At 42.6% G+C, this 72,089-nt stretch overlaps 2 pseudogenes; one reads left to right on the top strand and one right to left on the bottom strand.

Annotated features, from left to right (window-relative positions):
* The first annotated feature begins 51,165 nt into the window (after window positions 1–51,165).
* LOC136123187 (mitochondrial-processing peptidase subunit beta pseudogene) lies at window positions 51,166–52,569 on the top strand (annotated as a pseudogene).
* Window positions 52,570–59,371: 6,802 nt separating this feature from the next.
* On the bottom strand, window positions 59,372–59,463 carry LOC136124021 (U6 spliceosomal RNA; annotated as a pseudogene).
* Window positions 59,464–72,089: the final 12,626 nt, after the last annotated feature.

The raw sequence follows: 72,089 nt of genomic DNA, 5'->3' as shown, positions 1-72,089 counted from the left end.
GAGCTGCCTCTTCAGGGCTGCCAAACCCCCTCCCTCACTGCAAGGCGCAGATGATAACTCGTGTTTGGAATGACTTTCACGTCAAGGGTGCATGATGTTATTTTAATGTCAGCTGGAAATGGACAAATTAAAGCATGGTTGGGAGATGTCCCAAAAGTCAGTCATCAAACTGACACCCTTGGAGACCTGCTTTCTCCCAAGCCCATCCTTCAACGACTCCTCAAAGATGGAAGAAATTGTAACATGCTACCAAGGAGATGTAGCAAGACACCTTCTTGTGGATCATCAAACTTGGTATGTGAATCTGTACCGTGTATAAGCAGTTAAGCATGGTGTCAGCTGTAAGTAACAATAGCTTAAACAAATAAAGGATTATCTGCTTGCTGTTATGGGTTGAATTGTGTCCCCCTCCCCAAAATAATATGTTGAAGCCTTAACTCCTAATACCTCAGAATGTGGCTATATTTGGAGAGAGGGCCTTCATACATGTGATTAAATTAAAAGGAATCCCTCAGGATGGGCTCTTGTGTCAAGTCAGCTCTCTCCAGGGAAACAGAACATATATATATATATATATATATATATATATATATATATATATATATACATATATATATATATATACACACACATATATATATGAGAGAGAGAGAAATTTATTATAAGAAATTGCCTTGCATGATTATGGAAGCTGGCAGGTCCCAAGATGTGCAAGGTTGAGTCAGCAAGTTGGAGGCCCTGGAGAGAAGATGCTTTAGTTCCAGTATGATCTGAGGGCCTGGGAACCAGCAGAGCTGACGGTGTAGCTCCATCCAAAGGCTGACAGGCTTGAGGCTCAGGAAGAGCTCATGTTTCGGCTGGAGTCTAAAGGCAGGAAAAAAACGGAGCCCGGGTTCAAGGAAGGTAGCCAGGCAAGAAGACTTTTCTGTTACTCGGGAGAAGGTCAGGCTTTCTTGTTCTACGTTCCTTCTTTACTGATCACCAGTTCCCAAACAGACTCAACTTCATGCGGTACTTACTACCTCGAAGCCCTCCCACCATTCATTCATTCATTCGTGCACAAAAGACTATTCTAAACGCTTGGCATGCATTATCTTATTTAATCACTGGAGTAGAATGGGGAAAAGAAACAGGAAGTCTCTGCTTTTATATAATCTATTATAGATTAGAGGAGAGAAAATATTCACATTATTACGGTGAAATGTAGTCAGGTTCCTGAGAGGGAAGCTGCCGGGAGGTAGAGGCACCAACAGCAGGGAAGTCTAGCCTACTATCTGCTCACCCAAACCCTTCGCATTCTGCAAGGCCTGAGTCAGCCAGCACTCAGCCACACCCAGCAGAATAACTGTGCCTTTGTGTTTTGCTGTACTTAATAATATTAAAGAGCACTTACCTGGTGCTAGGCTTTGAGCTAAATGCTAAGCGCATTGTATCACTGAACCTTTACAACAATCCCATTAAGTGAATTATCCCCCAATTATAGACAAAGAAGCTGAAACTCAGAGACTCATGTGAGCAGATCTTTGCAACAATACCTCCCTCTTCCTGGAGTCCTCGTCCTCCAGATTGTCACCAGACTGCCTCCTTCCTTGGGTCTCAGTTCAAATGTCACCTCCTCCAGGAAGCCTCCCTTGACCAGTCATTCTTAAAGAGCTAGCGCTCTGAGTCACTCTCGCACATCACTCTATTTTCTCACAGCCCCCATCACTCTCCGAAATTATGTTTTTTATTTATGTGTCTCATGCTTAGTGTCTGTCTTCGTCCATTAGAATAAGTTCTATGAGGGTGAGAAAAGTCACCTCCTCTAAGTTGGGCCACTCTAAATCCTTGGCACTTAGAGGGATGCCTGGTACATAGTAGGCCTTCGATTAGTGTTCTCTGGATGAAATCATGAATATACCCAGAGTCATATAACTAGCAAGTGACAGAGTTGAGATTTAGACTTAGATGTGTCTTTCTCCAAAGTCCAGGATTTAATGCCTTTTCTAGACTCCACACTATCCATCTTGCTTTTTTTTTTTTTAATCTTGCTTTAAATTTACTTTTCTGTCCCTGCTACATGGTTCTGAGGGCAATGCGACCACATCCTCTCATAGCCCCTATAAGGACACTGCTTTGCTGTCCAGACACTCAGCCCGTGTTTGCTGAGATGACTAAGTTTCCATGACAACGCCAGAGAAGGAAGAAGGGCTCTGAAGCCCTGTGTGATTTTCCTCCCATCTCCACCGAGGTTAGCATCACAGACTGAGAAGAGGTCCTCCTCACCCCGACTCAGGCTGGAAGTGTCATCTGCAACCTTGGGAGGCATCACGGCCCCGGGGCTAAGCTGATGGCTCCCCGTGAGCGTGACCGCAGCTTCCCCCGCGAGTGACCCGCAAGCAGGGGCGGAGGCTTCAGCCCAGCCCCCACTTGAGGAGTAAGCACAGGTCAAGTCCTCGAGTTTCTTAGAAGATGCTGGTCTTTCTGGCAGGGAAACTTGCTTGGCCCCTGTTCCCGCGGGCAGGATTCTTCTTGACCAATGAGAGAGGCCGGGCATTTCAGAGGGCAGGCGGTCATCCTCTCACTCGGGGAGCGGACACAGCGCAGCAAAAAGCCTTCCCACCTGAGCCTGCTTCGGCTTTTCCCATTTTCCCCTGAGCTGAAAAAACCGATGGAACCTTAGGAAACTCCTCGTTCCATCTCCTATATCTGCGCCTGTGTAGAGACAGCTAGGAATGAAGCCTTCCTTTGGCGCTTGCAAATCGTTCATTCTGTCGTCATCAGAAAACCCAGCGGAGCAAAGAAGGTAAACTCGGCTGTCTCTGCGGCCACGCTGAAGCCAAGGGCCCTCTTGGAGGCACACAGAGAGGGTGCTTTCACCTCCTCCTGCGTGGGACCAGCCGCAGCTGCAAAAGCTGCCTCTCCTTCCCTGTGCTCGCCGCTCTGCAAGGGGATTTGGAAATAGCACTCCACTTTCCTGGACCGATGGAAAGGGCAGCTGCCTAAAGGGTAGGGCTTGACAGCAGCTAGACAGGACTTCCTCCCTCAAAATAGCTCCCTACTGCCTGAATTTCCTCCAGTAACGTAATCGCCTTGAATCTCACAGAATCGGCCTTTAGGAGAATGCAACTAGAGTGCAAACTCCCTTAGGAAGGCCAATAGTCCACTAGAGAGGAGTTGGCAAACTTCATCTGAAAAGGACCAGATGATAGACATCTTAGGCTTTGTGGACCACACCATCTCCATTGCAACTATCAGCCTCTACAGAGGTCGCCCCAAAGCAGCCCCGGACAGTGTGTAAGCGAATGGGTATGGCTGTGTTCCAGGAAACTCTATTTACCACGCCTGCGGCAGGCTGGACTGGGCCCATGGGCCGTGATCTCCCAGCACAGCATGAAGCTGTAAGTCAGTGACCTTTCCTTGCCATCTCTCTACCGCCAGTGCCTCTCGCATGACGTGCACAGTGACGAGATGCTGAAATATTGTTTGCTGACGTACTTATGAGATAATGAGAGTTCAAGAGAGGCTGTTTGAGAGCCAACATTTCCAGAAGGAGCCTCAATAGGGTAGGGAATATTTAGAGGCTGAGAATTCAGGAGGGCAGGGCTCTAAATTCAAGTTTGTCAACTAAACAGGTCCATTGGTTATAGTCATAAATCTCCAAATGCCGTACCTGGTTGAGAACATCGTGTGCCCCATCTGGGGACCAGTAAAAAGTAAAGACTGGGAGCAATGGAGACAAATAAGAAACCCTGGGCACGGTCACCCTTTCCAGCTTTGGCACTTCTGTTATATCCCTGCCCTCAGGGGTCATCTCGTCATTCCAGAGAGTGAGCCAGAGTCCCACTGTTCTGGCTCAGGTGAACCACTAACGCCCTTTGGTAACAGGTTAGCTGTTATACAAAGCTAGGGCCTCAAGGCAGCGTGCCACTGCCCTCCTTTTCTCCCTCACTGCAGTCACGTCGCTGTGGCGATCGCAGCATCAAAGATCTGCCTGTTGATCTTTTTCAAGGTGGTAGAAGTGACGCTGGTACAGCTGAGCAACGATTTTAGGAGGAGATAATTACCATCACCTTCACTTGGCTGTTTTCTGGACCACCATCTTGGTTTGGTAGAAGACAGAGCACAAAGGCTTGAGTTGTGTGCCGTCATTGAGATTCCAGACCTTTGGGGACTTGGTGTCAGTCAGGATAGGTAAGGTTCTGTTACAATAACAAACAACCTCAAAATTTTAGTTTCTTCACACAACCCAAGTTTATCTCTTCCTCAGGTTACAGGTCCAACACGGTTGTCAGGCAGGCTCTCATTTGTCGTTCAAGGACTCAGATACTCCTGGTTTCACCATGACGCATATCTTTTTGGTCATCTCATCAGGGGAAAGGGGCATGACATATCATGCCCCAGCTTCTAAAGCCTCTGCTCAGAAGTGTCATATCTGCTCACATTTGATTGACCAAACAAGTCACACGCACACAGAACTCCTAAGAGGGTGGGTAAGTGCAATCCTACCGTGTGCCTGGAGGGATGGCACAATTTGTGAGCTGGCCTAATGACTACTGTAGGACCTGAATAAGGGGTTGGGGGCATCAGCTTGCATGAAGAGTCAAATATCCTTATGGGAGAGCTATATAGCTAGAAGTTGAGTGCTGATACTGAGGAAAACATTCTGAAGGCCCTAGAGAGTGGAGTTAATCTGAATATTCCACATGTGTAGCAGGTGAGAACAAGACTCATTAAGGAAAGGCAGTTGCTGAGAGCCAAGTTGAAGTGGGCTATGGGCTGAAGCAGGTATTAAGGAGAACTCAGGGCTCCACAGTGGGAGAATCGTCACTGCCTTCTTCCAGGAAGAAGCAGCTTTTTTAAAAGTCTGAGATAAATGCAACGTGGTTATCAATAGATTCGGTATAAAACCAAGGGTTAAGCACGGAGGTAGCTCTGAGAGCGGGTAAGACTATGGACATGGGAAAGAGTTCACACGTTCTGATTCAGAAGACAACAAACAGAGTGATGAGGAAGATGCTGGTATGTCTGTCCCATCCTGGTCTACAAGTAACGCCCTCCAGGCAGCAGAGTAGCACCAGTGCCCAAGACAAAACAAACTAGGCGTTATAGCACGGCTAGTACAGTTGCACAGGCTGGGCACTGTACATCTTGAGTTGTTGCCAATCACACTGTGATTTATGTGAATGGAACACCCAGGAGTTGTCAATGAGCAACATGAAGAATCCTGGGTCGGGCTTCCCTGGTGGTGCAGTGGTTAAGAATCCGCCTGCCAGTGCAGAGGACATGGGTTTGATCCCTGGTCTGGGAAGGTCCCACATGCCACGGAGCAGCTAAGCCCGTGCGCCACATCTGCTGAGCCTGCGCTCTAGAGCCCAAGAGCCACAACTACTGAAGCCCGCGCCCCTAGAGCCCGTGCTCCACAACAAGAGAAGCCACCGCAATGAGAAGCCCGTGCACCACAACTGAGTAGTCCCCGCTCGCCGCTACTAGAGAAAGCTTGTGCGCAGCAACGAAGACCCAACGCAGCCAAAAATAAATTAATTAAACAAACAAACAAAGAATCCTGGGTAGTAACCCTTTCTCCACTCCCTATTCAAGGCAAGATTTGGACTCTTGCTTTTCCCTTCCCACAACTCCTGACCCCATCAGTGTGGTTTCCTGTTTCTGGTCTTGCCCCCAACCCTCTGAATCTGACGCAGAGCCAGGTTTTCTGGTTTCACCAGTCAGGGCTTACCAGTACCTCCCTTACATGTTCCCCAGGAGTGAGGTCACGAAGGGTGAGTTGAAGGCCACGCAAGGTATGCCAGCCTAGAGGAGAGAGGTAGAGATAGACTACTGTTTGCAGGCACATGGACACACCCACAGAACACCCCAAACCAGGGGGGACTAGGATGAGACTGGGGTTCCCATGAGCAGAGGAAGCAGGGAATTAGGTTTTTGTTCCACTTACTGTCATCCTCCTGGTCCAGTGAGGCTGGCCTGACATGGAAGAACACTCATAACAGACGTATGCTCAGTGCAAAGTAGGTCCTCATTCAATGTTTGTTGAAAAAATAGCACAAATATGTATATTTAAAGAACAGTTCATCTTCCCTCTTTCCATAGTCATAAGAATGATGAGAATTTGGCCACCAGATAAGCTATTGAAATGTGAAAAAGTTAACCAACAAGTGGAGGGAGAGGAGGTGGGTCTTTGTTCTATGGGAAACCAAGGGACCAGTTAGACTTGGACTGATGCCTGGGGACTGTGTCTTCTAGACAAACCATCCCTTGTGAATTGGTCCTTATAATTTCAGTCCTAATATGTTCAGTGGTGGAGTGAGTTTCAGCTCTTTAAATGCTTGTAAAAATACTAGGCAGGGTTAGTGCTAGATCTGGTATTGGCACAAATTTTTTGTTTGTTTCTTTGTTTGTTTGTAACAGAATGCTGAGGATTATTTTATTAACGAACTTGCACGTAGCTCTCTCTTTTTTTTTAACATCTTTATTACAGTATAATTGCTTTACAGTGGTGGGTCAGTTTCTGCTTTATAACAAAGTGAATCAATTATACATATACATATGTTCCCATATCTCTTCCCTCTTGCATCTCCCTCCCTCCCGCCCTCCCTATCCCAGCCCTCTAGGTGGTCACAAAGCACCGAGCTGATCTGTCTGTGCTATGCGGCTGCTTCCCACTAGCAATCTATTTTATGTTTGGTAGTGTATATATGTCCATGCCTCTCTCTCACTTTGTCCCAGCTTACCCTTCCCCCTCCCCTTATCCTAAAGTCCATTCTCTAGTAGGTCTGCATCTTTATTGCCATCTTGCCCCTAGGTTCTTCTGACCATTTTCTTTTATTTTTTAGATTCCATATATATGTGTTAGCATACGGTATTTTTTTTTCTCTTCTGACTTACTTCACTCTGTATGACAGACTCTAGGTCCATCCACCTCACTACAAATAACTCAGTTTCATTCCTTTTTATGGCTGAGTAATATTCCATTGTATATATGTGCCACATCTTCTTTATCCATTCATCTGGCGATGCACACTTAGGTTGCTTCCATGTCCTGGCTATTGTAAATAGAGCTGCAATGAACATTTTGGTACATGTCTCTTTTTGAATTATGGTTTTTTCAGGGTATATGCCCAGTAGTGGGATTGCTGGGTTGTATGGTAGTTCTATTTTTAGTTTTTAAGGAACGTCCATACTGTTCTCCATAGTGGCTGTATCAATTTATATTCCCACCAACAGTGCAAGAGGGTTCCCTTTTCTCCACACCCTCTCCAGCATGTATTGTTTGTAGATTTTTTGATGATGGCCATTCTGACTGGTGTGAGATGATATCTCATTGTAGTTTTGATTTGCATTTCTCTAATGATTAATGATGTTGAACATCCTTTCATATGTTTGTTGGCAATCTGTATATCTTCTTTGGAGAAATGTTTATTTAGGTCTTCTGCCCATTTTTGGATTGGGTTGTTTGTTTTTTTGATATTGAGCTGCATGAGTTGCTTGTATGTTTTGGAGATTAATCCTTTGTCAATTGCTTCATTTTCAAATATTTTCTCCCATTCTGAGGGTTGTCTTTTCGTCTTGTTTATGGTTTCCTTTGCTGTGCAAAAGCTTTGAAGTTTCATTAGGTCCCATTTGTTTATTTTTGGTTTTATTTCCATTTCTCTAGGAGGTGGGTCAAAAAGCATCTTGCTGTGATTTATGTCATAGAGTGTTCTGCCTATGTTTGCTTCTAAGAGTTCGATGGTGTCTGGCCTTACATTTAGGTCTTTAAGCGATTTTGAGTTTATTTTTGTGTATGGTGTTAGGGAGAGTTCTAATTTCATTCTTTTACATGTAGCTGTCCAGTTTTCCCATCACCACTTATTGAAGAGGCTGTCTTTTCTCCACTGTATATTCTTGCCTCCTTTATCAAAGATAAGGTGACCATATGTGCGTGGGTTTATCTCTGAGCTTTCTATCCTATTCCATTGATCCATATTTCTGTTTTTGTGCCAGTACCATACTGTCTCGATTACTGTAGCTTTGTAGTATAGTCTGAAGTCAGGGAGCCTGATTCCTCCAGCTCCGTTTTTCTTTCTCAAGATTGCTTTAGCTATTCGGGGTCTTTTGTGTTTCCATATAAATTGTGAAATTCTTTGTTCTAGTTCTGTGAAAAATGCCTGGCACAAAATTTTGAAGGTATTATCACCTTGAAAACTAACATCAACTATAAACAGTGTTGCCATAACGATATTAAGCAAATAGAAAATTGCTTAAGTCCTTTTGAGGGAAAGCATACCTCTCCTTAGAGATACCTCTCCTTAGAGAAAGCATACCTCTCCTTAGAGAAAGCATAAATATAAGTGATAATTGAATGTGCATGGGTGTGGAATAACCATTTTTCATGAAATCATGATGCTCAGGAAAATAAATACTGAGGCTGAAACCAAGTCAACTTCAGGCAAACATTTGCCTCCAAATGCATGTGTGACCTCGTCTCTGTTGTCCTTCCCCATTTTCTTCCTGACAGAGACACATGTTGAAATGTAGATGGGGTGAAAACTCGACTCATCATCAATAAGGCTCTTGGCCCATGAATATCTTTCCTCAAATAAACAGAAAACCCTACCTAGAAACAAAAAAGAAAATATGGAAGAGGGGAAAGGGCAGGATAGAGCACAGATCTGACTTGATTTTTAGGACATTATCATCCAATGGCTTATTCTCCGCCAAGACGTGTACTGGCCATCACAAAACCTATGCTTCACGAAGACTTCCATCAACAAATTTGCATAATGCCTTACTTATATGCATAGCATTCCACATAGCATTGCTTCTGACCAAGGAACTCAGTTCTCAGGGAAAAAAATTGTGACATGGGGTTCATACCATGGGATTCACTGGTCTCACCATGTATCCCATCACTCAGGAGTAGCTGGCCTTATAGAAAGTGAAGTGGCCTGTGGAAGACTCAGTTACAGCTCAGTTTTGAGAGAATAACCTGAAGGTCAGAGTTCTAGTTAATAAGATGCCACATATGCTTTGAATCAGTTACCAATGTGTTTCTCCCAAAGCCAGAACATATAGGTCCAGGATCAAGGGTGGAAGTGGGAGTGGCTTTTCTCACTATGACACCTAATGCCCACTCACAGCATGTTTTGCTTTCTGTCCCGGCAACTTTGGGATCTTCTGGTTCGGAGGTCCAATGTCATAATGGAGAAACGCTTCCACCAGGTGACACAAAACTGCTGCACTGGTTTGGAAGTTGACACTCTGCCAATCGGCCATTTGGGGCTCCCCCTCCTGCTGAACTAGCAAGGGCAGAAGGGGTTTTCTGTGTTGGTGGATCCTGATTATATACTAAGAGACATCAGTTTTCTACAACACAAGACCTTTATCTAGAACCCAAGGGATTCTCCAAGGTACTACATAGTACATCCACGTTCAGTCGTAAAAGCTAATGAAAAAGATATCATCTATAGCCAGAGCAAGAAGTTACCATTTTTGTATGGAAATTTAAACCTGTTGGGAAAGTGTGTACAGTAGCTGAGTAGGCAAGGGAGTGATCTGTGCTCCAAAGCTACCTTTCTATATTCTGCTCAGTGATGTGAGGGCTGTATGGCTCTTTGGACAGTTGGCACCTGGTTATGTTCTGCCAATAGGGGACACTAGGGATACCAGAAAGCTGGAATTGGAGTAGGGTGAGAACCTGCTGCTCCTACAAACATTGACTCACAGGGACCCTTCACCCTAGCGTTGACAGGGTCCATCCAGTTTCAGCGCTGCCTAAAGCAGCCTCATTGCACCCTCTTACAGGTACAAGCATAACCAAGTCCCTTCCCTGGAGCACCTAGGTTTTGCTAATCCCACCTCCTTCTCTTTGTTTTCTCAGCCCCAAGAGTAGTTGCTACTTTCACCGATAATGACATTGGTTGCTTCGATGGTCCCTTTTTGTTCCTTCAGCCTTCTCACATCTGTGTGATCAATTCTCCACCTTAAATTTCTTCTGTTGAAATTTCAAATGTGTTTTTTGTTTTCCTGCCTGGACCCTGACTGATATCCAGCCTTAGAAGGAAACTCAAGATTATGTGACATTTCAGTTATTATCAGTTTTTTCAGAAAGATTCTTTAGGACACTCAGTTACAAAAAAGAGGCGGGGGGCATTTTTAAGTAAGTTTAATATGGAATTACTATCGTTCAAAGGCCGCTATCCAAAATGGAATGGGAGAAATTCCTGTGAATGCCTGCTGGAAAATAAATTCATTTTATTAAAAGGTCTTCCTCTTTGTATTCGGAGGTTAAATAAATGATAGAATTTATTATTCCACCAAACAATTTCACTTATTTTTGGTAAATTGCACTAAATGTGGTTTAATTACTGTGTCCAGAATAGCATTTCACATCTGTGGCCCCAAAAGCTATTATTGCTATGGACCGGTGAGACAAAGAAATAGAGCCCTCTTGTGGCCAATCTAAATACTACATCCCCCAGCAGTTCAACATTGATTGTACTAACATCTTGATCTTGGAAATTAACATTTCTGATCTTTGAACAGAAAGATATCATACAGATCCTGCCCTGGGTCGCCAAGAAACAGAAAAGAAGCCTACTATCCAGAGAAATAATGCCCGTGCTTCTTGGCACTACACAAACATAACATAAAAACACTTATAAACTTGTAAACAACGTCATTATTAAATGCCCAATTTTTTAAGTAGTAAGTAGAGGGAGTGAGAATAGGTCTGAGATCAAAAGAGATACTTAGATCCCTCACGTGGCAGGGGTCTTAACACAAACCACAGTAATTTCCTTCTGAATTGGTTCTCCACACAAGAAAGGCCCCCGGGCGTCACAGGGAGGAAAACTCAATAAATGTGGCAAGAGTTTGATGTGCGGGTGGAATGTGATGATATGCACATTATTATCTTTTGTGGCAAAGACAAGAGAACCCAGTGAAGAGGAGTGTTAGAGACCTCTCAGGACAAACTGGAGAGAGAGGTGGCATGGAAGCATGGAGCATTTATGCTTGGCAGTTGGATGGCACTGGGTTCAAATGCCATCTTAGCACATCCTAGCTGTGTGACTTAGGGCAAGTTGTCCAACCTCTCTGATTCTCAGCTTCCCATCTGTACAATGGATATAACAACATCTGCTTCAAGATAATGTATAATGTCATAGTTCAGGGCACATGCTTCAGAGCCAAGCTCCCTGGTTTCAAATCCTGACCCCGCCACTTACTATGTGACCTTAGGCAAGTTATTTCACCTCTCTGTGCCTAAGCCATAAAATGGGTTAAAATAGTTCTGACCTTTCAGGGTTGTTCTGAAGATTAAACGATTCCATATATATATATATATATATATATATATATATATATATATATACACAAAACACTTAGAGAAGGCATCTCAGATGAATTTGCCATCATTACTGCTGTTTAGTGTTTTGGGACTTCCCTGGTCGTCCAGTGGTTGGAACTTCGCCCTCCAATGCAGGGAGTGAGGGTTTGATCCCTGGTCGGGAAGATCCCTGGTCGGGAAGCTAAGATCCCACATGCCTTGCAGCCAAAAAACCAAAACGTGAAACAGAAGCAATACTGTAACAAATTTAATAAAGACTTTTAAAAAATGGTCCACGTTAAAAAAATATATTTTTAAAAAAAGTGTCTTAAGATACCTTCCACATGGTCAACACACAATAAATATTAGCTTTATTATTGGCTGTAAATCATCACAGGCAATTTACCTGTTATCTGTTCCCTACCTGCTTCTTTTCCTATTAAGTAGAGTCATGTAAAATTGCCATTTTTAAGGTGAAAAACACCTGAATGCAGTAATTTCTTGGTTTGTTGGAATACGGACCAGTGCTTGTCACCATGTCACTTTGAGGGTTCTTTCCCCCACCTGCGATGATAAGCCCCTGGAGCACAATAAGTGAGCTTAGCCTCCCCAGCTCCTGTTCTAGTCCCTGGGAAGGAGGAAGAGGAAGCGATGATTGGGGTATCTGTACCCATTAGAGCCCGGCCAGGGAAACAGAATCCACCCCAGGTAGTTTTAATAGGGGGAACCTTTATATAGAGAACTAATTACAAAGGTGTTGGAAAAGTTTAAAAGCCACATAGGAGATGTTGAAGCAACCCTGAGATTAGCAACAGCAGGGAGTGGCTACCATCTTGACTACTGGTGGGACAAAAGGCAGAGGGGGCATTGCCAGAGGCAGGGCAGGGCCCCAGCAGAAGAAATGATGCAGGGCTGCCCAGCCACTCCCAAAACTGCCCCCACCCAAAGCAGAGAGGAAGGAGGGGCACCTCTCTTCCTTTTGCTCCCTGGTCTCCTGCCAGTACCCTCCCGCCCCGGGCTGAAACTAATCATTCTCCATTGGCAAAGGGGCATGGAGTTTGCAGGGCCTAGCCACTTGGATACAGAGAAGAGCAGGAAAAAACAGAAACAGATTTGAGAACAGAGAGGCAAATGCCAGTCTGGAGAAGCAGTAGCTGGGAGGAGAAAGAAGGGAAAAGAATGGGCGGTGGCGGGGCCATGACATAAAATCCGGCTGCTGCCGTTTTGTCTCTGGCGCTTCAGCATCTTCTTAATCTAATCAGGGTAGAATCCTGACACTTTGCTGCTCTAGCCAGGTAATTCCAAATAAAAACGGTGGGAACCACAGTAATCTGTCTTTGGTGACTTCATAAGATGGAGAGGGGCACAGGCCACCCAGGCAAGAAACTTCGGGTTGACTTATGACCTCCAGGCAGAGAGGTTAAAAAACCTGCACTGCACGTTCTTCGCCTGCACCCTTTTCTCCTGGTGCCAAGTTCAGGGCCACAGAACTGGACTTCAGGAAGAGACTCCTCATCTTAGAAGTTACGTCCTCCAAAACTATGGAAATAATGGAATGCCATGTGGTAGCCTGGATTGAACGCTGGAACGGAAAGGGGCATTCGTGGAGAAAGTGGGTAAAGTATTCAGACAATAGGACTGTTCATTTCTTATTCATTTATTTATTTTTTATGGCTGTGTTGGGTCCTTGTTGCTGTGCGCAGGCTTTCTTTAGTTGCAGCGAGCGGGGGCTGCTCTTCGTTGCGGTGCGCGGGCTTCTCGTTGTGGTGGCTTCTCTTGTTGCAGAGCACGGGCTCTAGGTGCGCAGGCTTCAGTAGTTCTGGCACGTGGGCTCAGCAGTTGTGGCGCACGGGCTTAGTTGCTCCGCGGCATGTGGGATCTTCCCGGACCAGGGCTCGAACCCGTGTCCCCTGCCTTGGCAGGTGGATTCTTAACCACTGCACCACCAGGGAAGTCAAGGATTGTTAATTTCTTAGTTTAACCAATGTTAATGTCTTAATTTTGACAAATGTACTATGGATACGTTAGATGTTAACATTAGAGGGAGCTGGGTGAAGGGTATATGGGAATGTTCTGTACTATTTTCTTCTGTAGATCTAAATTTATTTTTTTAAAAAAACATTGTTATGACCTCCTCCAGAATGGCTTCTTCCCTTAGCTTCAGCAGGCAGCTCCAGCTAACACAGTGAGGCACCATCAAGGGGAAGCTGACCCCCTCCCCCAACCCCCATAACACCAGTAAACACATCCAGGAGAGTGTCGGAAATCCCATATCTGGGAAAGACTTCTGTAGGACTTTTCATTGCTGGTAAAAAGCATGAATTCATAACAGTAGCCTACGCACAAAGAGCATGATTAACTCATGCTGTAACCACCACCATGCTGTTGTTCTCATGGACGGGATTTTTGTTATACCCCCTTCGGCTAAGGCAACGAACTGGGTGATGTTCAAACTTAATGGACAAAGTTCATGCTCTAAACAAGTTCCTAAGTCAAGACCAACCATAGTACTGGGTTATTTATAAATGAACTGCCCTCATATAGACACTCACTCATCTTTTAAAGTTGCCTTAGATAACTTCTAGAAAAAGCAGAGTAAAGCTACACACACACACACACACACACAAACACACACACACACACACACACACACACACACAGCTAGTTTAGGAAGGGGTTTGACTCAACAGCACGGAAGTGCGAATTGACTTTTTTCCATTGTCTTCTATCAAAGTGCCCATTTTCCCACTGGGTGGTGGCTCCCTTTAGCCATCTCAATCCAATTCTATAACTTTTAATTCACTTTTGGTAATTACAACAGTCTCGTTCTGGTTACCAAGACTTCGTTCTGTGCATTTGAAATTTTCAATATTGTATTTAATTCAAAGTTGCCTCCCCTACCCCCGACTCCCAGCCTAGGCTGGTGTGACTAGTCTTGAAGGAGCCTTTCTCCTCTGCCCTCTTTTGAATAGTTACTCCTCTGGCATTGATCTGAGAAGAAAGAGGCAGGGGGTGGGGAAAGTCTCTCTTGAAGACTGGTTATGATAAAGTATACTTACCCCCTTTCTGTAAACTCCTGGCCACTAATGTAGCTTCTAAACTGTAGACTCCTCTGTGGTTACAGATGGAAATGGTGACAGTCCTTAATAAAGAGACACGACTCCATCGACTTCTGATCCACGAATGCTGGCCCTACATCTGCATTCCCTGACAGAATGTGCTTCCATGGTCGTCACTCTAGCAGTTCCTGGCAAGCCTGTGGCCCCCAGTCTTACATACCATCTGCAGCCCTAATCCACAGGCTCAGTACATCTTCGGGGTCCCTCAGGAATGCGCACCTGTGTGGTCTTTGGCCCTTCATCTCTGCCTGGCTATGCCCTGCTCAGACGAGGGAGGTCAGGAAGCGTGGTATCTGCTCCCCAGGACAGGGAATGTCACCCCTTCTGACAGAACTCATAATTCAGTAAGTAATTTGGGGGTTTGCCTTCTCTGAACTTTGGGGACAGGACCCATTCATGCTTGCCCTCCCATCCTCCAGAGGAAGGCAGAGGTGAGGAAATGGCCTCTCTTTCTTGTATTCCCCAAAGGAAGTTTGGCCTCGACCTCCAGCTTACATCTCTCCACAGTATGGGACCTAACTCCAGTCACCCCTGGAAATACAGAGTCTTACACCAAGAATGATCTCTTATTTGAACTTGGCCCTGGAAAACACAGAGGTTTCTCCCGTCAGGAGACCTGTGTGTGGGCTCCAGAGCAGAACAAGATCTCAGCTGGAACCTCCCACCAGACTCCTGGGCACACATGTGTAAATACATTCTTACATGAAACAGCTGCCCTGTCCATAACACTGACCTCTACGGCTCCAAGGACGTATTCTTTGAGATGCACTGTGTATGCTATAGATCTGTCCCACTTTGACATTCCTTTGAACTTCATGAATTCTTTTTTGCTCTTTTAACACAGTACTAGCAGGGGATTTGAAAGGCAAAAATTAGCGCTGACTGTTTCAAAGCTCCATCCATATAAAATCCAGAGGATGGGGGAGGTGCCTCCCCACGGACCACTCTTTGAGGGAGAGCTGTCCATATCAAAGAACAAAGTACTTGCCCAAACTCATCTCAAACGACAGCTTCACCCTGGCTGTCTGTAGTGTCCCAGGAGGACTTCCTTCATGTCTTTATTCAAGGGCCACTTGTATTGCTGATTTCACAATTCACGTCTCCCTGCTTCTCGCTTATGTGCTTAGACAGTGTTGAAAGGTCATTGCTGCCCACACTTCTTTCCCTATGCACTGCTCTTTCGAGGGATGTGACCAGAATAGAGCAACGGGGGCCAAGAGGTGGAAAGGTTCTCTCTAGTTCCATCTAGACAAAATAAATTGTTTACACACTGAATATAATTTGTTTTTAGAAGCACTTGCTGATGCCCAAGTGTAAAATAAGTACCGAGAGATAAAGATGAAGGAGGCGTGGTCCCTGAGTTTCCGGAGCTCAGCAGCTGGCAGGGGAGACAGCTACCTGAGCATGCGGATAACGTGTGTCCAGGGTCCTTGGGGAAGGATTCATCTGTTGTTCTTGGTGCCAAGGTAAGGCTACAGAGGGAGAGTGTCATCGGAGCTGGGGTCCTGAAGGGTAGGAAGCTGAGGGTGGAGGTGGAGGGAGGCTTCAGCTAAACAAGAAACGGAGAGGCAAGAGCTCGTGGCGTGTTTAGTGCTGGCGCTGTCGGGAAGAGCCAGAACCCCGAGTGCAGATCTGCGGGGGTGACTGCCCTGGTAACCACAGGTCAGTAGATCCTGAAAGATAACCCTGCTGTCTTGTGTCCAGTCCACAGGAGCGTGATTTACTACACTGCAGGATTTGGGGACAGAGGTGCCCACAGCAAGTCTTTGGTGCTCTACTTACTTGCGCTAAACACTTACTCGTTTACCAGGTGGTCCGCTAAGCATGCTACATGCAGCAAACCTCACTGAATCCTTACAACTACCCTAGGAGTGGGTATGATGTGTCTACGCCCCATTTTACAGAGGAGAAGACAGGTTTAGCAACGTCAGTAATGCTATCAAAATCGTATAGCAAATAAGTAGCAGAGCCAGGTTTTGAGCTCAGGTGAATATGACTCCAAATCTCTTCTTAACTGCCTCTCCTTCCTAAGAGGAATTGTGAGGCACGGAGTTCCATTGATGAATCCGTGTGTGCGATTTATCTCAATTTTATAGCCCAAATCATATTTTGGAGACTCCAGGACTCCAACTAATCAGGATCAGGTAATTTTACCCCGTATCACACAAGGGATTAATTACCTTAAGCTTAGGTAAGGAGCATCTCTCCTAAGAAGATTAAAGTTTTTAATTTGGGAGAATGACAGGAACTTATCCCACACCAGCAGGGGGTCTCCAGGAAGGAGACATGGACATCCCATAAGGGAGAGCTCCTCCTTTGCCAGGCTCCCCCATTTCTATTCCTCTTGTAGTTTGGTACTCTGGTCCCTCCTGCAAACGCCCCTTTAAAGCAGGTCAGGGCTGATTAAGACTGTGGTATAAGAGAAAAACAGTTAGTTTCCACCTTGTAGAGTTACTAGACAGAGCAGAGAATCTGACTTTGAAAGGCAGGTGTATCCTGTCATCAGAGCTTCATTCACCTTTGAATTCAAGATTTTGCCCTCAAACCAGGATTTTGATTCTCTTGCCAAGATGATCTTACCTAGAGCTGTTAGTTTTGTTCAATTCAGCTATTTCAAGATAGAATGGTTTACTGAGCAGAGAAGAAAGCTGAGAGTTACAAGGAAAAAAAATCAGCCTCGCTCTTGAATCTTATTTAGAAAACCTCATTCATTCATTCATTCATTCCATACAACAAATTCATATGGAGCACCTCCATGTGCTGGGTTCAGGGGGGTATGATACAGACCTTGATGCTTGCCCTTGAGGAACGTGCACCCTTTGGGATGAGAAACAGGCGAGTAACCAATCACAGCCCACAGTGACAAGAGCTACAATATGTACACACAGTCTTAAAAAGTAAAAAGATGGGGCAACTGCCCAGCAGAGAATGGGGTTGAGGAAATATCAGAAAAGGCTTCTTGGAAACGGTGAAATCTGAGTCCTGAAGAATCAACCTTCAGGAGCGTTTAATTCATGCTTTAAAGTCAATCCTCCTTAAAACCAATAAAACCAAATCATGTGATCATGCACTCACCTGGACAATAATAATATATGCAACATTGGTGGCCAACAGTCCAGATTATGGGCAAATTCACTTTCAAAGCAAAGATCAAAAGGAACAGTCAATACAGCGGAACACACAACAAAATGTACTCTGATGTTAGTTGATTTTAAGCTTAAGAAAACTTAAAATTAGTGCTCTTCTAGTACAGCAGTAATTTCAAAGCTAGACACTAGGTGGTGTTCTCAGCACAGTTTGCTATCTTTGACATTGCCTGGAAAGAGCCAGCTAGGGAAGGTTCACTCTTTGCAGGAAAAAGAAAACAAAACAAAACTCTGAATACAGCTATCACGAAAGCGGTTGTATAGGAAGGAATAATACCTTTCATGGTATCTTTTCCCTACAGTGAACAATAAATGTATCTTAGGTTTACAGCAAATGCTTTCTTGTAGACAGTCACATCTACAATAATGTGAACCACTGGAAGAACAGACTCTCCGGACCCTTTCAGACAAGTTGTTTTGTAAAGAAAGCAATGAGTCTGGATAATGGAGCCAGGAATTCATATTCAAGAGTCCCCAGGCAAACTTGACCTATCAGTCAACTTCATAGTCTCCAAGGAGAAGCTTGCAACTTGGGAGAAGTTGTTAGAGAAACGTCAGCACCCAAATCACCAGGTCTGGGCCTTGACACAGAATGCATGCCTCCCCCTCTGTTAATAGAAAAATGCTATCTTAGAGAATAAGAGGTACTATGCAAAGCAGGTTAAGCTTCTTGACTTAAAGGAATTATGAGAATACCAGATGTTAGCAATAAGTCTCAAAGATGACAACGATAAGGGGAAACCTAACCTCTTAAAGCCATCCTCGTAAAATATCAAGAATTTGAGGCTTCCCTGGTGGCGCAGTGGTTGAGCGTCTGCCTGCCGATGCAGGGGACACGGGTTCGTGCCCTGGTCGGGGAAGATCCCGCATGCGACGGAGCAGCTGGGCCCGTGAGCCATGGCCGCTGAGCCTGCGCGTCCGGAGCCTGTGCTCCGCAACGGGAGAGGCCACAACAGTGAGAGGTCCGTGTACCGCAAAAAAAAAAAAAAAAAAAAAAAAAAATCAAGAATCTGATAACACAAGGGAAAAAAGAAAAATGAAGGAAATAATTACAACTGAAAGTATTTTAGGCAAACAGGTAAATTGTAGGGGAGAGGAGTGTAGATCTCATTTATTATATGTAAAAGGAATGTTGAAAACAAGAAATCAGCAAGATGCTAGGCTGAGAATGAAAAAGGAGAAAATGACTTATTCTTGATAATATATTAGGCAAGCAGCTCATTTATACTTGGTTTCCAAACACTTGGCTAAGAACCAGTCCTGATCCACGCCAAGGCTTCACTAATCTGTGAGGAAAACAGACAGCTCCGTCCATCTCTGACACCCATGATGCATCTGCGGGAGCGGATGAGGTGCTGAAGCAGCTGGGGGGGAGGCGTCACGTTAAGGATGGTGGCGTATTAGTCTTGTAGTTGGCATGGGATAATTTTTAACATCTTACATACAATCGAGCGCTCTATTTCTTCAAAGCCAGCTTGGAGTGAGCAGTGTTTCTTTCCTGTAATAGTAGAGTCAGTGAATGTTCCTATGGAGTTACTTAAGAAACACTATCCATCCCCACTCTGGTAGTTGCCAGGATCTCTCCAATTCTGCGCGGATTCTGACCCTTGTTCCCTGTATACAGTGTACCACGAAAGGAACCCCTCTAAAGACAGAGCCCCAGAGGTTCTCATACTGAATATCCATATCTATGCTGAAAAGGTAGACTGGGAAGGTCTAGGCGTGGACAAGATATTTCTCACCACATCGTGGAAGGAAGAAAAGTCTGTTTAAGGGATCCATGGTTACTCTCCTTTCTGATGTGTGCAGGCATCCCTGAAGGACATTTTGAGACTCTTGGGATCATTGACTTATATTTGGAACTCATGCCAGTTACTATCTGGGTCTCCAATCTTCAACTGTCATATCAGCAGGAGGGTTTTAGATGTAGAAGACTGATAGAGCCTGACAGCACTTGTGCTGGTTTCCATGGTGACATGCTGAGTACTTACTGGTCCTTAAAGACCAACCACATGAATAATTTAAATTATTTATTAAGGGCTGCCTAGCCTAGAATATGGAGATCTGAGTTAAGAAACAATTTAAAGCCTCTGCTTCTGGAACATAAGTGATAGATAGAGATACCTAAAAGGAGGCTTAAAAGTAACACTTAGGAGTGGTTTTCTTTATAGAAAAATCGAAACATACAGAGATTGGCTATAAACATTTATATATCAGAGAATTGTTTCAATGCATTACCTGGAGCTTTACTTTACAAGATTTTCAGGCCCTTTAGGGAAGTGTTTCAGTACATGTACAACCTTATTCATTCTTTTACTGCAACTTAATTCCCTTAACTATGCACCTGTGGGCCTTACTTTACATTTTTAATTCACTTGGAATTATTGTATCTACAGTATACCTTTCAGCCCGAATCTATCTGGCCAGTTTGGGACCCCTTTGAAACCACGTGGGGTGCCAGCAGCCGTGGATGGTGAATGGTGAGTGCCCTCACCACCGCATGGCATACGTAAACTTGGTCCAGAGGTGTCTTTCCTGTATCCCTCAACACCCTGGCTGAATCCCATGGATCAACTTTGCGCACATCTCTATTCCCAACTGTGCAGAAGCCACTCTGCTTCCGGCACCTGACTAGGTAAACAGGATTCCCAAACGGCTCATCTACCTCTGGCCACCCGGTCTCTACACTCTTCTCCTGTCTGGACTCTTTCATGAATAGATCTGCCCCAAATGCCCTTCTTTCAAGTATTTCTTCCATAAGCCACTTCCTCAAGGCCAGCCTTGTCTGGTAAGGCCTTGGACCACCCTCTTTGAGGATCACCCTTTAAGACAGCCTCACCAGATACCAACTGGCTCAGCAGGAGGGCCTGGATCAGAGTCACCCCCCATTTTCATTCCTTCCTGCCTCCCTCTCTTCGTTCTTTTGTAAATTCCACATTAGATCTCAAATCCAAATCCTCAGCTCGTGACACATCATCACAATGGATCCATGCAAGGCTTCTTTCCATACCTTTCTGGTACGAAATTATGTATTTCTTGTGAAAAAAAAATATTGATGTCTCTCTGCAGGTATTTTCAATGTACCCAAATCGTATTCACCATATACCTCATTCTGTTTCTCACTTTTTCACTCAGCATTCTGGTTCAAAGATCTCTCCACGTTGCTAAGCATATATCAAGCCAGGGTTAACCACTGTTTTATAATACTCCCTAGAGAATATCCACGGCAAATGTTTCTCCATTCTCCCAGTGAGGGACCCCAGATGGCCTCCACCTCCCTGAAAAACAATGAACATCTTCATATATGTCCCCTCATGGACCTTTGTCAGACTTTCTCTGGCATAGGCACCCAGATATCCAGCCCACAACAAACCTCTGGATTCCTCAGTAGAATGGCTGGGTCACAGGATATATTTAGTCTTAACTTGACCAAATAGGGCAGATGGCTATCCAACCTGGCTGTACCAGTCCACACAGCCACCAGCAGGAATTAAGGATCTTGACATCCCCTACCTCTCCACGACACTCAGCTTGAGCTCTCGCTTTGTAATTTGTGTTAATCTGATGTGAATAAAGTAATAGATTTTTGTTTTAATTTGCATTTATTGCAAAGCTCCGTGAGTCTGAGCATCTCATCACAGACTGGATATCATATTATGTTTTCTCTTCTTATAAATCCAGTGTTTTTTTCCTTTGACTGAATGTCTATTGGAATTCACAAGCTTACTACCTGTTCTCTGCCTGTTATCTTTGTCCATGATTATTTTCATTGAACAGAAAAACTTATTTATGATGTAATCAAATCCATACAATTTAGACTCACGGTTTGTAACTTTGGGGTTTTTGTTGAAGAAGTTTGTTCCCATCTCTGAGTCACAAGGATATTCTCCCTCGTATCTTTTATTAACTTTATGTCTTTGCCCTTTGTATGTTTAGGTTTTCATCTAGCTACAGTCCATCCGTGAACGTGGTGTTAGACAGGAATAGAGTTCTTTCTCTGAGCCCCAATTGTGTTTCATTGGTCTATTTGTTCTCTTATCAGACTTGTACTGTTTTCATTACTATGACTTTGTGGTAAAGCGAACCCCCATTCCCCCATCCTTTGCTCTTCTTTTTCAAAGTTGACTTGGTTACTCATGGATCCTTAAACTTCCTTATCAAATTTACATAAAATTGTTGGGTTTCTAAAAAGAAAAGCTAGCTGGAAATTCATTGGGATCTCATTGAATTTATGGCTTCCTTTGCCAAGAACTGACCTTTTATTATATTAAGTTATCCCATTCAAGAGTACAGAATAACTCTTCATTTACTTATATCGTATTTATGTCTCTTAATAGAGTTTCACATTTTCTCCACTGAGATTCTAAGTATTCGTTTCTTTTTTTTTTTGCGGTACGCGGGCCTCTCACTGTTGTGGCCTCTCCCGTTGCGGAGCACAGGCTCCGGACGCGCAGGCTCAGCGGCCATGACTCACGGGCCCAGCCGCTCCGCGGCATGTGGGATCTTCCCGGACTGGGGCACGAACCCGCATCCCCTGCATCGGCAGGCGGACTCTCAACCACGGCGCCACCAGGGAAGCCCTAAGTATTCGTTTCTTAATCAAATTGTTTCAATAACAGTTGCTTAGTAACACTTCTAAATTTCTGGTAAGTCTAGCTCCCCCTTGTTGTCTTATTTCTTTTCTCTTCAGAATATTCCAAGTTAGTCTTTAAAAGAAAAAGCTTCCGTATTTATATCTAACCTCCATACAGAATTTATTTTTACAGCTTGATGAATATTCCATAAGATGAATATTACATACTTGTATAACAGAGAGATCACTAAATATTCTTTGATAAATTAATCCCTAGGTACTTTATCACTTTTGCTTCTGTTGCGAAGGGTATCCTATTTAAAAAAAATATATTTAGTAAATAGTTGTTACTAGTGTAGAGAAATGCTAGTGATTTTTTTAGTTGTATCTGTCAACCTTGCTGAAGTCTTATCTGTTCTAATAGTTGGTAGATTACTCTAATGGTTTTCTATATAGATGATCTTATCCATGGCAAATGACAATTATTTCTTTCCCCTTCAAATCCTTTTGCCTCTTATTCAATTTCTTTCCTTACAGTGCATTCCTCAGGACGCCCAATATTAAGTTAAACAGTATCAGTGATAGTGAGCATCCTGTCTGGTACCCAGTCTCAGAAGGAATTCCTCTAGAATTTCTCCACCAAACATAATGTCTTCTGTAGATACTTAGCATTTGACCTTTATAAAATAAGGGTATTTCCTTCCAGATCTGATTTTCTAAGAGTTTTTATTTTTAATCATACATAGTTATTAAATTCTATCAGTGCTTTTTCTGGTTCTATTACAGTAATTGTATAGTTTTTCTCTTTTAGTCTATTGATGTGGTAAGTTATATTGATTGATTTTCTGATGTTGAATCATCTTTGCTTTCCTGGAGGTAAAACTTTCTTAATAGTGTCTTATTTTTGTAATATAGATGATGATGATGATGAATAGTTAGACTGGCCTCATTATATTATATATATTTTTTTAATAAATTTATTTATGTATTTTTGGCTGCGTTGGGTCTTCATTGCTATGCGTGGGCTTTCTCTAGTTGCTGCGAGCAGGGGCTGCTCTTTGTTGTGGTACGCAGGCTTCTCATCGCGGTGACTTCTCTTGTTGCGGAGCACAGGCTCTAGGTGCGCGGGCTTCAGTAGTTGTGGCTCGAGGGCTCTAGAGCACAGGCTCAGTAGTTGTGGTATCCGGGCTTAATTGTTCCACAGCATGTGGAATCTTCCCAGGCCACTGGCAGGCAGATTCTTAACCACTGCACCACCGGGGAAGTCCCTCGCTATATTTTTAAAGACAATTTTTTTTAGAGAAGCTTTGGGTTCACAGCAAAATTGAGCAGAAAGTACAGAGTTTCCACATGCTCTCACCTCCACACATGCATAGCCTCACCCACTATCAACATCCCCCAACGGGGTGGCACATTTGCTACAATTGATGAACATACATTGACATATCTTAATCACCCAAAGTTCATAGTTTAACATTCTGGTTCAATCTTGGCGTACATTCTATGGGTTTGGACAAGTGTATGACATGTATCCATCATTATAGTATCATACAGAGTATTTTCAGTGTTCTAAAAATCCTCTGTGTTCTGCCTATTTATCTCCCCCACCCCACTGCAACCTCTGGCAACCACTGATCCTTTTACTGTCTCATAGTTTAGCCTTTCTCAGAATGTCATAGAGTCGGGATCATATAGAATGCAGCCTTTTCAGATTGGCATCTTTTAGTTAGCAATATACATTTAACGTTCCTCCATGTCTTTTCATGGCTTGATAGGTTATTTCTTTTTAGTGCTAAATAATATTCCATTGTCTGCATGTATCAAAATTTATTTATTCATTTACTTTTTGAAGGACGTTTTGGTTGCTTCCAAGTTTTGGCCATTACAAATGAAACAAAATGACAACCTCACACCTAACCCTTTCCCTGATCCCTTAGCTCCCACCACACTGGCCGTGCTGCTCTTTTCAACAGTTCCCACATTAAGACTTTCGCACCAGCAAAAACTCAATAAGGATGTATGAAATGCTTAGTACGTGTCAGGCATTGTATCTGGGGATACAGTGAAAACAACAAAGTTTCTATTTTCATGGAGTTCACATTCTAGAAGATCCTTCCTGCTGTGTAAAAAAATAAATAAAATAAAATTCAAAAAACAACAAAAAAAGATCCTTCCGTGTAGAATGCTCTTCCCCCAGATTCCCACATGGCTCACCCACTCACGTCATTCAGGTATTTGTTCAAATGTCCTTGAAAAGGTCTTCCCTGAACATCCCATCTACAGTAGGCTGCCCCCACCACCCTATCAATCTCTATCCTCTGCCCCTAACGTTATTTCCCATCAGTACCTGAAATTTTATCAGTCACTTGTTTCTTTTTTGTTGTTTTTTGTTTTTTTTTTAAAGAAGATGTTGGGGGTAGGAGTTTATTAATTAATTAATTTTTGCTGTGTTGGGTTTTCGTTTCTGTGCGAGGGCTTTCTCTAGTTGTGGCAAGCGGGGGCCACTCTTCATTGCGGTGCAAGGGCCTCTCACTATCGCGGCCTCTCTTGTTGCGAAGCACAGGCTCTAGACGTGCAGGCTCGATAGTTGTGGCTCACGGGCCTACTTGCTCCGTGGCATGTGGGATCCTCTCAGACCAGGGCTCGAACCCGTGTCCCCTGCATTAGCAGGCAGATTCTCAACCACTGCGCCACCAGGGAAGCCCTTAGTCACTTGTTTCTTATTTCCCTTAGAATGGAAGCTTCAAGAAGGCCAGGATTTTGGTTGCCTCAGTCACTGCTATATCCCCAGCTCCTGGAGCACTGCCTGAACCATCGATCAATTATTATTTGTTTAATAAATAAATAATGATCAGTTCACTGAGGATATTTAACATAGACAAGCCTTTCCCTTTGGGAACATTTAACTATGTTTTTCAAGTGTATTTAATAACAGTGAATTCCTCAAAGATATCTAAAGAGAATATCCCTGTCACAATCATGCATCCCCTTAATTTATGGGGATCCTCTCTCTGCAATAAAAATTGGGCTACACGAGGAGACTCCACATATAATTCTGAGCTCTCTTAGCATCACCAAAACCCAGATTGGAAGCACATGCGTGAAAGAGTTAATGAGCCCTTCTCTTTCTGAGATCTTCCACAGCAGATTCATCCACCAGTCTCCCTACTGAAGAGCTGCGCCTTTGAAACTGCAAAGCAAGCACTTGAAAGGGAGCCCTGTCTCTCCTGAATACCCTCAGTGCCGAAGTCTGTGCCGTAAGGGCCCGTCAGGGGTGTTTCCACCTCTGGGCAAAGTTCAGCTGGCTGGAGTTTTTTCAGGTTCTCGCCTATATGCTTCCGAAAGCTCTCTGTAGATAAGCTTGTGAGGGAGAATGAGCTATAATTATAAAATAATGAAAACAATTTTCTGTAGAACTTATGGATATTGTTCTCATGAAGATTGTCTGGCCAGTGAAATGTTTTTCCTTCATTCTGCCAACTTTCTCAGAAATTTAATTAAAACTGGCTTTGACGGTGTGTATCCAAGGGAAACCAATTCCTGGTTTTAACTAAGGAAGAAATGAATACTTAGAGCAGGTTGCTATGATGGACCGATGGACCAGGAGAGCACAAGTAGGGTTTTGAACTGGCTTCATGCCAAACAGAACCGATGGCTTAAAGAATTTGTGGAGAAAGATGTTTCTTTGGAGAAGAGGACATCATGGAAACATCTTATTCAATAGGACTTTTCAAGAGTCACATGTCAAGTGCTCCTTGGAAAGTAATCCCTTGGAAACGTATAGTCATTCTGCTTTAAGCATACAGTTATCTCAATTTCAATTATAATACCGCTCAGATGAATTTTATATGTTTCAATCCAGTAGTAACTGATTCCCTATGCTGTCCTTTGTCTACTGTCCTAGACTACAGTTTTGTTTTGGGAGTAAGAATGCAGCTGGTGTTCAAATTCAACTTGAACAGGTTAAAATTTTCAGTTAGCTGCGTGAAGTTTGGCAAGACACTGAATCGTCCAGTGGCTCAGTTTATTTCGCCATAAAATGGAGATAGCGTTACCTCCCTGTCGGATTGCTGTGAAGAATGGATGTGACCCTATGCGGGAATATTTGCCAACTACAATTTGGTATGAGTCAGGCCAGGACCAAGGTAAGGCCAGTGAGGAGAAAAATTTAGGGGGACTCCCCCAAAAGTCAGCAATCAAAATAAATAATATTTAAATACCATATTTTTAAAAGTCAAACAATGCAAAAAAAAAAAAAAAAAACCCTCGATGAACAAACTATCAAAAACACTAACCCTGGGTATGAAAATGTGAGAGTTATCTGTTTGGTAGAGGCATAAATAAATAACAGTTTATTTGACCAAGAGTCTTTGCCACGTCACACATTTTTAAGACTGTCCTTTCTTTTCAGCAACTGGTTTCAGAGCTGGGCTGCCATCTGCTTTTGCTTCTTTACCGTCTGGTCAGCTGGAAGCTATTCTCAACTTGCTGTCTGCTTGAACTCTTGCTTTCTCTTCCTTGCAGGTACATGGCTGCCTGACCATACTTTCATTCTTCAAGTTCCTCTCTTGTCCTGCAAGGGGTGCTCCGGTTCTTTGAAAAAGTCTTCTTTTAGCTCAAGATTTGGTGTTCTTTAACCTTGGTTTCCTGAGTTAGACTCCTGCGTCAAATGCTGGGTTTTTCCGAGGCTCTCAAGGTGATACAATGACATCAAAAGAAACACTTCTTTACAGTATACTCTCAGGTGAGTTTTCACACGGACTTGCATTCACCGGTCCAGCCAGGTGCCAAGCCCAGGCATACAACCCTCAGATTTTCAGATTTCTTGGAAACACAAAGGCAACCAACATTTAAATATGGATGACATGAAGCAAGTTTAGAAGTTAAGCACGTGTCCCTGACAGAACTTTCTCAAATTCTCTCCTCCCGTGCAAGCGGGGAGTATTCATTGATCTATCATCATCATCATCATCAACAGATCCCTATTTCTACCCCAAGACTATTCTTTATTGCTTACTTACTACGTGCTAACTGCTGTGCATACATTTCTCATCCAATTCTTACAGCATCCTTTTGGGGTAGGAATTATTAGCCAATTCATGGATGAGAAAACACTGTGTTAGGCAATTACAGCTAGCAATAATAGGTTTATTCATTTATTCAACAAATATTTACAAAGTTCTTAACAATGACTGAGGCTCTGTGTTACTATCTTTGGAGGCTAAGAGAGACTGCAGCTGAGTTAAGCAGGAAGGGATTCACAGAAGGATATTGAGTAGCTCACGGAATCCTGGAGGGATCTGGCTATGCCAACAGGGAGAAACCCTAAAGTCATTTCACAGACCCAATCTGGTGAGGAAATTGTTGCCACTGACCCCACCATCATGGGCACTGGAAGATGCCATCAAACACTGCCACCACTGCTGGGCTGCAGCCTCCACCAGAGAGCATCTTTGATATCCTTGCTCCTTTGTATCATTAGCTCTCTGTTTGGGGCATCTGTTTGGAAGAACGTTAAGTCCCATGTCCAAACCCTAACAACAAAGAAGCCTGGGAACATGAGTGCCTGGGGACTTCTGTAGTAGGATGTGGGTTGGGTCTTTAACAAAGACTCAATTCCCAAAATACGGAAAGGAACTTCAGATTCTGGTACAGCCAAAATTATGGCAAGTGACCACTACATGGAACATGGAGTCCTTGCCCTGCAGGCACTTACAAACTAACAGGAGAGAAGATCCACACAAATGACCACGGTATATAAGATATGCCACTATGGGTTTCCCTGGTGGTGCAGTGGTTGAGAGTCTGCCTGCCAATGCAGGGGACATGGGTTCATGCCCCGGTCCGGGAAGATCCCACATGCCGCGGAGCGGCTGGGCCCGTGAGCCATGGCCGCTGAGCCTGCGCGTCCGGAGCCTGTGCTCCGCAACGGGAGAGGCCACAACAGTGAGAGGCCCATGTACCGCAAAAAAAAAAAAAAAAAAAAAAAGATATGCCACTAAAATGATGTGGAAAAGAAGTGCTTCTTGAAGGGAAAGGTAGGAGTTCAATTCTGGCTGGAGCTGACAGATTCAAAGACGGGATCACACTTCTGCTGGGTCTTTTTTGTTTGAAATATAGTTGATTTACAATGTTGTGTCAGTTTCAGGTATACAGCAAATATATGGTAAATCCTGGTCGAGGTGTATGGCCATGCTGAAGGGAAAACAATTCACGAGTTTAATTATGAAAGAAGCATCAACTGAGTTTATTTCTCCTTTTAGCACTTGTCCTGGTTATAGTTCCTTATTTGTGTCTATGAAGATTTGAGGAATTCAGTGGGGTCCAGGACATGCTGGCTCAGAAGAAGATGGGAACAATAAGCAAATGCTTCGGGCAGATCCCTAGAGCCCACTGCCTAGATTCACAAAATAAGCAGAGAATATATATATATATATTTTTTTTTCTTTTTTAGATTCTTTTCCATTATAGGTTATTACAAGATATTGAGTATAGTTCCCTGTGGTATACAGTATGTCCTTGTTGGTTATCTACTCCATATGTGTGTGTGTGTGTGTGTGTGTGTGTGTGTATATATATAGTAGTGTGTTTTTTTAAATCCCAAACTTTTTTTTTTTTGCAGTACACGGGCCTCTCACTGTTGTGGCCTCTCCCGTTGCGGAGCACAGGCTCCGGACACGCAGGCTCAGTAGCCATGGCTCACAGGCCCAGCTGCTCCGCGGCATGTGGGATCTTCCCAGACCGGGGCACGAACCCGTGTCCCCTGCATGTGCAGGTGGACTCTCAACCACTGCGTCACCAGGGAAGCCCCCAAACTTCTAATTTATCCCTCTTCCCCTTTGGTAACCATAAGTTTGTGCTCTTTGTCTGTGAGTCTATTTCTGTTTTGTAAATAAGTTCATTTGTATCTGCTGGGTCTTAAATAGTGGTAGAATTTGGAGAGATAACAATGGTGAGTGGGTAAAATAGGAAGGACCATTTAAAGAATGAGGCACCCAGGTCCAAAAAAGGTCCAAGTTGTGTTGGCAATGAGGAGTCCTCATACTATGCTGAGTAGGGGAATAGAACAGGAGGTTTATTGCAGAGATCTAGACATGAGGTGATAAATCCTGGTCAAGGTACATGGCCATGGTGGGAAAGAAAAAATAAACTCAGGAGTAATTATGAAAGAAGCATCAACTGAGCTTATTTCTCCTTTTAGCACTTGTCCTGGTTGTAATTTCTTAGTTGTGTCTATGATGATTTGGGGTAACACCTGTCTCTTCTATCAGACGGGAGCCTCCATGAGGCAGGAACCATGTCCTCTCTTCCTCCGCATCATATTCCCAGGGCCTTGCACAGTGCCAGCCGCATGGAAGGAGCTCAGGAGATACTTGTTGAGGGGAAGATAGATTGATAAACAGATTGATACATAATTAGAGAACAGGAAATGGAGATAACAAAGATAATTCTGAGGTTTTGGTCATACGGAAGTCTCATAGACATGTTGAATTCGGGGTTCAGAGGGAACACCTTTTTTTTTTTTTTTTTTGCTGTACGCGGGCCTCTCACTGTTGTGGCCTCTCCCGTTGCGGAGCACAGGCTCCGGACGCGCAGGCTCAGCGGCCATGGCTCACGGGCCCAGCCGCTCCGCGGCATGTGGGATCTTCCCGGACCGGGGCACGAACCCATGTCCCCTGCATCGGGAGGCGGACTCTCAACCACTGCGCCACCAGGGAAGCCCAAGAGGGAACACCTTTAAGGGAGTTTTTCAGCCAGCGTTTGGAGATGAGAGAAAAGTGATTTGCAGCCTAACAGAATTAAGCAGGTAAGCTTGTTCTGCATATATGTGCGATGGTTAATACAACTCAAGCATTCATTACAATGATGGAATTCCACATGCAGTGTAGATTGGCTTTGGGGAAAAAAAATCATGTTTGAGTACTATTATTTCACACTATCCGTGCCACCGTTCCTATGTTCCCTGGACTGATAGAGTCAGGACAGCACCATGTGGTCTGAGTGGAAAGGCATGTTTCCCTGATGAGCTTCATCCAGCTGCCCACCTTCCCACGCTTGGGGTGTGAGACGGAATAAGAGTGGGCATCCGATCCAGGTTGGGAGAAGAAAAAGAATGTATGTCAAAGATGCAGCCCTCAAGCCCCACCAGGATATATGTGAGAGTGTTCCTCTGTCTTATGCCATAATTCATATCAAGAGCTGATGAATTTTTCACAGTGAGGCTCTAGTGTGTCCGTCTCGTTTTTTCAGCCTTGAGCTCTTCTGGGGTCAAGTGACCCAAGCAGGGTTTGGTGGCTAATAGGAGTGCAGGATTTAAGGAATTACACAAGTGCTGGAGGGTTTCCATCGAGCTCCCTTGGTAACAGCAGCAAAGTGATAGGAAACATTTTATGAATTAAGCTGCTTTAGCCAGAAAAGAGAGCAGAACTGTTGCTTCCTTACAATTAACTGTTTCTCTCCCAATAATAAGAAAAGTGAATGCTGTATATCTGCTCTGTCTTCCCGAGTTCAATTAGAGATGACAACTGAATCTGGGTTGCAGGGAGCCCAGAAAAAACTAAATTATCCAGGTTAGCAAATAGGGGACATGTTTGAAGAAGGGAAAACCGGATAGTGGACATTTGTGGCTTTGAGCTTCCCAGCAGCTTTGATTTGGGTAACAGAACCCACACCTCCCCTTGGACAGTCACCCCACTCTGGTCCCAGTCTGGGCTACCAGGGTGGGCATGTAGCCTACAGAGAGTACTGTACCCTTGGCTGGAGAGGTCACTTTAGGGATTGACACATTTCTTACCAAGTCAGTCAGAGAAATCCTTGGGTCTATAGCTATTGTCATTCCCAAGCAGTTTCAGATATGTATGCACCCAGCCTCATAACACAATGATATCAAAAGGGTATTGGAAATTTCTTTGGAAAATGAATCTACCCAACAGCTCTTTGTTCACCCTTTGTAACACTCCTAAACACAAGTATTATGGACTAAATATTTGTGTCCCCCTAATTCACATGTTGAAATCTTAACCCCTGATGGGATGATATTAGGAGTGGGGGCACTTTGGGAAGTGAGTGGGTCATGAGGGTGGAGCTCTTGTGAATGGGATAAGTGCCCTTATAGAAGTGAGAGGAGAGTTTGCTGTCCCTCTGCTCTCTACCATGTGAGGGTACAAGAGGATGGCCATCTGCAGACCAGAAAGAAGGCTCTCACCAGACACTGGTGCCTGGATCTTAACTTCTCAGCCTCCAGAACTGTGAGAAATAAATGTCTGTTGTTTAAGCCACCCAGTCTATGGTATTCTGTTACAGATAAGACAACAAGCTACATTGTATGGTAATTATTTGTGTATTTATGTGTCCCCCCTCACTGGGCTATGCACCCAGAGGACCAAGACCATATCTTTTTTAAAATCTTATATTCCTGGAGCACATAGCACAGTGCTCCACACATGAAATCTTTAGATACAGTTATTGAAATGAATCAGCTTTACCTCTGCCCAGGCGTGGGTGATAGACACCCTAAAATGAATGGACATGATGGAAAACTGCTGTTCAGAGAGATTATGCAATCTACCCAAGATGTCACTTCATGGATATATCTTGAAATAGATAACTTTATGAAAATGTTACTTCATTTGCTGAAGCCTTCCATGAGACATATCCTTCAGAACTAAAAGCAAAAAGCTTTGTTTCCGGAGGAAAGGGTAATTTTTTTCCCTAGTGGATAATAACATCTGTGTAAATGACCGTATTTCTTTCTTTGCTTTGGCCATCAGGAAGCTATGAGGCAAATTTACTGCTCAATTACTGTAACTTAGTAAGATTTTTTGGATTCCCTCATCTTCACTCTGCACTTGTTCTAATTTACATATCTCTGACCCTGTTATTCAGTTTTAAGCCTATATTTTATTATATGTATTTCCTATATTATTTGTTGAACAAATTATGGGATATTAATAGCCAATTCTGGCTCAAATAATACAATTTTTTTCAAAGCATAGGGATGCCTGAGACAACAGTGGTGAGTGTCTAGAACAAGGGGATAGTTGCTTTACTCTTACAAAGTGGAATGCTTTGTTTTCCTAAAACGTAACTCCGGTTCTGGAGATGGTACTGGTGGTGAGAGTTCCTTGTTGGGCTTCTGCCCTGATCGGCAATGAATTATTTAACCTTGACAGGTTCTCTTGTCTAATACGGGGTTAGCACTGCTCACTGCACAACTCCATTTGGATTCATGGGTTAACGTTTGAAATCACTTTGACTACGAAAAATTCGGTGTTGTTTCTGTCTTAGTTGCAATACTAATCCTGGTCTCTGTGAAAGATGAGTGTGCTTAAAGTCTTTCTGTTCCACGAAAACGTTTCCCTTCAGAGTCTGCCAAAGTCACCAGAAAAAATAGGTACAGCCGGCCACCAGCAAAAAGGAACCCACGCTGGACTTCTGAATATGACTCAGAGACACCAAACAAGGATCGTAGAAAGGAGGTGGGGAGAGGCAAGAATCTAGGACTTGTGGCACAGGACCATCAAGATTTCCAGGAGAAATTAAGGAAACATCTGCAAGGTCAGAGCAGGAAGTCCAGGGCCGCTTCTCAGAGAGGGAAGTGCCTTCCTTGGGACTGTTTCAGTGGAGCTGAAATGCCACATATCCAGGGCCAGGGAGGCCGGTGGAAGACCGGGAGTAAACTCCAAGAATGAACAACAGTCCATCAGCTCAAATCCAAGTCTTTCAGCCACACAGAAGGGAGGACCGTCCTGTGGATTTGGGACCCAGTGAACCTTGTTAGCCAGGCCCAGATGTAGCTCAACGTTAACTTCATTACAATAAGGAATCTGTGTTCCGAAAAATCTCCACTGCTTTTGCCTGTGTTCCCGCCCCGGCTTTGCGAGTCATGGCCCTGCAAAGGGCTAATGAAAGGGTAATGCAAACAGGGTTGATTGTGGAGTTATAATCAAACAGTTGGGAAACTTTGCAATTTCGGTGCTTGGAAAATACAAAGTCTATAAAACCTCAGCTAAATAACATATAATTGGCCAGAAAAATACATCCAGGAGGGGCTTAGACTGTTTTGGGTATGAAAGGAATGTTTCCCTCTCGCACCATGGGGGTGTGGTGAGGTAGGCCGGGGGTGGGCACTAGACCATTGGGGACTCACTTCAAGTCCTGCCAGTTTGGCAAGAAACATCCTGCTTCCCTGGGTTGGCTCACCCAGCACACAAGCAACCCCTCACTGCCTGCGGCACACCCTTTCACACCATCCCCCAGAAGACAGCTCACTTTCGGCCGACCCTTTAGCATCTCCAACCTCTGTGACCCTCACACTTTACATCAGTCCAGCATTGTTCAGCCTGACAGATGACCCGGCCTCCTGATTTTCTTTAAATAATAGGAGAACGTTTGCTCTCTGGAAATACCAGGCTGCATCCAAACTTAAAAAAGAAAAATGGGAGAGGAAAGCGTTCAAACAAAACTCTTGGAATGGGGCTCCTGTGGTAACATACCAAATAAAGGAAAACAGGAAAGCAATTGCAATATTAAAAATAGATGACTTCCTGCATGTAAATTCTTCGCTGACCTTGTTGATTGGAGTGTGGTCAGTGTTTGCTGCCTGCCACCTCCTGACTTTGAGTTCGTACCAACAGGCAATTCTCAGGGCTCAGTAATCCTCCGGCCCCATTTTAAAAGCATTTGTTTATACGCCTGCCTCTGGGCATCAAACCTTTTCACCTTGACGCTCAGTGCCTACCAGAGACCAATTCCTTATACCTCATTTCATTCCTATGTGTCTAAGGAGAATTGACTGAATATTGAGGGTACCTCAGAGGACCCTGGAGCGGAGATGTTACCTGTGCACAACACCATGCACCTTGATGATGTCGGCGTCCACCGCCAACGAAGCATGAAAGTAATATGGAGAAAATAATGCACCATCCTGCTGGAAAAGCATTCAGTGAATACTCAGTGAACACTCACCACACGCAAGCACTGCTTTATGTACTTGGGACACTCCCACGCCTTTGGTGAGCTTGTATTCTAGTTGGATAAAACAGACAATAAACGATGAGTGCAGTACATAAGTAAATTACATAGTGTATTCTAAGACAGATGTATAGAAAAAAGGAAAAGGAAAGTAGGGTGAGGAGGATATGCAGCAGGTGGGTGGTATTAAATAGGATAGAAAGGACCTTAGTAAGAAGGTAATAGATAAGCCATGACTCGACGTGAGGCAGGTATCTCGAGAAAGTGTCCAGGCTGATGTGTAGCCCAAGCAAAGGTCCTGAGGCAGGACCATTATGCCTAGTGAACAATAAGACTCGGCTTCTCTCTCTTCCACTGCCAGGGAGGCCTCAGACAAGACAGTTTCTCTCCGGGGGCTGCAGAGGAAATGGCTTTGAAGCAGCAGGAGCAGTGATGAAAATGGTTTCAACAGGCGCAGCTCTGGAATCGGGGTGTACATGTGTGAAAAGGCGAGGCCAAAGGTTACAAAAAGGAGCACGTTCCAAGATTCCACTCCCTGACTGGAGAATCAGGGCTGGAATCTCAAGGACACACCTAAAACAAGTCAGCGGGAGACAAGGCGGGTCACTGGGTTGTGACTCCCGGCACAGTTAGGAGTGTGGCCCGGTGCCTTGTGAGGCACTAGTGGAATTTGGCCTTGGATCACAGAATTTTAGGACTGTTCCTTCCCGGTGTGCATGTCCCCTTGTCCCCTTCTTTGGATCGCTTTGGTCACTGGGATTCTCAACAATTTTTCTGTTCAGGGTCATTTTTGAAATTAGATCTTGCCAAGGGATGATCTGTACCTCTCAGGACTCCCTCTCCTGTCTTATTGTAACAGGAGGGCCTGGGGGGAATTCACACCCACAGTTAAAGATGCATGGGAGTGGCCAGGGCCTGGGAACTCAGGTATTTATCAAAACACTTTTGATTTTCTCCCATAGCCATTAGAGTTCTAGGATGAGAGAGAGATGGAGCTAGAAGCTTGTGTATTTAAAACTCTTCCAGGTTCCCATGGTTCTTAGGAGAAAGTCTATAGCCTCTATAGTCTATCTTTCCGTCCTCCTCCTGGCTTACTGAACACCTGGGCACTTCTCTGAGGGACCCTGCTTCCTATTGCCTCCAAGTATACCTGCTGTCCTGGGATTCTCTTCCAGCCCCCTCTTCACCTGGCTAACGCCTATTCATCCTTCAAGTCCCAGCTAATCAGTCCTTCCCACAGGGAAAGATTTCCTAACCCCCTTACTGGGTTGCGCCACTCTCCTTCCAGAACTTAGCATGGCACTGGTCCATAGTAAGTGCTCAATAAATATTTATGCTTCATAAATTTAGTTAATGAATGAATGAGCAAATGAACAGAAAGAGAAGCTAAAATCAATGTGTATTTTTTTAAAACTGAGGACCAGGTGGACAAAAGTCCCTGCAACAAAGGAGGGAGAGGAGAATAAAAGAAAATAAATTCTTTAAGGTCTGAAGTGCTTTTGCTTAAGGCAATTTTCAGGCCAGGTCAACAAGGTCACTTGCCAGAAAAAGCAATGGGGATTCGTTCTAGGACATTCATCTTCTGGCTTAGTGTTGAAAGTAACATTGTTAGCCTCTTTCACTGAAACTGAAAATGAGCTGAATCCCCACCCCCCACCCCCGCCACCCCCACCCCCCCACCCTCACCCCCCCGCGGCAGAGGGGCAGCAGAAGGGCACAGGCAGGAAAGCTAAGCATATCCAGTCTGGAGGGGTAAAGAAACTAAATTACAAGGACATAATTTTAACTTCTTGCTCTGTCTTGATCCAGTGTGGATGACCTTGGGCAAGTCACTTAACTTTTTGAATTACACTCTCATTGTCCAAAAAACCTCCAAAAAAACAAAAAAACTTGGGGACATTGGGAGAAAAAAAGGATTTTAGCCAAGTTTATGTATGACCAAAGGTCCCACACAATAGTGGTATTATTAATGATCACTGATGCTATCCCCAGCTGTTCCCCAGTATGATTTTATTAGTCCCACTGCTGTTTCCTGATTCGTTTCCATTCAGGAAGCTTTAAAATAATGGTTAGCAGAGGGGCACATTGCAAAAATAAAAATTCTCCCTCTTTTAACTTTTCCATCCACTTTAATCCCACTGCCCATCCTTCCTCTCTCCCCAGCTTCAGCTGGAGACCTGCCATTCCTGTGATCAATCACGCTCTGGGGAGAATCTTACTTGGGGGGAGGGGAGAGGATGGGGGCAGGGGGGTTCTGGCCCAGCACGACTATGGATTGTGATGTCCTTTTGTGGTGCCCTCGAAAACAGAAGTGAGGAAACAGGCCGTCATTTATCATGTGGCTTTGTAATAGTTGCTGAAATGCAAAACAGCCAGGCCATTTTCGAGGTCCCTCCAGTGAAGTACCGAGTCAGCGGTCAGGGGAGGCCAAGTCAGAAAGGGAGGTTCCCTGTGTGGCTTGCCCTTCTGCCAGGGATCTCCCTGTAGTCACAACTTCCTGCTCACTGGTTGAGCCTGCCAGTTGCCCTCTGGAGGGCACACAGCCTCCCGTCTATGTACACTGCCAGGTTGGGGCCTCTTGGGGAAGCTGAAAATTTCCCCATTCTAGCCACTCACATCTCAGTCCTCCCCAAGCCAGGTATGCTATTGGATGCAGGTGCTATAGAGTGGAGCTTTTGGTGTGATGGTGGCTGCTGGCCCTTGGACCAATGACTGTGGCGGAGGAGAGCCAGCATTCTGGTTGGCTAAGCCTAGGTCACCTGCCCAGTCTTGGTTGGGGGTGAGGCAACCTCAGCTATACCCAGACCGCAGTGAAACATGTTTCCAGAGTGAACGAAAGGGAAGTGTGACGGGCACCAGAGCAACCACTGGAATTACACCTCCTATTTCTCTGAATTCCCTCTACCCTGCTAACCCAGCACACCAGCTAGCACCATGCCTTTGCCCAAAGGAGGCTTCCATCAATATAAGTTTTCTGGAAAAAAAAAAAAAAACACCCACTTGAATCCACAAATGAACACAGGAGAAAAGCCATGCAAAGGCAGAACACCATGGAAGCACTTTTAAAAAGGGAACTTTTCTCCATCAGGTACCCACCTAAGAAGATGCCAAGCCAAGAGAATGACATTGCTAAAATAAAATAGGGGGTGTCCAGCCTCTCAAACCACTTAGCCGCACTCTCTGCTTTTGACCTTTGCTGCTCTTCTCAATGTCACAAAGGCTGCATGTTGCTAAGTCAGGGGCTCCTTTCTCCGGCCTCACTTCTCCTTGAAACCCTTTCTTGCCTTGGCTTCTAGGACATCACACCCACTTTGTTTTCCTCACACCTTACCGGCCTTCCTTCTTGGATTCTCTGGCTGGTTCTCCCCACCCTCCCTTTCTGAATGTTCAGTGCCCAGGGATCAGTCCTTGGACCTCTTCTATCTAAGCTGGTTATCTAGGTGATCTCAGTCAGTTAACGGCTTTACCATCCATGTGCTATGATCCAATGTGTCTGTGTCTAGCCTAAACCCCTTTCCTGAGCCCCAGATCTTATAACTATCTGCCTAGCTGATACTTCTACTTGAATGTTTAATAGAGCTTGCCAACCTATCTCATCTACAACTGAACTCCTGATGGCTCTCCTTCCACTACTGCCAAAAAGAAAACCGTTCCTCCCATAATCTAGTCACTCAGGTAAATCCATCGTACTGTTCCTGGTTCCTCTCTTTCTCTTCCTCCACATTTTGTACCTCAGAAAATTCTATACACTCTACCTTAAAATATATTCAAAGTTGGATACCCTCTCTCTTGCTGCCACCCTATTCCTAACAGGTCTTCCTGCTTCTGCCTTTGTCTCCTATCTACACTCATCCTCGTGTCTTATTCTCAACACGCGAGACACACTGATCCCACTAACACATCACTCAGATTGTGTCAGTCCTCTGCTCCAGAACTACAGTGGTCACAGAGTAAAAGCTAAATCCTTGTTATGACCTATGTGGGCCCACGTGATCTACCTCACACTTACTCACTTTACCTCCAGTTAATCAACCCCCTACTCCCTCCACTTCCTTCCTCATATATTCCAGACATGCTTCCACCTCAGGGCCTTTGCACTTGTTCTTCCCTCTTCCTGGAAAGCTCTTCCTCCGAATATCCACACGGTTTCCTCATCAACTCCTTTGAGTAGTTACTTCTTAGACAGGTTTTCCTGTCCAAAATTCAATACCCTCACTGTTCTCGTCCCCCTCCCCTTCTTATTTTTCTCCTTTCATCACTATCTAACATTCATATACATTATATATGCATATTATATATTTTGTTGTTATTGTTTACTATAGTCAGTAGAATGGACTTTCTCTTGAGATCTCCTGAAGGAGGATTCTTAATAAGAATTCTTACTAAGATTCTTTTTTTTTTTTTTGAAGATGTTGGGGGTAGGAATTTATTTATTTTTGCTGTATTGGGTCTTCGTTTCTGTGCGAGGGCTTTCTCTAGTTGTGGCAAGCCGGTGCCACTCTTCATCGCGGTGCGCAGGCCTCTCACTATCAGGGCCTCTCGTTGCGGAGCACAGACTCCAGACGCGCAGGCTCAGTAGTTGTGGCTCACGGGCCTAGTTGCTCCGCGGCCTGTGGGATCCTCCCAGACCAGGGCTCGAACCCGTGTCCCCTGCATTAGCAGGCAGACTCTCAACCACTGCGCCACCAGGGAAGCCCTCTTACTAAGATTCTTATAAGTCTGTTTCATTGTCCAGAAACTTAGCACACAAATGTAAAGATTTATATAATTCATTCTTTTTTAAAAAACGGAGCTATAATTGGCATATAACATTAATTAGCTCCAGGTATACAGCACAATGATTTGATATTTGTATACATAGCAAAATGCTCAGTGCTGTTATAAGTCTAGTTAACATCCATCATCTTACAGAGTTAAAAAATAATCTTTTTCTTGTGATGAGAACTTTTAAGATCTACTCTCTTAGCAACTTCCAGGTATGCAATATATTCAAAATATTCCTAGATTCTCTTTACTTATTTTATCTTGTGCATTATGTCTTCTCCCTCTAGATTGTTAGCTCCATGAGGACAGGGCTATTTTTGTTTGTTTTAATCATTAATATCCTCTTAAAACCTACAATAGTGTTTTTTTTTAATTTTTATTGGACTATAGTCAACTTACAATGTTGTGTTAGTTTCTGCTGTACAGCAAAGCGAATCAGTTATACATATACATATATCCACTCTTTTTTAGATTCTTTTCCCATATAGGTCATTATTGAGAAGAGTTCCCTGTGCTATACAGTAGGTCCTTATTAGTTATCTATTTTATATATAGCAGTGTGTATACGTCAATCCCAATCTCCCAATTTATCCCCCCCACCCCCACCCATGCCACTTTGCCCCCTGGCAACCGTAAGTTCGTTTTCTACATCTGTGACTCTATTTCTGTTTTGTAAATAAGTTCATTCTACAATAGTGTTTCTACATGAAAAAGGAAAGTAAACAAAGTAGCCTAATTGTACAACTGAGACCTGAGACCCTTGAAACCCACGTTCTGTATTTGGGCTTAACTTCTAACTACATTCAGTCATTGGGCAGGATGGGTTTCCAAGTCTTGAGGTCCAGTTTTGGTCTGGAGGAAGCCAGGAAGATTTTCTACTCATGTTGTTTACTAGCCCATAAGTTTTCAATAGCTCCCCATTGCCTTCAGGGATCAAGTTCATCCCGCCGTCATCTGTACCTTTCCAAGTTATCTCCTGCCAAACTGGTCTATCCACTATTTCCCCCAATTGCCTTGAATTTATATTCCTTCTCACTCCCTTCTGTCATCTGCAACACCTTTCTTCATCTCCTCTACCCATCTACGCACACCTACCCCATCGTTCATGACCTCTTTCCTTCCCCACCCGCTGAAATCCAGCTGGTCCTTCAACTCACATCATGCCTCCTTTAGAAGGTCTACAGGTGGAATGAAATGCTCCCTATCTAGTAAGTTTATAGTATTTTTTTCCAACATTATTCCAGCACACTGCACAGTCCCATAGGGGAGTAGTAAAGTGAGGGTCCACAGCAGAGTTTAGAGCCTAAGTGCATCGATTCAAATCCAGATTCTGCTGCTCACTTGTTGTATGACCTTGGGCAAGTAATGTAACCTCTCTGTGTCTCAGTTTCTCTCTCTGTAAAATGAAGACCACAATAGTACCTATCTTATAGAGTTTTATGAGGATTAAGTGCATTAATATGTACAATACTTGGAACGGTGTCTGCTCTGTGTTTGCTGTTACTGTAGCGGTGGTGGTAGTGGTTCTTAACAATCCATCTTCAGTCCATTTGATGTTGGGGGGTTGAAACGTAACAGCTGGATTTCTTTCCAGGTGTTTAAAACACATACCTTAATTTTATTACATAATGAGTGTATCCTTTTTTCTTTCTTTCTCAGTTTGAAGGTACAGGTGAGTTAGATCCATTATAGGGAATTCTTGGTACTATAAACAAGTTCACTGATTTTTTTCTGCATACTCAATGTACAACCATAATGTCAGTGTGACACTGAGTTGAATTCAACTCCTATTTATTGAATTAATCCACTATGAGGAACAGAAGGATGAAGACAGAGTCCCTCCCTGGACCACTATCTATAGAACCACTGTCTCTTTGGGAAGATCAATGTATACACAATTAACTTCCCAATAGCTACTCTATGCTCCATACTACGTGGTGCTTTTATTTCTATCTTAAGATTTCAGCTTTCCTCAGCCGCTCACTCACACTTTTTTAAAAATAATTTTGAATCCAGTATGCATTCGTTCATTTGAACCAGTTTCTTGTTTTAATGTGGGAACACATAAGTTGTAATCTATTAGCGTCTACTTAATGAAATTGTTTTTGAAACCCTGCCTGTTAACCTTTAACCTGGAGGCCCGTGCATAGTTTCCTTATTCATTAAATGATTAACTCACTGACCAGAGGCATTCATGAGTTCTTGGCTCAGCCTGTACCTTTCTGGCCTCGTCCAGAGACTGGGGAGGTCCCAGAATGATCTCCCCAGCCTTCTCCTGAGACACATCTCTGGCTGCCCCATTTGTCTTCCCTTTCCTAGCCGTCCCCACGTGCTACTCTTCCACTGCGATCCACTCCCTTTTCCAGGAGGCACATCTGCATCTGGTCCTCATTGTGGTGATTATCCGACTTTGCAGTTACTTTTATAGATGTTTAATCAGGTGTGCAGGTGAAAAGATGAAAAGTGAAGGGCAGATGCTTCTAAATATTTCTTCAGAAAACAAATTCAGCAATATTCAATCTAGTCTCTTGTCTTCCCCAGAGACACTGGCATCAACATCTTCTTGTCCAATAGCAGCCTGAGACACTGATTCCTTGAAGGTGAAGCCTGGAGCTACAGCTTAACACCCGTGAAATTGTTTTTCATGCCTATTAGTATCCTCACCCTCCACTCTGGATAAACAGGCTCAGAAGTGGTTTATATGCCAGGTTGTTTTCCTTCTGAAAGATGATCCTTAAAGTAACTTCAGAAAACAGAAGGGCAACTCTAGAGATAAAAAAAAAAAAAAAAAAAGGAAGCCATGAGTATGTTTAAAAGCCTCTCAGTAAACTAAGATGCTGTAAAATAATCTTCTACCAGTTACTAACTTTAAAGTAATTTAGAACAAGAGGACTTCCAAGAAAAGATGCCTTATGAGGGTAGTATCTTGGGTCATTTTCCTGAAGGTAGTTGAGAGGAAACAAAGTACTCCACAGCCTGACATGGGCCCTTCAGGTTATAAATCACTGAGCATTTTACTCTTGAAAGGGACAAAGAGTTAGCAAACAATGGTATGGAGGAGAAAGGTTGTGGTAATGGCTCATTTTCCTGAAAAATCAACAAGACTGGCCAAGAGAGAATGGTCCTTCCACATTGCTTTGGAAATCCTCGAATAGGGAAGCTTCACCTTGAAGATATCTCTGTAATCCAAGGTCAGGGACTGTGGGCCAGCTTTCCCAAATGTACACAGTGCCCTTGGTCCCAGGCTAACAATGACAAAGGGAAGGAGCCGCACAAAGAAGTTGGATGGAATATTATAAGACACGCTAAAACTCATCTCAGGAAGTTTGGAAGACTACTTTTCCCACTGAGGCCATAACCAAGCTATAATCACAAATATTTTGATGGACAGAGCCCTGCCTTTTATCAGGTACAGATAACCCTGCTTTTCAAGAGTTCACTTTACTCCACCTAGCTCTTACAAAAGACCTACATTAGTACCTGTTTTATCTAACCAAAAGAAATCCGAAGACGTTTCGCTATTACAAAACAAGACAAAAAGTGAAAATAGAGTTCAGCGTTGGTTTGGCAGCAGCCGTTATAGAGGCAGGGTGCACCTGAGCGGAGAGAGTGACACCACCCAGCTCCTTCCCCAGGAACTACACTCAGCATCTAAGCATCAAGCCCCCATAGCTTTGAACTGTGTCTGTGAGCATCTGTGCTTCATCTCCATTTATTTTGTGCATCTGTCAGCAAGACATATCCCAAGGTAACTGCTTCTTCACTTTAAGCCATTTCAGCTTAGGAGAGGATTCATAGGAACCTCTGCTTTCAGATAGTAGGGGGAAATTTGAAAATTCCAATAACATGGCTATACCATTTACAAAGGATTAGAGGAATCCACATGATTCCCCAGGCCAAGGACTACCGATGGGCTATGAAGTTCAATCAATGACCACAGTGGGTAAATAAAATAGGAATTTGAGATCACAAACCTCGAGGAGATGAATGAGACAGATGAGGCCTTCATGGGCAGGCAGAGAAGCAGAAGCAGCAGCAGTCTCCATTCATAGGGCTCAGACAAACAAAACTGTGTCAGACAAGATTGAACTACGAGACGATCTGACTGCAGTTTCCAAGGGTCACAGAAAAAGAAGGTGGGAGAATGGGTTTTTTTGTTTGTTTGTTTTGTTTTTTGCGGTACGCGGGCCTCTCACTGTTGTGGCCTCTCCCATTGTGGAGCACAGGCTCCGGACGCACAGGCTCAGCGGCCATGGCTCATGGGCCCAGCCGCTCCGCGGCACGTGGGATCTTCCCGGACCGGGGCACGAACCCGTGTCCCCTGCATCGGCAGGCAGACTCTCAACCACTGCACCGCCAGGGAAGCCCGGGAGAATGGTTTTTGTTGAAGAATGGCTTTCTGGAACTTCATCATAGTGAAAGAGGACCCTATCTAGTTAGTCAGAGCCTATCAGAGACACACCTTTGCAAGCTTAAAACCAACAGTCAGTAAAATGAGGGCCAGGTGCTGGGACCTCAATGAAAGGTACTGGTACAAAGGTGCTCTTTCCTGAAAAAAAGTCTTTGGCTGAGATGCTGACATTAAAGCATAAAAGTACTACTCGGCAATTAAAAGAAAGATAGGAAAAACTAGCTGTGTCAAATGTCTTTATGTCACCTTATTTAATCTCAACAATATTTGAGGTTATAAGAAAGGAAAGAGAGGCTCAGTGAAGCGAAGCGGTTTTACCAATGTTACCTAGCCAGTAAGTTTCTACTCCAAGTGTAAATCTAGAATTGAAAGTTTTTAGAGTCCCTGCTGTTTCCACAACACGCTGCCTCCATATGAGGCAATGGGCTCTGTGTGGATGAAAGAGGAAAAAGACCAAGATGACGCTTTTAAGAGGAAAGTCCAAGGCCTTTCTGTTACTGAATAATAAAGTAACCCCTGAAGGATGAATGGGTAAACCATTCTGCATGTCGGGGCTAATAACATCATGTTAATATGTCAGCTTCTGCTGGCTCCAAAGTCCCCATCAGCTGAACATCGGGATCAAGATTCTCTCCCCTTTAGAATCTCCGGGAATCCCCAGGGTGTCGTGGGCACAGCAGACTAAAGCTATCCTTCAGTAACACTGCTGCCCTTCCTCAGGTCTCTGCTGCCTATTCACAACCCTCAGGGCTCTACCTGAGGTAATGACATCTCTCAGCCACCTCCCTAAAGGTGACGGTTACCTGAGCTGCTTCTCTCCTCTCTACTCCAGTTACCTTCTCTGCGTTCTGGGCCTATATATCCAAATGCCTTTCCGACACCTCAGCAGAATGTTCCCAAGATATCTCAAACACAACACATGCAAAAAAGAAATTATCTTCTTCTCCAAAAATCTTCTTTTACTCTTGTGGGCTGAAGTTTGATGAATAAACGACACCAGCACTCACAGTGACTCAAGTCAGAAACCTGGCATCACTGCACCTCTGTCTTTTTCAACCAGACACCAAGTCCATCAGTTCTACCTTCCTAACAACAGTCTATATTTCCTCTCTATTCCCTGAAGGGTGAGAGGGTAAACCAAATGCTTGGGCTACATCCTCTTTACTTCCTTCCATGTTTCCTACCAGGATCGCCTTTCCTAAATGCAGATTGTATCAAGTTACCACAGTCCCTACAGTGCAAAGTCCTAAGTTTGGCACTTAAGTCCCTTCATGATTTGGCCCCTACTCATTTCTCCACCAAAATTGGCTAATACACACGTCCTTAACCTATGACTCCAAAACATCATGGAAAGACAATATATACCAGGGCTCAGGATGTAGACCATGAATAGTCGAGTTCCATTTTCCAAGAATAAGGAAGTTAGATTATGCATACTTGATATGTCAAGGAAGAAACAAAGGATGGCTTGCTATTTGAAATAAGCAACACTGTGGCAGATGGAGACTACTGAACTTCAGCCACTCTCTTAATCATGTCTGTTCTGCCGTGTTCCAGCCTCCAACTAATGAGTCATCAAAGAAAATGGCTTTGAAATGAAAATAACTTTATTGAGAATATATAGACGGAATATAGTCTGTGTAAGAAGAATGAATGAATGCAAGAAGCATGACTGGAGGTCAAAAACAAGACTGATGGTTTGAGAAAGAACCAATGGAGACTCAGGAAAAGATGAAAATAATTAACACTGAAAGATAAAAACAGCCTACTGCAGAATCTGGGAGAAATTTCTACTAACTGTAAGGCAAATGGAAGTGTACTGAGAAAACAAAATGGTAGTCTGCTTGTGCTTTCCCTCATGAAACAGAGCGGCCCTAGCAGCCTGAGAGATGGTAGCAAGATACATAGATTCCCTTCCCTTGCTCAGAGACACAGAGTCTGTCTAAACAGAACTTCATACATGGGTGGCTGTCTTTTTTTTTTTTTTTTTTTTTTTGCGGTACGTGGGCCTCTCACTGTTGTGGCCTCTCCCGTTGCGGAGCACAGGCTCCGGATGCGCAGGCTCAGTGGCCATGGCTCACGGGCCCAGCTGCTCTGCGGCATGTGGGATCTTCCCGGACCAGGGCACGAACCCGTGTCCCCTGCATCGGCAGGCGGACTCTCAACCACTGCGCCACCAGGAAAGCCCGGGTGGCTGTCTTTTGAGATGGAGAGAGAACTCTTTCTTACTTCACTCCACACCCAAGTTTCTAGCCCTACTTGTAGACTATTAACTTCCTTAAGACAACATGATGTGTGTGTGTGTGTGTGTGTGTGTGTGTGTGTGTGTGTGTGTGTAGTAAATGCATCCATATGAGGCTGGTTCATCATAAGTAGAGTAATAAATAGAGTGATAAAGATGTAAGTGGAAACTAAAATGGTCCATGCTAAGAACTATGGTTCTTTTAAGAAGAGGACAAAAGGGAAATATTTTTACAGCACTTAATATTCTAGGCATTAATCCAAGTGCTTTCTATGGTTTAATCAGTGTTTAGAACAACCCTGTATTAGTCAGCATAGTATAAACTATGCTGTGGTAAAAATGAAATAAATAACTCCAAAATCTTCGTAGTTAGCATAACACAGGTTTATTTCTTACTCCTGCAAAGCTGGATTTGAGTAGGCAGAGACTCTCCTCCACCTGGTAACTCCAGAATCTGTGCTTTTAAAAATTATATTATGCAGCCGATCCTTGAACAACATGGGTTTGAACTGCACGGGGCCACTTACATGCAGATATTTTCTTTCAATATGTGCTACAGTACTACACGATCTGTGGTTACGGACGGCCGACTGTAAAGTTATATGTGGATTTTCAACTGCACGGGGTGGGGCACCCCAACACCTGCATTGTTCAAGGGGCAACTGTATTGCCTCTCAAAAGTAATAGAAATACCAATGATAGTATTAATGATTTGTATCAGAGAAACAAACTGTGGATGGAGACAGAAGATCCTCTCTCAGGACCCCAGAGCCAGGTTACACGAGTACCAGCTGGATCCTGAGGATTGGGAATTAAATGTGCAATCACTTTTCTGTAGACCTGAGAAAGACTCCGCCAGAAGGCTAGTGATCAGCAAGGACAATTGCGGGAAATCCCTGCAGCCCGCTTAGTGACCAACACCCGGTCTAGATACATCTCTCTGACTGAGGATAAGTAGCATGAAAAAAATCAACTCCAGACATACAGGAAAGTATTGAAAATCTAAGATAAAGGGACTAGGAGATTGACAATACAGGAGTCTCTTCTCTAGAGCAGGGTGGCAAACCTTTTTGTAAAGATCCAGATGGTAAATCTTTTAGGAGTTACAGATTATACCGTTTCTGTCACAATTACCCAACTCTACAGAAGGACACAAAGGCAGCCACAGGCAATACATAAATGAAAGGGTATGGCTGTGTCCTGATAAAATTCTATTTACCAAAACAGACGACGGACCAGATTTGGCCCATGGACTTAGTTTGCCCACCTAACACTTGCTCTCAAAATAAGGAAATTAACAAATATAAGGGATCATTACACATTTGAAAAATATTCAGTTTAGCAGGAATCCAAAAATTAAAAATCTAAACGGTGATGGATATCATCATAACCAGCATGCATGTTAAGTGAAATAAGTCAGACAGAGGAAGACAGGTATAGCTTGATATCGCTTATACGCGGAATTTAAAAAGTCAAACAGATTAGAATGGAGACTACCAGTGGTGGTGGGGGAAATGGGGACATACTGGTCAAAGGATACAAACTTCCAGTTACAGGATGAATACGTTCTGGGGATGTAATCATGGCATGACTACAGTTAACAGCACTATATGGTATACTTGAAAGTGCCTAAGAAAGTAGAGCTTAAATATTTTCACCACGAAAAAGGTAACTATGTGAGATGATAGATGTGTTAACTAATCTTATTGTGGTAATCATTTCAATCATTTCAATATATATGTGCATCAAATCATCACATTGTACACCTTAAACTTATACAACGTTATATATCAATTACACCCCAATTAAGCTGGAAAAATATATACATGCATATATGTGAGCCAATCTTATAAATATGTATTTAAAACTGCAGAAGATAAAGACAGGGTGCAAACCATAAAATGTTAATAGTGAGTTTAGATGTAAGAATATAGGAGGATGCATCTTTGTTTTTTGTATTATTTGGGTTTTTCCATATAAACATTTCATATTCAGAAAAAAAATTTGTAAAATACAAAAGGAAACTCACGGGCTTTTGAGTCAGACCTGCCTTGAATTCTCTGCTACTCACTAGCTGGTGATCTTGGACAAATTGCTTTACATCTTTGCCTCCCAATGTTCTCATTCGAAAAAAAAATGGACATCATCACATTTCCTTCACATGATTTCTTCAAGGATTAAATGAGGGGTGTGTGTGTGTGTGTGTGTGTGTGTGTGTGTGTGTGTGTATGTATACACACACATATAGTATACATATTAAATGAGTGTATATATATATCCCTATCTCTGACCTCCAGGAGAGTTAGCTGTGGTTTCTAGAACCCTACGCTGAAACCTGCATGGCACTCACTGCTCTACAGTGGCATTGTTTGTGTGCCTGTCTCATCCACTAGACTGTAGTACACAAACTGAGGACAGAGATGGTCATGGTCATGGTTTCCTAGGCTCCCAGCAAAGCGTCCGGCACACTATTATAGCTGGGCTCTTATTACAGACACTTTGGTACGTCTTCTTCACTACCACACCGGACACAGCTCCCCTTGGTGCCTTAAGACCCAATTCTTGGCACACGGGACAAAGTGATCTCATGAATCCTGAGTGAGAAGCAACAAGGAGCTGCAGGCAGCACAGACCTGTACGTAATGGGAATGATGGACCGGAGCTGTGGCAACAGAGAGGACCAGGGATGCATAGCAATTGCATAATTTCAATCTACCTCACTTTCTGCCTGTCCTCCCCTCTGTTTCACGTTTCTTGCAATATTGTAAAATGTTTGCCAAAGACTGGGCAGAGATGAGCGTACGAAATCTGTCTACCAATCTCCAAGTTGACTGGTCGCTCTTGCTCTTCATACAATCTTGAATGTAAATCTGTAGTCTCCCTCTTCTTGGCAGTAAGTCGGCAACCCATTCTTGGTAGAACTGTGAACACGATGCCCTTATTAGTAAGGAAATCAGAACAACTACTACGTGCTGAGTGCTTACTCTAAGTCATGTCCTATGCTAAATGTCTTACGTACATTATTTCACGTAGTCCTCACAACAAATCTTTGAGATGAACATTACGGTCCCAGTTTTGCAGATGAAGAAGCTAATGGAGTAACTTGCCCAAGGTCCCCCTTTTAAAAAGTGTTATAGTCAGGATTTGAAACATGTCTTTCTCTCCTGTCCAAACTGTACTGCCAAGAATTATGGATATAGGGGACTCACTATAGATCACTCAACAAAAGCTGAGTTAGGGAAGACCCCAATAACGAATTAAATGTCCAAGTATGATGGTAAGTGACTCATCTAAAAGACCAAGGGTCAGTTTGAACTCCTGATAAGTATGCAGCCTTTAAGAGACTTTGGTTATAGGGGTAGCAATCACAGACCTCAAAAGCATGTTGGAAGATGACCCCAATTAACACCACCATGCATACTCAGTTTAGCTGTAATATCAAGTAACCACTACAACATCCTCAAAGCTCCAGGTTCAGTTTTCCAGAGTCACTGATAACAGTTTTGTTTTCAGAACAAACAGGTAGAGTGGGATAAAGATTCCCAGTGGATAGTTAGTCTCTAGCGGTGTCTATGACCCACGTTTTAAGCCCTAGAAATAAACACAGAACACAGAAAGGTCTGTCCATCATGTTGGTTCAGGCAAAGGTAGACCCAATTAGGTGTAACCAACAAAGTGAAGGAAGTTGCTCAGTATACTGATGTGCCTACCTCTATTTCACTACTCATTTTAGTCAGCAACCAACTTCCCTTTTTCCACCCCCAAACTATACATGAGCTGGGTTCGGGGGTGATGCCCTTCCCAATGTTCTCATAACTCCTAGCATTTAACTTACTGCACTATAAAATAATTGTTTCTGTGTCTTCCCATATGAGAATGTAAGCTCTTTGTCTTATTCATTTTTGTAGGTCAGTGTCTAGCACAGTGTCATACACATGGTAAGTTATCAAGAAAGGTTTCTTGAATGGATTCACAAATGGTTGGATGAGTAAGTCAATGGTTAAGCCAGAGGTCCTCTGACTGAAGGCCTGCTTTAGGAGGATGTGCTTGGCTGATCTTTCAGAACATTTTGGCTCCTTCTGTAGCCTTCAGATGAATTACTTAACATCACTGAGGTTCAGTGTTCTTAGTTATAAAATGAAAGCAACGTTACTCATTTCATTAGGTTGTTGTGAAGCTCAAAGTAAGTACCTCATGCTGGGTACCTATCCAGGAACCAGACACTGTCCCTTCTCACTTTATGTTCAGTTTGTCTTCTACTGGAAGAAGTGAACCAGTGTTTCACTGGGGCAGCAGCCATCCTATAATGGGGGTAAAATGATAACTTGGCCCTAATAGCTCAAGTGTTTTGAGTCTGAGGGGTTCAGAGGATTTTTATCTGGCGGTGGGTGAGGGGGAGTGATGAGGACTATATCTGTTCCTCAATTCAGCTTATCTTACAATAGAGCTTGTATATTAGAGTATTTAAGAATAGTGCCCAAACTTCCACTTCTCACAATATTACAGAATAAATACCATGAGGAACTTCCTCGGCTTACAACACCTAAAAATGTGTAGATAAAAGATGTTAAAATGCTTACTTGAGCTGTCAGGAAAATGATGGAAATCATCAGAGGCTAAAAATACAAGAAAACACAAATCTTCAGAGGTAACCACCCTGAAGCAATGGGGCCCCGTGGTCATTAACTTATCACTGGTGGCGTAGACTCTTTATTTTAATGGGCCTCAAGCAGGGTTGGGGATACAATGCCTAGGACTTAAACCAGATTAAGACATAAAAAGATCCCTAAATAGTTCAGGACACAAGATCCCTAAATAGTTCAGGACACAGAAGCTGACATTTTTAATGCAAAGGTAAACCAAAAGAAGAAAATCTATCCCACAAAGGAAAATAGTAAAGAAACTTTCTTATCTCAACATTGACTCTGGGTAGAGTCTATCTTGAAAGTTGCTATTTACAAGTGATCCTCATGACGGTTTAGAGCCAAAATCTAGAATTCACACTACCTAAGTGGTCCCTAAATACTCGACTTTGGAATTTAATTTAAAGTGATTCAAGATTCATAATGACTTCCTGGATAAATATTCCTTAAATCAAGGCTTCAAATAGTTCCCTCAGGTAATTATAAACTCACTGAAATATAAAAATTATAAAACACAAGAGGAAACAAGCCATTTGAGGGAGAATAAGCAGAAATAACAAATAGTAAGATTATAGCCACAAAAATGGATGATATTGGAATTATCAATTAAGAAATATAAAATAAGTAGTTTTGATACTCAATAAAAAAAGAGATTATTTGAAGTATAACAAGGTACTAGATACTTTGAAATATGGTCAGGTGGATTTTAAAAAAGAACCAAATAGAACTTCCGAGTGAAAAAAAAAAAAACACATAATAAATGAAACTAGAAACGAAGTGTATAGGTACAGTATTAGATACAATGGAAGAGAATATTAATGAACTGGAAGACAAAACTGAAGCATTACTCAATATTCAGCAGAGGGAAAAAATATCAAAAAAATAAAACAGAAGTTAAAAGACATTGAGAAGAGATGGTAGCAGTGGAGGTCCAAGCCATGCTGTTGCCCATGGTATGGCAGTGGCTCTGGGGTTTCACTGAGAAGCTCTGCGGTTTCACTGAAAGGCTCCTGACCAGAGGGGCCACTGGGTTGTCATTATAATTTGGAGACAACAGATTGAGAAATGCACAAGCCACTATATAAGTTGCTCTGAATGTTCTTGAAACATGAATAACATGTTTGGAAAATGAACTCAGAGTGGCCTCTGAAAACTCTGGATTGTCAATATGTACAGTGAGTCTCTGGATTGATGTTGGAATTTGACATGAAATTAAGAATAATGGAACAGCTCATTCTCTGGAACATATGAACTTCAGTGTTACCAAAAAGAGATCCAAATTAGATCTGGAACTTGAAAATGAAAACATGGGTGCTCATTTCAACACCTATACCTCCAGAAAGCAGATCATGTATTATGCCAAAGAATTCTCTAAAGATTTGCCAAGAGCTGTAAGCGTTCTTGCTGATATAACACAAAACAGTACATTGGCAGAAGCAGGGACTGAGCACAAGTATAGAATAATCCTTAGATACACGAAATCAAAGCTAATTTACAAGAAGTTGTCTTTTTATTAGCTTCATGTCATAGTTTATCAAATACTGCACTTGGATTGACAATGTGGGGACCAACTGAAAATATCAAATCTATAAGTCATAAAGACTTAGTGGACTATATAACCACACATTATAAGAGGCTAAGAATAGTCCTTGCTATGGCTGGAGGAATCTCCTATAGTGAACAGCTTAAGTTAACAAAGTTTCCTTTTGATGACTTTTTTTTTTTTTCCACACATAAAGGAAAAAGAACAACTCTGGCTCCCTGCAAATTCACAGAAAGTGGGATTTGTTTGAGGAATGACAAGATGCCTTTGACACACCTTGCAAGAGCTGTTGCAGCTGTTGGTTGGGAACATCCTGATACAATCTCTCTCATAGTTGCAAACACACTGACTGGCAACTAGGATTGCCATTTCAGAGGAGGAATGAATTTAACTAGTAAGCCAGCCTGTCTCATCTGATGTGGCAACCTCTGCCATAGCTTCCAGTCTTTCAACACTTGCTACACAGATACAGGATTGTGGGGACTCTATGTGAGTTGTAAACCAGACATTGCTGCAGGCATGCTACATGTTGTTCAAAAAGAATACATGTGACTCTGTATAAGTGTCACTGAAAGTAAAGTAGCACAAAAATTCTTCTAGAAACAAAACATGTTTTTGCAACTCTGAGGTTCAACTCCATGGTGAAGATATTGGTAGGCAAAAGTTATGTTATAATAGAAGAATTCCCATCCCTGACTTGGAAGCAGGAATTGATGCTCTAGATGCTGAGACAGTTCAAAAAGTGTGCGCCAAATATGTTTATGATGAGGGTCTAGCTATCACTGCTGTTGGTTCCACTGAGCAAGATTTTAACTGGACTTGCAGTAACATATGCTGTTTTTGTGATTAAAATGCTCTTAGTCAAAATATCTAGAAATACTTATTAATAAAACTAATCGTGATCTGCAGGTTTTAAGCTATAAATTCTTTTTAAGAAATGAACAGGGCTTCCCTGGTGGCGCAGTGGTTGAGAATCTGCCTGCTAGTGCAGGGGACATGGGTTCGAGCCTTGGTCCGGGAGGATCCCCCACGCTGCAGAGCAACTAAGCCCGTGCGCCACAACTACTGAGCCTATGCTCTAGAGCCCACGAGCCACAACTACTGAAGTTCATGTGCCACAACTACTGAAGCCCACACGCCTAGAGTCTGTGCTCCGCAACAAGAGAAGCCACCACAATGAGAAGCCTGTGCCCCGCAACAAAGAGTAGCCCCTGCTCACTGCAACTAGAGAAAGCCCACGTGCAGCAGTGAAGACCCAATGCAGCCAAAAATTAAATAAATGAATAAATTTAAAAAATCTTAACTTTACAAAAAAAAGAAATGAACAAGTATTTGGAATTAAATATATTTGGAAAAGAAGACATAGGGACTATAGTTAAGATATCTAACATATACCTAATCAGAGTACAAGAAAGAGATAATAGAAAAACTGCAGAATAAGGCAATATTCAAAGAGGTGTTGACTAAGAATTTTCATGAATTTACAGAAACAGAAATCTTCAGATTTAGGAAACCCAGTGAATCCCTATCAGAATAAATAAAAAGAAATACAAGGCTAGATAGATATATTGCAATGATACAGCAGAATACCAAAAGAAGGAGAGGAAGAAAGAAGGGGGGAGGGAGAGAAGAAAGGAGAAAAGGAAGGAAAGAGAATAAAAGAAAAAGAAAGACAATCTTAAAGACAACCAGAGAAAAACACAGATTACTGACAAAGGAACAAATTAGGTTGACATCTGATTTCCCAGTAGGCACTATGAAAATCAGAATATAATGGATTTTTTTTTTTTTTTTACTTTTAAAAAAACTTTTAATTTTATATTGGAGTATAGCCAATTAACAATGTTGTGATAGTCTCAGGTGCACAGCAAAGTGACTCAGCCGTACATATATATGTATCCATTCTCTGCCAGATTCCCTTCCCATCCAGGCTGCCACATAACATTGAACAGAGTTCCCTGTGCTATTCAGTAGGTCCTTGTTGGCTATCCATTTTAAATATAGCAGTGTGTACATGTTGATCCCATACTCCCTAACTATCTCTTCCCCTCATCCTTCCCCCACCACCCAGTAACCATAAGTTCGTTCTCTAAGTCTGTGAGTCTGTTTCTGTTTTGTAAATAAGTTCATTTATATCATTTCTTTTTAGATTCCACATGTAAGGGATATCATGTGATATTTCTCTTTCTCTGTATGACTTACTTCACTCAGTATGACAATCTCTAGGTCCATCCATGTTGCTGCAAATGGCATTATTTCATTCTTTTTAATGGCTGAGTAATATTCCATTGTATATATTTATCACATCTTCCTTATCCATTCCTCTGTCAATGGACATTTAGGTTGCTTCCATGTCTTGGCTATTGTAAACAGTGCTGCAATGAACATTGGGGTATATGTATCCTTTTGGACCATGTTTTTCTCCAGATATATGCCCAGGAGTGGGATTGCATCATATGGTAGTTCTATTTTTAGTTTTTTAAGGAACCTCCATACTGAAAGATCAGAAAGAGAAATTCAAGAAACAATGCCATTTACCATTACATCAAAAAGAATAAAATACCTAGGAATAAATCTACCTAATGAGACAAAAGACCTGTACTCTGAGAACTATAAGACACTGATGAAAGAAATCAAAGAAGCCGCAAACAGGTGGAAAGATATATCATGTTTGTGGATTGAAAAAACCAGTATTGTCAAAATGACTATACTACACAAGGCAGTCTACAGATTCAATGCAATCCCTATTAAATTACCAACGGCATTTTCACAGAACTAGAACAAAAAATCTTAAAATTTGTATGGAGACACAAAAGACCCCAAATAGCCAAAGCAATCTTGAGAAAGAAAAATGGAGCTGGAGGAAATCAAGCTCCCTGACTTCAGACTATAAGACAAAACTATAGTCATCAAAAAAGTTATGGTACTGGCACAAAAATAGAAATATAGATCAGTGGAACAGTATAGGAAGCCCAGATATAAACCCATGCACCTATGGTCAATCTACGACAAAGGAGGCAAGACTACACAATGGTGGAAAGACAGTCTCTTCAATAAATGATGGTGGGAAAACTGGCCAGCTACACGTAAAAAAATGTAATGGATTTTTTTTTTAAAGCAGAGAGGAAATAATCACCAACCTAGAGTGATATTATCATATGACACAGCAATTCCACTCCTGGGAATATATCTGAAAAAAACAAAAACAATAATTCAAAAAGATACATGCACCCCAATGTTCATAGCAGCATTATTTACACTTGCCAAGATATGGAAGCAACTTAAGTGTCCATCAACAGATGAATGGATAAAGTTCACACACACATACACACTATGGAATACTACTCAGCTATAAAAAAGAAAAAAATTGCCATTTGCAGCAACATGGAGGGCACACATTGTACCAATATCAGTTTCCTAGTTTTGACATTGTTCCATAGTTATGTAAGGTATAATCACTGGGGGAAACTGAATGTAGAGTATGTGGCACCTCTCTACTATTTTTGAAACTTCTTGGGACTTTATAATTTTTTCAAACTAAAAAACCTATTAAGCCCTTATTTTGCCAAGTTTTTGGCAGCAAGGATGGACAAAACAGGGCTTTAGAAAATCCTGCCACCTGGATAACTTTATAATCCTTTTGGGAGAATAGGTAAGACTCAAATATATTAAAGATAGAAATAACAACCAAAAAAAGGGTTGTAGATATATGAGTAGTGTTACGGTTACAAAGTCCTTACAGTGCCAAGACCCGAGTATTGAGTCTTTCAAATAACAATTCAAAATGCCAACTGTTGGAAAAACAGCCTTGGTTCAATGTCAAATTCATGCAGTCAAGGTAGAAAGTAGGGTATCCCCAATATTAGACCAAACGGCCTTGCCCCAGAACAGCCCTCAGTTTTCTGCAGAGAAAATCATCTATAATAGATCTTGCCACATACAACATTCATGTGCTAAGTGGCATATCTTTTCCATAGCTGATCACCACTTGCCCACCAGGCCACTTGCCAACCTGAGTAATAGGGTGTAACCCTGGGCACCAGTCCTGGTCACTAGGCCAGCTGCCCATGTTCTGGGAGGACCTCCACAGACACACAAATTATGCAGACCCTCCCCGACAGAGAGCAATCCATCACTTCTTGAGTACCGTTCCCCTCTTATTTTGGTGAGACTGATGTTACCAAGATCTCATGTTTTCCTTGACACTGAGCCATTAGAGATTTCTGTTCTTTGTTCACCCCTTTCTTTTCGTAACAAATTAAAAGAAATTTATTATGAAATATTCTGTGCCTACCATGGAATATGTGTAATATATGTAAAGTCACTGGCCAACAGAAGATTCCCAACATTAAAAATATGATTATAACTGGCTGTGTCTTCCTCCCCTTTTCCCACCCTCCTGCCTTCCCCTCAAACATAACCACTTTCCTGAATTTTGTGTTATCATCTCTTGCTTTTTAAAAATAGTAGACTACAACGTAGGCATCCCCAAACACTGGTGCTCAGCTGTGTTTGCATTTAGCATATGTGTTTTTGCTAATATGGATTGTGCTTCTTTCTATTAACAGTCTTATACATGTCTCCTAGAGCACATACACAAGAGTTTCCACACTTCCACTTGAAGTGGAATTGCTGGGTCATAGAAATGTGATCTTTACTTGTTTTAGATAGTGCCAAGTTGTTTTCCAAAGAAATTGTACTATTTTACAACCCAACAGCAGCATATAAGATTCGGCTTTTCCACATCCTCACCAACACAGTATTATCAGACTTCATTTTTTTTTTCATCTAGTAGATGTAAAATAATATCTCATTATGATTTTTTTTTTTTTTTTTGCGGTACGCAGGTCTCTCACTGTTGTGGCCTCTCCCGTTGCGGAGCACAGGCTCCGGACGCGCAGGCTCAGCGGCCATGGCTCACGGGCCCGGCCGCTCCGCGGCATGTGGTATCTTCCCGGACTGGGGCACGAACCTGTGTCCCCTGCATCAGCAGGCGGACTCTCAACCACTGCGCCACCAGGGAAGCCCCATTATGATGATTTTAATGTGCATTTCCCTGATTGTTAAGAAAGTTAAGAATCTTTTGGGAATTTCCTGGAGGTCCAGTGGTTAGGACTCAATGCTTTCAAAGCTGAGGCTTTAGTCACTGGTCGGGGGAACTAAGATCCCACAAGCCATGCGACACGTCAAAAAAAAAAAAAGAATCTTTTAATATCTTGAATAGTCATCTATATTTCTTTCTGTGAATTACCTTAGCATGTTTTTTGGATATTTTTTCACTGGGTTGCAGCCATTCTTTGATTATTCTTCATCCTAGTCCTTTGTCAGATGCGGTATCAAGATTTTCTCTGAGTTTGTGGCTTATCTTTATGATATTTTTGGCAAGCAGAAGTTATTAATTTTAATGAAGTGAAATTTATTCATTTTTCCCTTTTCGGTTTGTGCATTTGGTGACTTTCAAGTCCATAGAGAAGGAGGAATTCATTGTGAAAGGGAAAACTTTAAATCTTTTAGAATAAAGTACAGGAGAACATCTTTATGACCTTTGGGTAGAGAAGGATTTCTTAAGACCCCAAAAGTGCTAATCATAAACTATTGCTATGTTAACAAACATTTTTAATGATTGTGAGGATAAGACAGGAGGATAAGCTGAGCTCCAGCCACTGTTGTTTAATTATTTTCCCTGGGGAAAAATATTGCTCTGAGCCACGCTGAAGGGGTGGTTTCAGAACAATAGGCTGTGGGGACAGCCAGGGCCACTGCCTCTGTCCAAATTCCCATCCTTCTCCCCCACGCACTGGCCACCACCTTCCCAGAAGGGAGGCACAGGGACCCAGAGCAGTTTCTTCACCTTTAATTCTTCTTTGTTACTAGAGCTGATGGGGGTCTGTTTCCGCTAATCTTAACTGTGGCAAAATGCTCCAGGATGTCTATTCTTCTGGTTACATATGGAATTTCCTGGACTTCAGTTGATTGCTTGGGATGGGGGCTGATTAGATGCAGCTATTTCCAGGCATCCTTGCTTTTTCTTTCCTGAAAAACCATTGTGTTAGCAACATATTTTTAGGTGGGGCTACATTATTCACATACATTTTCTTTTCTTTTTCACCATACAATTTCAAAGCGTTTTCTTCCAAAAACAAAAAAAAAAGAAGTAGCATCAAGGGCTACGTTCAACAGTCCTATTCTTTATAATACTATTTGTGTAGTCCTTGTAATATTGTACTTCTATAATTTTTATCATTTTAAGGCCCATTTTTTTCCCTGTGCAATCTCATGAGGCTTCCCTCCCCTCTCCCCTCCTTTCCCATACATCTATTTATGGATCATTATCCCCTTCTCCATCAACACCTTCTCAGCTTAGCTGAATGCTCCAGGGAGACTTGGCTGGTGTGAGGCTCTCTCATGATGAATGGGTTTCTTTTCACTCTTCCTAATGGGCTGGCTTCCACTAAGGGCAGCTAATTTCTTTGTAGCTACTTGGAATAGGTAGATTAAGTTACCAGTATTGCCGCTTATCTCATTCTGAAATCAACGATCCAGTTCACAGGATCACCACCTACAAATCTGGGGAAACTGTTACACAGAAGCCCTAGTAATTGATTAGTGGGTACTTCCTGAAATGAATCATTTACAAGACAATGCTTTGGTTCCCAGAGTATTTGTGAGGCAATTAAGACCTAGTGAGTTGCTTATTTGTTGACTGTTGGATAATGGTCACTTTTTCCTGGTGTAATGTCTGAATCTTACCCCCATTTTCTCAGTATTCTGGCCACCAGCTCTTTCTCATTTCTTTGTCCTGTTCTTCTATCTGAAACCATCTCAGGTAGATGCTCGTGAAACAGATGATCTTGAGTTTCCATCTGTCTTGGTTTGGATGGCACTGCCATGTCATGGATGTTTCGATCCCTGAAGCAAATTGTAGCCAGGATCTGCCTTCTGCCTTGCCTTCCGAGGTTCGACCAATCGTGTCAGAGGAAAAGCGAAGGGGATGCAAGCGTAGAGGACAGAGCGCCCTGCCTCTCCTCCTGAGACCTGGATGGCCCTGGGGCATGCCAACAGAGAATGGCTGCTCTCCAGCCTGAGGGGCTGCTTGGGGCTGGAATCCTTGGTTTTCTATGCATTAGGTATTTATGACTTTGTATATTCCAGGCACGAAATTGCAGATTGTGCCTTAAAATCTGGGTGGACGGGAAGTCAGATAATAATTGCTGTTCTGCACCAGGCACTTTCTGTGAACAAGATGATTCATGCTAAGAGTTTGACTTTCAGCATCATATTTAATCTTAGAAACATTGTGTGTCCTAGATGTGATCACCCACATAAGAAACCCAAGGCTAGGAGAGGTTGGGTATATTTTCTAGGTCATTCAACAAATAAGTGAAGATATTCGATTCAAATATAGATTTATCTAACTCAGTAAGGTGCTTTTAACCACTACACTGTCCTGCCTCCCTCTTGAAAGAAATAAATGATAGGCTAGAATTACACGGTACTAACTAAAAGGAGGTTACAGAAAGGTAGGTTCAGGGTAGGCTGGAGTAGTCAAGGGCTATAAAGCAGAAGGGAGGGGTCCACAGAGAGCATCTAATCCCATGTTTCTCAAACTCTTTTTTTAAAGTTGTGGTAAAAAAAAAAATGTAACATTAAAAAAATATATGGAATGCTTCATGTGTTTGCACAGGCGCCATGTTGGTCTTCTCTGTATCTTTCCAATTTTAGTATATGTACTGCCCGTGAGTACTCTTAAAGTTTTTAACTTACAACCTGTAACATGACATTTATTTTACATTATGACGCAGTAAATGCATGTACTTATAACTGAAACAAAATTGTACTTCACAATACTTGCCCTGTTCTATGCAGTGCACTCCACTTTTCTATTATGCTTTACATCATTCTTTAAAGATAATTCTGGTCATGGCCTCTTAAATAGACCTTATGGACTACAAATGCTGATCTAAAAACCTCAACCGATGGGGACGTTGAGGCCCGGAGATGCGTTGAGTACCTAGTGCGATGTCTTGCAAATATTAATCCCAAGTGTCTTTGCTTTATCTCCTTATGTGACCCAGCACATGCATGTAGCATCTCAGGGGCGGAGCTGGGATAGAATCCAGATTTCCTGATTCCCAGTCCAGGCTTTTTCAGTCAAGGAAAGTTTGTCAAAGGGGAGGGACTCTCCCATGGCAGGGTTTCTTCCCAGGCACTGGTAGAAATAGGAGGAAACAGAGCAGCTGTGGGACACGGACACAGCCGCCACAATGGGTCTAGTCGAATGGCACAGGGTGTTAGAACAAGGCCGTCTAATTCCAAAGCCCATGCTCCTTCTGTGGTTGTCTCTCTTGTTTGCTCAGTAAAATTACCTGGGAGCTCTTCAATAATACTTACGCCCAGGTGACACTTGATTCCAATAATTAAATCCAATGATTTAGGGATGAGGGGTTGCCTAAAAAGCTTCCCCAGGTGATTTTACTAGAGAGATACTGCCTCAATGCAGTGTAGAAGGTATCCCTTAAAACCCTTCCTGCTTATCCTTCAAGCCTCCGCCAAAACTACCACATGTAAACTAGATAGCTAGTGGGAAGCAGCCACATAACACAGGGAGATCAGCTCGGTGCTTTGTGACCACCTAGAGGGGTGGGATAGGGAGGGTGGGAGGGAGATGCGAGAGGAAGGGGATATGGGGATATATGTATATGTATAGCTGATTCACTTCGTGTTACAGCAGAAACTAACACACCATCGTAAGGCAATTATACTCCAATAAAGATGTTTAAAAAAAAAAATGACCCCCTCCCAGGCCCATGGAGTCCCGACTCAAATTCACAATCAAAAAGAAACTGCCTTTTGTATGGATACCAAGGGGGAAAGGGGTGGGTTGGGAGGAATTGGGAGACTGGGATTGACACATATGCATTATTGATACTACGTATAAAATAGACAACTGATGGGAACATACTGTAATAGCACAGGGAACTCTACCTAATGCACTGTGGTAACCTAAATGGGAGGGAAGTCCAAAAGCGACGGGATATCTGTATGTGTACGGCTGATTCATTTTGTTGTGCAGTGGAGGCTAACACAACATTGTAAAGCAACCATATTCCAATAAGAATTTGAAAAAAAAAGTAACTGCCTTTCTTTTCTTGTATCCATCTAGCACTCACAGATCCTCTCATCCTGTGTTTGTCTCCCCTGTTACATGATGCTCTGGACTGAATCCAGAGCTTATGCCTTACTTATCTTTGTATCCAAGTGTGTAACAAATATTTACAGAATGCCCTTTGCTCAGATGGCTCTTCTTCCCCAAACCACCCAGACCTCTGAGATCTACTCTGGTTCAGCTGTAACTCCTAATGAGGGTGATGAAAATTCTACCCCCCCCCCACCCCGAATCAGTCCTACCTAGGACAAAAAGGGCACTCGCTCTAGGAGCTGCAGAATCCTGACTGGTGAAAACAGACGCTAAAGGCAGTGAGACTGCAGCATCCCTTCTCGTGTGGCTGGGCTTTCTCTCCCACGCATTCCCCTCCAGCCGTCTCCCCCAGATTTTCAGATTTCTGACAAGGCAGTGTGGTCCAGTGTTCAGAACCCTGGACAGGAAGTGGGAAAGACAGACTTCCTGTCCTGATCACGACCGTCAGTGTGTCCTGCAATAGGCCCTCACTTTTCCGTTTTGTTAGCTGGGAGTGACCACGTTCCAAACTCAATTGTCACCCTCTGCCCCCTTTCCCCTTGGGGATTATATAAGAACTCTTATATATGAAAACAAGCTTTGTTCAGGTCCTTGAGCTTTTCTGAGGGCAGCTTTGTATAAATATGATACCTTTTGTTATTGTTTGCAGCCCAGGGGATTTGCGGAAAGAAGTTGAGAGCCAGTGATGCTCGTTTTTATAGGCAGAAAATAGCTGCTGGAAAAACAACCTGGTGTGTAGAGCACAATGTTCTTATCGAGCAGACAGAATTATCTTTCCCAGGCCGTCATGAACACAAAACACCTGGTGCACACGTTTCCTGCCCCTTCACATATTTTGAAAGAAAGAGACCTTTACTCTGACCTGTCAAGCAGTGATCTTCATGAACTTCTGTCCACAGACCACGACAGTTATCTTGGCTTGCCGCTGTAGAGTTAAATGGTAAACACAGCTGATCGTCACTCATAGGGCATCTTCTCCACATATCACTCAGATCTTATCAGATCCACACATGTGTTTCTTCTTCCTTAAAATACAGCCCCTGGATGGGCTAAGAGTCAGGGCCTTCCTGACACATCCACCCAACACTGAATTGGGTGCTGTTGAGAAGATAGGAAACTTGAAGACTTGATCCTGACCTGGCCATGGATTAAAATCTTTGAAGGGGAAAAGAAATAATAAATCCACTAAAAACATTTAGAGAACCATACAAATCTATTCGTAGTAAGACTCACTCCCTACTTTAAAGACTCAGGTGTTTAAAGAAGGTAGAAATCAGTGTGGAAAAGCTCCCTGGAAGATGAGGATGCAATATACATGGCAGGTGCTCAATAATGTCAGTTAAGTGAACAAAAGAAACTGGAGATGGGCCTTGAATGACAAAAAGCGTTTGAAATGGTGGACGAAGGGGCGAATAACCATACTGGGAAAGCCAGAGTTTAAGGATTGACTTTGGAGTGAAGCTGATTGACCTGGGTATGCCACTCACAAACTGTGATTCTGAGCATGTCACATAAGCTCTCTAGACTTTACTTTCCTCTTCCATTATAAGTCAGTACTAACAATATCTCTATCATAGGTTTGGGGAAGAATTAAATGAGATTAATGTAGGCAAAGTTCTTAGCCCAATGCCGGGCATATGGTAACTGTTAAACGTTTATTTATTATTGTTGTTATTAGTACTAGGGAAAATATAAACAAAGACAGGAATTGCTCAGTCTGAAAATATTTTCCCCTTAATAAAATAATCAGAATACTTGGCATTAAGTGATACTGATGTAAATTTGAGCAGCCAGCGCCTGCCTATTGCAGTGTTGGAAAGAAAATGTATATTTATGCCTCCCTCAAGCTCTGATTTTCTGCCTCTTCCCTTTCTTTCAGCACCCTTCCCCATCCCCACTACCCCCATATCCCCATGGCACCACAGAGAGCCCACAATCTCTCTTCTTTGCCCTCTTCTCCCCGCCAATACCCACCTTCTCTCCTAGCCTGGTGAGAGACTGGTGAGTCATAAGGATGGACATGCAACTGTAGCCTTTCGGGCAATGATGACAGGCTATGGGTTCTGGGGACAGAGATTCCCTTGAATATTTCTTGATGCTATCAAGTCAAATATAGACAGCTAACCACCTCTAACACAAGAAGTGCTCAGAAGGAGAATTTTGAGTTCCTTTACAGATCAAATTTTCAAGAGAGAAAAACTTAGGAATTCTTCATTCTCTTCCTTGAAGAGACATGGATTGGACCACAGCACCATAGCTAAGCCATGATGTCACGGGTCATTAGGGCTGCCGGTAGCTGCACTCAAGAGCCTGATGCAGGCATCTGCTTGTTGAGCTGTGAGCTCCCACTTCTCTCCCTGCCCAGTGTTGACCATCATATTCCTACTGAAATGGTCTTGGTCTCATTCCCAGGTTCATAAGGCTCTCTTGGCTTCAAATTACCTACAGTATAAAAGCCAAACTTCTCATCCTGGCAGATAATCCATCCCCTTCACCTCCATCCACTGCCTTCTTCTCTGTCTTCTCCTCATCTCCTACCGTGATAAACTTCTCCCAAGTGCGCCCCCCAACACCACACGCTTTCAGGTCATTGTCCTTTGATCCGAACCCTTTCCCTAACCTTCACCTAGTCAACTCCTGCTCATTCTACCAGAACCAACTCCAATATCATTTCCAAAGTCAAAACCATCATCTCTTCACCAGCCTTTGGATTCTACAGTTCTTTGTTCTGGGTTGCTTGGACTCCAAACGTTTAGCATATAGTAGATGCTTGAGAAATATTTCTTGAAAGAATAAATGAGTTCTGACTTCAATAACAGCGTTTATTATGACGTATGATAATTGCCCTACTTACTTGTTGGTTTCTTCATAGGCTGTGAATTTCCCAAAAGAATAAGGTGAAGGGAAATTGTGTCTTTTATATCTGTATTCTAGGACCCTAGTACAGTGACTCATAAGGTAGGCTTTAAGTCGAAGTGTGACGAATTTTAAAATTTCTAATATATTTTTTGCAAAAATATTTTTTTCTCATTAGGCATTCTTTCTTTTATGATTTGGCTACCCTCCTCTCTTAATGTTGAGTTGAGGAAAGGGATAGGGAGATGTTTCCAGAATATAGCTGAGAATATGAAAAGCGGGAAAGCAGGGGAAGCCTGCATTAGGTTAGAGTCTCTGGAATCAGAGGCTGAGTCTCATGCAAGTGCTGTCAGGGACATCTTGTAAAAGAGCGAGGGAAGCAAGACAGGGGCAGGGGCGAAACAAAGCGAGATGTGGATTCGGCTACAGTCCAGCCTCAGCCCAATCCCACGGGAAGTTCCGGGACAAGGGACAAGGATGGCCTCAGAGAGTTACCCCACCTGGAGGCAAAGAGGTTGGGGATTTTATACCCCTGGATTAGTAGTTGGCTGCAACCATGCCAGAGGTAGGGGGACACTTCCCAGGCATTTCTGGGTGGAACAGCTCCTGTGGACTGAGAGTGAGTCTTCAGGGAAGGGTCCAGCTGCAAGCATGGGTCATCAACACTCACAGCAGCTGAGTGACAAGAGAACTAGTCTGGGAAAGGGATCTGAGCAGCACAACAAGAGCTCCTACCATACCCCTACAAATAAAGATGATAGAAAGTGCTTACTCCTAGGAGGATTATGCAAACCTTTATTTAAAACCTATCTCCTACTACTTCATCAACAAGTCTATCTGGACCAGGTGCTCACTCCTTAACAGATTAGAAACAGCAAGATAGAAGAGGGTGCAGAGGCTGTTAAAGGTAAGCGCAGGGCTTCCCTGGTGGCGCAGTGGTTGAGAGTCTGCCTGCTAATGCAGGGGACACGGGTTCGAGCCCTGGTCTGGGAGGATCCCACATGCTGAGGAGCAACTGGGCCCGTGAGCCACGGCTGCTGAGCCTGTGCGTCTGGAGCCTGGCCCCCACTTGCCACAACTAGAGAAATCCCTCACGCAGAAACGAAGACCCAACACAGAAAAAAAAAATTAATTAATTAATAAACTCCTACCCCCAACATCTTCAAAAAAAAAGAGAAAACCACAGCTTTAAAAAAAACACAGAAAAACAAAAAACCCCCACAGCCTGCTTCCAAAGGCACACCCACATTAAAAGGAAAAAAAAAAAAAAAGGTAAGTGCACCAATAGAAGCCAAAAAGAAACAGGAACTCCAAAAAGCACAGCAGTGTGGAACCTTGTAGTGTAGTGCCCTGGAGCGTTGTAAATTAAAGTCTAAAAAAACTGAGATTGACAATGATGCCCTAAGTCAACGATGCCCTAAGTTAATGATGCCTTAAACAAGTTGTGTTTTGCATTCTATGTTTAAAAACACGGGGTGATGTGCCACGTCATTTTAAAAGATTTCATTCGAAATTTGGAAGCTTAAGGGATGTGAATAATTACACGGACATTTTATTTTTGCAGATTATCTCCTTCCCTGCCAGCCCCTGAATAAGTGAGGTGTTACTGAACTACATCTTGGAAAACATCTGACCTCCAGGAGCCGTTGAAACTCCTTGGATAGTAGCACAACTTCAGACTTGTTTAAACGTTCTGACAGTTCTGATGCCACCTGGCACATGTGATTACATAATCAGAGCTGATAGAAACCTCTGATCACCACATATACACACAGTCTGGTATAGAGCAAGCTCTAGCCAGGCATCAGACACGTGGGGCTCAAGTTCCTCCACTGTCATTAACATCTGTATGACCCTAAACAAGTCATTTGTCTTCTCTGAATCTCAGTGCCTTTGCTGTAAAGGAGAAATAACCATATTTATCATATTACTATTAATATTACATTATACCGATATATGATATGTAGTATGTTATTTTATTATATTAACAATATTATTATGTCTCATCAGCCTGCTATGAGGAGCCAACGAGACAATGTTTGTGAAATTGCTTTGCAAGGGGTGAAAAATAATTAAAATGAAAATGGAGTATTTGGAAAAGTAAATACTCTTTCATTCCTTTCTTCTTTCTGATGCAATTTTTGACAGTTTTGTAAACCCATAAAACTGGCAGAATATACACGGACGCCATCTCCCATCGATTTATTCTGTCCCAGCTCTCCACCACTTGGCCTCCTAGGCCACCCTCCCGGTGGCCAGTCTGTACTCCCATTTCTAGCTCCAGTTTCAGAATGACTGCCTTTGGAGAATGGGGTTTCTCAGGAAGAATATTGCACAATCAGAAAACGCTGATCTGCCAAGGCTGTAACATTTTTTTCCTGGAGCCTTTTCAGGAATGTGTCACAGGAGGTGGGGGAGATGGGCCATGGAACAGAGAGTACTAGGCACCAGCCACCAGGTAATAAAATGTCCAAGCATTCCTTTTCAAAATCTAATGAAGACATCAATCTTCATTAAGTCAAAGGGTCTGGGGTCCACAGCGGTGAGATTCACTGAGCCGCTTCAAAAAGCAGGAGGAACAATGACCAAAATGCAGGCCATAGAGCAAGAGAGTGAATTCTAGAACTCGATGATGTCTGTTTTCAACAAGGGTTGAATTTGCCAATAGCTATTATCACTAAACATGAGCCCTGAGCTGAGTGTGATGCCAGAGCCAGCTTGCACCAAATCAAGAGAGCCAGTTCTTCACGGCTCTTCCCAACCCCATGCTCAGGGATGTCAGGTTGGGAAGCGTGTAATCAACCCAGGTGGCAGTATTTACACCACGGAAACCAGCAGGTGCCAACAATAGGGTCTCCCACTCCCCACCCAGAGAGCCAGCTTACCGGCACAGCATTGCTTAAGCTTGTATCCAAATGTCAACAAAACGTGTGGAATCCTGAAATAGCTTTCAGAAGAGCAATGTTGTTCCTGAATTTCCGTGTGAACCACTGGAGGGAAAAAGTTTGTGTATATAAATATAACAAATCCTTTGCTTTCAGATCCCAAATCACCTTCCTCATATAGCCTCTCTTTTCCTTCAGGCTGAATGCGGAGAGTGGCTACCACTGAACTGAGAAAAACCTGAGTCACCGTTACATCCTTGGCATTGTCCACTTGATTGCTTTTTTCCATGAGTGTTTCCCAGGCTCTAACCTCCATCGGTACAGAGGACTGATGGGACAGCAATTATTCTGCAGGGAGTACACCCTCAGAGCTTGAGCGATCCTGTAGAAAAGCAGGGACAAGATGCTGCTCTCTGCTTGGAGGGAGTTTGCAAAACAGATTGGATTCAACTGAAAGAGGCCAACCTTAGGAGGAGAACATAATTTTCTTCTTTCCATACCAAACCATAGGATTAATGAAGAATCAAGGGGAATAAAAATGCAAACATGCACAATATTCACTTCCACAGACTTTTCTTTCACTAATGTCTTTGTGGCTGTAGCTGGTGATTTGCACCACTCCTTCCCATAACTTACCTAGAGGCTGAAAGGAAAAGGAGTGGGGAAGAAATTAGCATTTACAGAGCACCAACTCACTATCAGGTCCTAGAGTGTCTTATCTAGTTAACACAGCAACCATGCAAGGAAGGTACTATTACTTCCATTTTTTCAGAGAAGGAAAGGTAAGAATTATCTAAGGTTACCCAGCTAATGGGTTTGGGAGCAAGAATTTAAATACTGGTCTCTGACTTTAGATTTTGAGCTCTTTCCACACTTTCTACTACTTTATGGACCCATGGAAAAACAAAGCCCAACTGTGGAACCAGTTCTGGAGACACAGGGGCAGGCTGAGTCTGGTCCCTTGGGGCTGGCCTTCCACAAGGATACACATTGGATTGTCTAATGAGGGAAAGCTAACAGACATTCAGGTGCAGGACTTGCCATTTCTCAGGGGCAGTTTTGAGACAAACACCAATTCTTTGCTGTCATGCTCATTGAAGATGTAAAATAGGAGAAGAGCATGGGAATCAGAGACAAATCCTGGACAAGGTTTCTAAGCATTTTTTTTTCAAGCTCCTCTGTTCTATAGCCTAAGTAGCCAACTACTCCCAACTTAGCCTCAAATTACCACCTATGTTCTTTAAAGAAAAAAAAGAAAAGAATATCTTTTCCAGTAATTTTACACTGGGAGAAATACATGATGGTCTTACCTATAGACTTGGCGTTGGCAATTGTGCATCATTTTGTGTCATATCCCAGGCTAAGGAATGTGACACACTCCCTTTGGTTTCCTGGGATACACCCCAACAAAGGACTTTGTTTTTTCAGGTTTCAGTGATGAATATGTTACTGATGCCCATACTTTAAATTCATAGCATATACCAAGTCACAACTCAGTGAGGTTAACAGACAGTTTTCTTTTTAGATTTTGGATGAAGTGGCAAAGAGATACTCCATTGATTTCTGCACACGACACCTTTACACACTTGAAAACAATAATTTATGCTTCCTCTAAATCTTCTTTTCGCCTGGGCAATGACCTCATTTAATAGGCTTTTTATATTTTGGATTATGCAAATAATAGATATTCAAGAGTTAAATAATGAAAAAATTCTAATGTAAAATGATATAAAATAGGATGTTATTTTCATTGTTAGTGCACATCTTAACAAGAAATGATACCTTAGGAATTTCATGTTACCTCAATTTTTTAAATATACTAAATTTTATATACAGTTTTGTGTAAAGTATTTAAAATTTTTTATTGTGATAACCTAAAGTCTGGCAGGAGAGAAAGAAAGAGAGGGAGAGAGAGAGAGAATTATGTATGTGTTAAGTTATGAATATGCTCAGTTGAAAGTGCCTTTATGACCTCCAGATGGAAAGGTATGCAGTGGATATTTGGGTCTGGAACTCAGGAGGAAAGTTTGGACTATAAGTATAGTTTTGGAATTTATCAGTATATAGACGGTAACTGGAGTCGTAAGAATGGATAGGATCATCCAGTAAAAGTACACAGACTGAGAAGAGGATAGGGTCTAGAGCTAAACCCAGAAAATCCCCTACATTTAAAATCCAGGGCTGTTCAGATGTCTAAAACCACCCAAATACTTCCACCACCTCGGGGCCCATTCCAGTGGGATTCTGTCTTCTTCTACCTGCTGGGTAAGTTCTGACCCAGAAAAGAGGCTTCACTGATATTTCAGATCATGTTGGATTCTTTTCTACACCAATGCGAAAGCTGCATCATGGGAGAATTAACATTTAAAAAAAATGGCACGGCAGAACTCACACTTGAAGTTAGGACGTAGGAGCCGTCAAGTGATGCAAATCCAAAGATGACTCAGTTATTAGAATTACCAGACCAGGACTTTAAATCAACTATTGTGATATGTTAAAGAAGTTACTTAAAAATATGGATATAATAGGTAAAAATATGAAGCATTTCAGGAGAACAATTTAAACACTAAAAAATAGAAAATATAAAACTGAAAAATATAATATCTAAGACACTTGGGGCTTATGAGTAGCATTTAGACACTACAGAGGAGAGTGAATGGGGAGATAGAACAATAGCAGTTGCTCAAATTGAAGGAAAGAAAGAAAAAAGAGAAAAATGAATAGATTATCCATACCATGAATAATATCAAGTTTCTAATGTACATGAATTTGAGTATGAGGGGGAGAGAGATAAGCAGGCAGAAAAACATACTTAAATAACTGAAACTTTCTAAATTTGATGAAAACACCAACCCATGGATCCAAGATATGCAACAATCCCCACGCAAGATAAATACAAAGAAAACCCCTTCTAAACACATGATGGCCAAATTGGTGAAACATAAAGAGAAAGAGAACATCTTAAAAGCAACCAGAAAATAAGACATACATATAGGAACAATGATATGAATGATAGCTGATTTCTCATCAGAAACTATATAAGACAGAAAACATCACAGAAGACAAGACAGAAAACATCTCAGAAGACAATGCAACACCATCTTTAAAGGAAATAAACTGTCACCATAGAATTTTATATCCAACTAAAAACATTCTTCAAAAACGAAGGTAAAATAAGGATATTTTCAGATGAAAGAAGGCTGAGAGAATTTGCTAAAAGCAAATTTATACTACAATAAGTACTAAAGAAAAATTTTCAAACTAAAGAGAAGTGATACCAGATAGAAACTTGGATATACAGAAAGTAAAAAATAATGAAGAAAATAGGTAATGGGCTCTCAGTTTCCAGTCCAGCATGTAAGGAGCTTTAAGAAGTCACCACTCTGTGCTAAAAACTGTAAAAAGCTGAAGAAACTGGAAAATCAACAATTCTTCTTAGACTTCTCTGTCAGAGAAGTGAGGTCAAAGGTCAAACTGTTGCCCTTCGAGTTGGAGAAACAAGTGAATACAGAGAGTCACAACTTATTGGAGCAGAAACTCACAAGTAGGAATTTCTGTGGGAACTACTACCTGGGCAGAAAAACCTGAACTGTAATTGACAAATTGCTGGAGGCTGAGTGTGGACAACTCTGAGAGTTCTCAATGAACAAGTACAATTTGAAACTAAAAACACATTTTCTTGCCTTGTAAAAAGGCATCTATTTGGCTTTTAGTACAAAATAACTCAGAGAAGCAGAGAAAGCCAGTTATTGAAAAAAATTCCCCAACAAATTTTAGTCACAGTCCCTGTCTTTAGCTTGGATTAGAAAACAGGAAACTACAAACCACCTAATATCTGCCCTTTTGAAGAAATCTTATTTAAAGAAAAAAAAATAAAGAGGGAAAATAAAACAGTCCCTGAAATACAGCAGTTGGTTTTTACAGGGCCCTGGAAGCTTGCCTTAATCATTCTGGTGAAATGGAAGACATGTGGTCATTGGAATATGGCCATCTCCTTATTTTATGCTAGTAATGATTTTCATCTGAAGGGAAGATGATGGCCTGGACACCATTTGATGCCCCTGATGCAATCTGAGACATCAAGGTCAAGTTGCCCCAAGTCTTCCATTCCATATCTTCACTGAACCTCCCCCATATACAGTCTCTTGTCACTGGATGATGAGCGAATAATGGACTCATCAGGGTAGAAAGACACTTCATTGATGGAGCCAGCATGGCTGGGCAGCTTATACAAAATCCTCGTGCTTCTGACATCCCACATAAACACAAACCTGTTGGCCGAGCCAGCTGCTATCTTGCTTCCATCAGATGATCAAGACCACCTCAGAAGAGTCTTTTGAAAGTGGTGCACATTTCTTTTGAAATATCTTATTATTTACATTATCACCCTCCAAAATCAAATACTTTCAGATCTAACAAAATATGTACAAGATCTATATGAGGAAAACTACAAAATTCTGATGAACAAAATCAAAGAAGAACTAAATAAATGGAGAGATATTCCATGTTCATGGATAGGAAAACACTATATTGTCAAGATGTCAGTTCTTCTCAGCTTGATCATAGATTCAATGCGATCCCAATCAAAATCCCAGCGAGTTATTTAATAGATACTGACAGACAAACTGATTCTAAAGTTTACATGGAGAGGCAGAAGACCCAGAATAGCCAACACAATATTAAAGGAGAAGAACAAAGTTGGAGGACGGATACTACCCAACTTTAAGACTTACTGTAAAGCAACAGTAATCAAGATAGTGCAGTATTCACAAAAGAATAGAAAATGGATCAATGGAACAGAATTGAGAGCCTAGAAATAGATTTCCAAAGATATAGTCAACTGTTCTTTGACAAAGGAGAGAAAACAATCCATTGGCGCAAAGACAGTTTCTTTGACAACTGGTGTGGGAACAACTGGATATCCACATGCAAAAAGAAAAAGCTAGACACAGACCTTCACAAAAATTAACCGAAAATGATCACAGACCTAAATGTAAAATGCAAAACTATAAAACTCCTAGATGACAACATAGGAGAAAATCTAGATAACCTTGGGTATGGCAATGACTTTTTACATATAACACCAAAGGCATGATCCATGAAAGAAATCGATAAGCTGGACTTCATTAAAATTATAACCTTCTTCTCTATAAAACACAGTGTCAAAAGAATGGAAGATAGTCCACAGACTGAGAGAAAATATTTACAAAAGATACATCTGAAAAAGACTGTTATCCAAAATATACAAAGAACTCTTAAATCTCAACGATAAGAAAAAACCCAACATGATTAAAAAATGGGTCAAAGACCTTAACAGATACCTCATTAAAGAAGATATACAAGTGGAAAATAAGCATATGAAAAGATTCTCCATATTGTATGTTATCAGGAAGATGCAAATTAAAACATCAGTAAGATGTCTTCACACCT

Source organism: Phocoena phocoena, chromosome 5 (genome assembly GCF_963924675.1).
Source record: "Phocoena phocoena chromosome 5, mPhoPho1.1, whole genome shotgun sequence".
Taxonomy (NCBI): Eukaryota; Metazoa; Chordata; class Mammalia; order Artiodactyla; family Phocoenidae; genus Phocoena; species Phocoena phocoena.
Note: the sequence above shows the minus strand (reverse complement) of the source record. Positions and strands in the feature narration are given on the sequence as shown.